The following is a 54,780-nucleotide window of genomic DNA, read 5'->3' on the forward strand; positions in this document are numbered from 1 at the left end:
CAGCCCATATATTAAACTTAAGTAAAATCCGACATTTCAAGTGTTAAAGGATAGAAAACAAGCCAAGTAATTTGTCCATGTTCACACAGGTAGTTTATATCATTTAATGGATGTCTATAATCAGATCTTCAGATTCCAAATTTAGGGCTGTTTCTCTTACACCATGTTGGGTTTTCACATCTTTACCAATGATATTAAGAAATGCAATGTGGGGATCTGGGAGGAACTCCATAAGAAGTGGGGGAAAAGTCAAGGTTGGGGCTTCCCTGGTGGCACAGTGGTTGAGAGTCCGCCTGCCGATGCAGGGGACACGGGTTCGTGTCGCGGTCCGGGAAGATCCCACATGCCGTGGAGAGGCTGGGCCCGTGAGCCATGGCCGCTGAGCCTGCGCGTCTGGAGCCTGTGCTCCGCAATGGGAGAGGCCACAACAGTGAGAGGCCCGCATACCGCAAAAAAAAAAAAAAAGTGGAGGCTGGATGGTTTCCGGGTGCTGATTCCATTTCTGTTTGTGGTCTGGTGCCTGGTCCCCCATCTCCTCCTCTGTCTCCTTCTGTTCTCCAGACGAGAAAAGGAAAAACAAACAAACAAAAAAACCCAACAGCAACAACAGAATTTTACTTACCCTGGGAGTGTAGTGCTATGAATTTGTATGATTTTCCCCCAACTTTATGCTTTGGGTCCACAGAGAAATGGTGACTACGGTTTGGTATCATTCTGGCACAGTGAGTGATGCAGAGAAATGACCTTCACTCTTCCCCAGGAGGGCAAGATGGCATGGATACCAGGATGTCCCTTGTGTCTGTAGAAAAGTAAAGGGACTCATAGAATTCCAGCCTCTGTCCAGAGAGTAATGCCAAAGTGGGTGGCCAACCAGAAAGTGAGAGGACTACCTCCCAAGGCTTCTGGGACAGGCTTAGGGAAGTTGGGAGCCAGGAGGGAAAGTCCTTTGTAACTATGGATACAACTAGCCACCTTCTGGGTAGAGTCTAGTGATGTTAGGGTCTGAGATCTACACTCCGCATGTTCATTTTACGCTGTTTTAAGTTTAAAACGTTGGTTTCCAAACAGTTCTTCTGGAAAAAAATTTAAATAAATCTCTAGCCTGCCTCAGCTGAACTAAAGAGAAAAGAAGATTTTTTCCCTTCTCACCTTTTCTCATTTTTGTCCATTTTGTCCCTTCTCACCTTTACAAAGTTCTGGTTTTTCCTCCCAGTGCTTAGTGTCTATGGTGGTATTTTGTGGAGAAATGGGAGAAAGAACAAGAAAAAAGTAAAACTTATTGATATATATATATATATATATAAATTTGCTTAGGTCTCAAATAATTTTCCTCTGAACTCAAGGAGCAATGAGGATCCTGAGAGGCTCAAGGTCACTTCAGCTATCACTAGACCTCTTACCTTGACACACTTTATTCCTTGGACTTACGTCTCTCTTTGCCAAAAACAATATTGCAACAAAAGACAGGCAGTACTATTTACGATTTTTAAATCTCCGGGGCAAGGTAGAATGAATCAGACAAACTTTGCTCCCATCTTACCCTTTCAGATCCTTTCCCCCTCTCTATAGAAGGGGTTTAAACTTGCCTCACGAGAGGTACTAAGAGGCAAATGGATTTTAAACGTCGGGCAGTGAGGAGCTCTGAGAAAATCAAGTAGTCAGCACGTATCACCCCGATCAGGCATTATTTAAAGTATCCATTTATTAGCAGGTTCACTTTTAGAGCGCTGTCGCCAGCGACATCCAGGCAGCGCGAGAAGGGAGGCTGAAACACGTCTGAGTCCGCCCCCGCCCCGGGGCCGGCGCTCAGACCACAGGTAGCAAACGTCTGAGCTGGGATCCTGGCTGCGCTCCCGGAAAAGCCACCGACTGCGGCCCTGGGAGAGGGCTCTGTCCCTGCGGAGGTAAGCTCCTCAGCCATTCTGTTCCGCGACTCGGTAGGGGCCTTTGCTTTCCTTTTGCAATGGGATCTGTCGGTTCTGCAACTACACTCTTTTTGCTCTTTTCTTGACGAGGGGACCCAAAGTGCTGTTCATTGGAGCTTCCCCAGCCGCAGGGACAGGATCCGTATAGATGGTGGCCCCAGAGGCGGCTGCTGCGTTTCAGCCCCACTGCAGCGCGCCGGGCGACTCGCAGAAGGCCTCCAGTTCTAATGGATGTATCCAATTTGACTTTTGGAAACCCTGGGCTTGGGGGTGTGTGTGTTTGTGTATTTGTGCGTGTTTGGGGAGGGGGTGATCACGTGACTGCCAGTCGCTCCAATCTGGGTACCATTTAAGCCCAGTGCACCCAAGAGGGAAAATCAATGAGCGAAGTGACCACTCTGCCCTGGCCTTGCAAAGGACTGCGGAGTCGGAGGCCGGGGAAGGGTGAGCCGAGTGCACCGGGGAAGAGGAGAGGCGAGGACGCCGTTCGCCCCTGCTTGGCCGCTGGGGGCCGCAGTCACCTTCAGCTTAGGGGAGCGGGGAGACGCGAACCCCTTTGGCGGCTCCGGCCGCCGGGCTCCCTCCAGCGCACAGCCTCGGCTCGCTCACCCCCAGAGCTGCAGCCGCGACCCGGGACCGAGCGGACGTCGCCTTCCCCGAGCTCTGGCTGGGCCCCCATCCCGCCCTACCCGGCCGCAGCCTCCAGACAGGCAGCCACTCGGCGCGTCTGCCGCGCCCCTCCCGGGCCCGCCCCCTCCGTCCCCCGGGTGCGCGCAGTCGCTGCCCGTGCGCCCTGCCTGCCAGCGCGCCCCGGGCGGGCGAAGATGAGGAAGCTGAGCCGAGTTCTCTGCCGCCCGCTTCCCGGCCCGCGCCGCTCACCGCCCGCAAGCCCGTGACGCGGCGGCGCCGGCCGAGACACAAAGACCGCGGCTGGGGCCGCCCGGGGGCTGAGGCCACGTCCCGGGGCCGCTGCGAGCCAGAGCGCCATGCGAGCCGGTGCCGTCCGCCCGCTGCCCGGGAGAAGCCCGAGCGCCCGCCTTCGCCGCCGTGCGCCGGCCCCAGTCCCGGCTGCAGCCCGGTGGGCGCCGCGCAGGTGAAGGCAGAGCCCGACCCGGGGCGGCCGAGGCCACAGCCGCCCCAGCCCCCGGGGTGCGGCCTCTGGTGCGGACCCCGGGGTGTCCGAGAGGCGGCGGGGCCCGGCGGGTTCCGGAGTCTTCCCGAGCCGCGGCGTCTGAGGCCGGGCTGACCCCGGCGGGAAAGAAGTGGGAGCCCCGCAGGGCGGCGTGGGCCCGGCGCCGGGGGAGCCTCGGAGGTAACTTCGGAGAGCCCGGGACGGGCGGGGGGCGGGAGCGCACGTGTACTTGAGTGTGCCGGTGCGAGGTGTGTACGCCGTGTGCCCGCGGCTCGCCGCACACGCGCGCGGGGTGTGAGGTCTGGGGCTGCGGGCGCACCTCCCCGCCTCCCCTCGGCCCCGGAGCACTGCGGGCCGCAGCGTTGGGCGCTGTGATGGGCAAGGTGTGTGTGCGGTGCTGGGCTTGACCAAACCTGGTGGAGAGATCGGGGGTTCGTTAAGCGAGTCAACGGGGAAGGATCATCCAGTTTGGGGCAAGTTTTCATGGCTGAAAATTCCCTTGTAGAAAACGGTGTCTTGAGGGTTAAATAGGCGAGCACTGTGTGCAAAACGCCTGACACATCAGAGGCGCAAAGTAAGACGGAAAGCTGGACGAACCCCAGCTGGACCGACCAGTGCCTCCAATTCTTAAATTGAGATTTCCAGTCACGTTGACGTGGGATGGGATCGTTGTTCTTCCCGAGGAGATAAGGATGTTCAACTTCACCTGCCAGAAACACAGAAGCCAGGCCTGGCGGGTGAGGAGCGTGCACTCACACCCTGTCTACCTCGTACCTCTGCAGCATTCCCTACCTGTTCCGCCCTCCCTCTTTAAGCGAGTATTCCTCCGGGCTACCACATCCAGCCAGGGTAACCGTTTGTCTACTCTCTCAAGGGTGCCGGGAGCTTCTGGCGGCATTTGAGCAGCTTCACTGGAACAGTGCCCAATCCAGCATTGTTTTGCTGGAAGACTGTAGCCGTGTTAAACTGTTGTGTAAGGTGGTTGGGTTCAGGCACACTTTTCAGTGGGAATTAAGTATCGTTTGCGGAAGACCTCAGCTGGGGGATCCAGAGTCTCTGCGATAAACAATAGAGATCAAAAAAAAAAAAATAGAGATCTATCTTAGAGGCTTCTAGCCCATTTGTCTTGTGCAAGGGGCAGAGTCCATGCTGCCGCCCTCATGGCTGTGATTGGGAGCTTCACTGCCCCAGCTGGCTGCGATATTACGCGTGGCATAGAGAGTTGCCAGGAGTGGTTTGGCAGCAGGGTATCGAGCCAGGTATGCACCCCTTTCTCCAGCAAACAAGCTGTCGCCACCGCCTCCCCCAGATGGAGAAGTTGGGTAAATGACCCTTCCTTCCCATTTCTATGACCACCAGCATCCCTGGAGTCTGCTCTGCAGGTAGGAGACAGCAGACAGCTGTGGCCGCAGGATGTCTTTTGGAATGCGACCCTCGCAGCAGTATTTTGAGGACAGTTGAAATAACAGAAGGAGCTTCAAGAGAGTAGGGTGCCTGCTGCTGCAGGGAGAGTTGTACACCTCCCCGTTAGGGGCTTTCTTTCTGTGTATCAGAGGAAGGTAGAGCAGGAGACAGAAGGGGGAGTCTGCAGAAAGAACACATTTAGAGATTTTCTTAGGTTACTGGAACCTGGAAGGAAAACCTTAAATGTCTGGTCAATAGAGTCTGATTTTTATTGTGCGTGTCTGAGAGGTTTGTATAAATCTGAGTCTGTGTGCAAATAAATGGCCAGAGAAATAATAGATCAAACAGTTTATTTGCATTTCTGATGAGTTTGGTGAGGAAGTGTTGTACAGCAGTTAATACTTGGAAGACAGACAAAGGTTTCTTTGTTGGTGTTGTGTTCTTTTTGAATTTTACATATATAAAGTCCTTTTTTTTTTTTTCCTGGCCAGTGCTAGAGACAAAATTGATACATCTTTCCAGCTTCCAAAGCTTTTGTAGCTATTAACCCTCTGATATTCCCTCCGAGACATTCAGTTGCCTCTGTGAGGTTAAGATGTCTGTCCTGTCTCTACCCACTGCACACAGAACTGGTCTGGGTGTTTTCTCACTCAGGAGTCCCCGAATAAGCCCTTTCTCAAATCTTGACAAATGTGAAGCAGAAGGCAGTGTTGCATCTATGGCTTTGTGCTTGCGGGGGCAGGGATTTGATAACCAAGAGAAGGAAGGGGAAGACCTTGCTCCCTGCTTCTGCCAAGTGGTGATGTGTGTTCTCAAAGTAGCCGGGAAAGGTTCCAGATTCCTCTGGGGCTGTGTTGCTAAAGCCCACTGATTAGCTTTTCCCACTGACATTTGGAGCTTACCTGCAGACTTGGTGTAAATTGAAAAAAAAAAAAAAAAAGAGGGGTATGGAGTTTAGAGACAGGCAGAGGCAGCTGGTGGCCAGCCTCAGGTATGCTTCTAACTTCACGCTATGACCCTGGTAAGTTACTTAACTTTTCTGCATGTTTATATAAAATGACAGAGCATCAGACTAGACCATTCGTTTTTTTCCCCTCCTTCTCTCTCTCTAAGAGTAGAGCTCTTTAAGAGTAGAACTCTTTAAGTTAAATCTTATATGAAAGTTAAGTATATGAAACAGATTAAAGATGAGGGTGGGACATGGCAGCCTGTTCATTCCCAAGGTAATGTCTGAAGCACCCTCTTGGAACCACTTACGGCACCCCAGAACACAGTTAAGAGAATGCCTAGAAGCCTTCTCTCCAGAATGTGGCATATTCCCTCTCTGAGTGTTTGAGATGAACTACTGTGGTCGCCTAGTTCTGTGTTATTAAGGAGGATCTGGCGCCTGGTCCTCTTCGATGGCTAGCTAACCCCCTACAACGTGGGCTCCAGAAAGATCAGGATGTCTCCAGCCCGAAAGCTCCTAAACAGAGCACAGTAGCTGGCAGGTACGTAGGTACTTAGTAAATGCCTGCTGCATGGATAAGAAAGTGAGGGAGTAAAGTTATTTTGACCGAACAGGGACTAATGGATGGAACGACTGCAGTATAAACCTTAGGAGGGCAGGGACTTTGATAGACTTGTTGCTGCCTAGCACAGACAGATTTTGGCTCATTGCAAGAAAAACCTTTAAACTAGTTCAAGTTGGGAACCGATCGCTCTAAGAGGTCAGCAGCACCACGCGTATGGTGGTTATTATTCTGCTAATAAAGAGTCTGACTGTCTCTCCTTCTGGGAACATGGAGGATTGCAGTTCCCTGGCCACATGAAATTAGATGTGGCCTTGTGCCTTGTTTGGCTGGGAGCTTTCAGGGTGAGCAGGTGCCTCACTTCTTTGTTCTCCCTTTTCCTCTGCTCCAGGACAGTCAAAGTTCCATGGGATTTCCCTGGCAGTCCAGTGGTTAGGAGTTGGAGCTTTCAAGCTGCTGTGGCCTTGGGTTCAATCCCCGGTCGGGGAGCTAAGATCCCATAAGCTGCACTGGGGCTGCCCCTCAGCCTGGGCCCCAGGCTGAAGGTGATGTGGGGCAGAGCCCCTGGCTGACTCACCTTGGTCATGTCCATGGATAAGAAATAAACCACTGGTGTTTTAAGCCACTGGAATCTGGGGACAGTCCTGCTGCAGCATAACCTAGCCTATCCTGATGGATGCAACGTGTAAAGAGCTTAGGATAATGCTGGTCTGGGATCAGAACACATCAGCATAGCAGTGTTATCCAGGAAGGCCAGAGATTGCTGAGACAGGGCTTCATGGCGATTAGAACCTTGGTGTGATTGAGGCATGTGTTGTCATCTTTGCTGGTTGCAGAGTTCATTTGCTAATATACCCAGGCCAGTCTTTTAGAGAAGGACCCGTGATAACCAAAGGCCTGATGCATAAGACATAAAACGCTGGCTTAATAGGTTAGTGGGAAGAAAGTGAATCGTTAAGTGTGTTCACCGGTCAGGGAGAAATGCCCATTAGAAGGCAGATAATAAAAAGAAGCTCTTGGGCTTCCCTGGTGGCGCAGTGGTTGAGAGTCCGCCTGCCGATGCAGGGGACGCGGGTTCGTGCCCCGGTCCGGGAGGATCCCACATGCCGCAGAGCGGCTGGGCCCGTGAGCCGTGGCCGCTGAGCCTGCGTGTCCGGAGCCTGTGCTCCGCAACGGGAGAGACCACGGCAGTGGAAGGCCCGCATACCGCAAAAAAAAAAAAAAAAAAAGGAGCTATTTTGTGAGCTTGGAATGAAATGTAGGGGAGTTAGTGGAGTGAGCTGCAGGGCCAGTGTCATACGGCTGTGACATGCTGTTGTTTCCTTTTTTATCCAAGTTCGAGAACTACCTGCTGAATGCACTACATACACACACACAGACACCATTTAATGCCATCTTTAGCACGTGATGTGTTGAGCACGATTACTGTATGATTCTTCTGGGGCTCTGTTGTCCCATGTTCTCAGCCGACGGGAGCTTTCACGGCAGGCTTTTCTACTGGCTTGGCCTGTAGGAACGGTGCCCTACAAAAGCTCTCAGCGAGCGAGCCCCCCACCTCCTCTCCGCCATGGACGCCTTCCTCAGAAGCCCTTCCACCTGCTGTGCCCTCTCCTCCTGCCTTTCTCCTTGTGTCCTGGCGAGCAGTTTTGACTTCCAGTGGCTGATGTGCTTTGATTACCACATTGTGGCCTCTGTAACATCACTGGGATTTTGAGAAAGAAAAAATGTATGCAGGATGCTAAACATGCAAGCTTTACGGTGACTTAAGGAGACTTCAAGTAAACAGCTGAGAAAACAAACCAAAAAAGGTCAATAGGCCAGTAGGGATTGATGGGAGTCCTGTGGGTGTGAAGGGCTCTAGAACCTCCTGGAAGCCTGGAGGGTTGACCACAGTCGTGAGAAGGCCAGCCAGGAGACACGGGAATGGGGCCTGGAGTTGAGGTTGGAGAACATGGAAAGCCGTTTGGCATTGTGGGTGCAGGATGGAGAGCAGGTGGCTGGCGGGTGGGTTGGGGGGGATGGAGATGGGTAGTGAGTGGGCATGGGTGCGGTGGGTAGTTGGCTCTGGGCCCTCTCTCCCTATCTGTCCCGCCGCCACGGGTGCACTTCCTGTGCCGTGTTGAGCATACCTCGTGCAGCTCTGCCTCTCCCACCGAACTGTGGGCCTCTGGAGGAGTGGGACAGTGTCTCAGTCCCCGTCTTGCCCCAGTGACCGGCACGGAACTGGCACAGGCTGGGCAGTGCAATAACGCTGTCCCTGTGGAGGAGGGAATGAGCATCGCGTCGGATGATTCAGAGGCCCTCTGCAGGGGCGGGGGAGGCCTGGCTCTGTAGCTGCCGCATGATGAAAAATGGAAAGATTCAGTCCGGTAACCTCCGTCTGAGTCAACAGTACGGTGTGGCCACTGGAAAGATCCTTAGCTGAAAGATGGCATCCGGAACGAGGAAGGGGACATCCGTTATTTTCTGTACTTCAGTATAAGGAGGCTTAACTCCAGAAGCCCACGAGCCAATTGGAAATTATTTAAAGTACCAGGGTGCATCAATGCCAAGATGTGTCTAGTCCGGCATTCCCAGGCAACTGTCAGGGCAAGGACAGTACCAAAGCCTCTTGGGGATCTTTTATTGTACTGTATTGTATTGTATTTTTTAGATTAATTTTTATTGGGGTATAGTTGTTTTACAATGTTGTGTTAGTTTCTGCTGTACAGCAAAGTGAATCAGCTATACGTATACATCTATCCCTTCTTTTGTTGAACTTCCTTCCCATTTAGGTCACCACAGAGCATTGAGTAGAGTTCCCTGTGCTATACAGTAGGTTCTCATTAGTTATCTATTTTATACAGAGTATCAATAGTGTATATATGTCAATCCCAATCTCCCAACTCATCCCCGCCCCCCCGGGGGGATCTTTATAAATGTAGATTTCAGGCCTAGGCCTGATCTGCATGGGCAGAAGGGCTGGGCTTGAGGCCTGGGCCCCTGTTTATCCCCCCATGGTTACAAGTGCTGTTTGGAGTTGCCTGAGGAAGGGGAAGATGCGAGTCAGAGACCTCGTCCCCATCAATAGGAAGGATACAGGGCGGTTGCAGCTAGGTCCTGAAGTGAATGGTTGGAGGACGCCGGAAGGATCAGTTCCCTGTCTTGGGGCCGTGGTGCCCAGGCAGGCATGGGTCAGGGTTGCTGTGAGCTTGGAGAATGGGGAGAGGGATGTGACAGTATGACCTTCCCCGTGTCCAGGGTTTTAGGATGTATTTCAGGATTACAGTACAAGAGAGTCCTTATCAACATCACGAATTATCATTATCCTCAGCTGCCAGTCAGTAGAGGGTTCTACCTGACAGGCTGGGCAAACCAGATCTTATTTGATCAATTAGAGCAAAGCATTTGCCTTCTGAGAAGGACTGCAAACCTTCCAGCTATGTCAACCCTAAATATAAGAAAGTGGAGAGGACAAGACTTCCTTCCTTGCCTGTGTGCACTGGTGGTCAGGGATTCAGGCCCTCCATTAAAGAGGTACCCAGCCCCAAGACGGCCATGTCCTAACCCCCAGAACCTGTGAATCTGTGACCTTACGTGGCGAAAGAGACTTTGCAGATGTGATGAAGATCTTGAGATGGGGGGATCATGCTGGATGATCGAGGTGGCTCAAAGTAATCACAAGAGTCTACCAACGGGGAAGAGGAGACAGAAGAGTTAGCGATGGAGATGTGACCACTGGAGTAGAGCTCAGAATGATGTAATTGCTGGCTTTGAAGCTGGAGGAAGGAGCTGTGAGTCAAAGGAAACTGGGCAGCCTCCTGGAGCTGGAAAATGCAAGCAAACAGATTCTCCCTTAGAGCCTCTGGAAGGAGTGCAGCCTTGCTGATACCTTGACTTAAAAACCCATTTGGTCTTCTGACCTCCAGAACTCTAAGATGATAAATCTGTGTGGTTTTAAGCCACTATATTTGTGGTAATTTGTTACAGCAGCAATAGGAAACGAATACAGCACAGCCTCTGAGATGATCGATATTTGCCACCTAAGTGTTGGGAAGCCACAGAACTTTGCAGAACCAGAGGTGTAACTTTAACTTTTTCTGGTGGCGCTGGACATTCTGGGGAATCTGATCAGATCTTCACCTTGGTCAGTGTTTCTTGAATCCTAAAACTCTACCCTTTCTACAGTGAACTCAACAGAGGCCAAAGGTTCCATCGACTGCAGTTTCGGAAACACAGTAATATAAGTTCAACACTGTCCCCAAAGTGTGAATAGTCACTGAGACCACATAGCCACCGCAGTTATAAGACAGCCACACACAGGATCTAGATTATGCATTTACATTTATAATGAAATGAAAATAAACAGGTAAATTAAGACAAATCATAGAAAAATGGCATACCATTTTTCCCAAACGGCATGTATAGGAAAATACATGCAAGGAGGGTTGGAAAAACTTTCCTAAATGAGAAATGAACTAGAGGGTTCTTATACTGTTAGGAAACATTTTGACTTCCCTCAAATGGTATCTGTCTGTACCTCTTCATCCCAACAGTCATCATCTGGTCCAGGGCCTCATCTCTTCCTGGGAAGTCAAAGGTCAGGAGGGAGGCTGACATAGGGATGATTTTAGGTGGATAGAGGGGAAGTTAAGGATGCTCCCAGCTCTCATTATTTTTTCACTGTAAAATGGAACATGAGTGGTGCCTGAGCTATTTTTGGAGATGTTTTGGTAAAGAACATAATCACCTTGGAGCTAAATATTATATCAGAGACAATAAGCTAATAAATAGTGTTTATTTGTGCATCATATTGTATAAAGTGCCTTCCTGGCCAACCAAACACGCCAGTCATGCTTCAGCCTCAGGACCTTTGCACTTGCTGTTCCCTCTGCCTGGGATGCTTGCTTTCCTCTGCATGTGGTTTGCTTGTGGTTTCCCAAATAGGTATTTGGGAACTTCATTCAGATGTAATCTTTCCCCTGAGGACTTCTCTGAACATCTTATTAAAAATTGCAAAAAAAAAAAAAAAAATTGCAGCCCCCATCCCTGGCCCCATGCTTTCTAACCCCTCCTCTATTTTTCTCCATAGCATTTTCCACCATCTAATGTACTATTCATTTTACTTATCTATTTTGCTTATTATCTGTCTCCCCACTAGAATATAAGCTCATGAGGGTAGGTGTTTTGTTTTTCTTTTTTTTGGTCTTTTTGAATACCCAGCTGTATTTCTTTTATTTTTTAAATTTATTTTACTTCATTTCTTTTTTTTTGGCTGCATTGGGTCTTAGTTGTGGCGTGTGGGCTCTTCATTGTGGTGTGTGGGCTCCAGAGCATGTGGTCTCTGTAGTTTGCAGCATGCAGGCTCTACGTGAGGCATGTGGGCTCAGTAGTTGTGGCGCGCAGGCTTAGTTGCCCTGTGGCATGTGGGATCTTAGTTCCCCGACCAGGGATCGAACTCACGTCTGCTGCATTGGAAGGCAGATTCTTTACCACTGGACCACCAGGGAAGTCCCCCTGCTGTATTTCCAGTAGTTAAAACCATGCCTGACACATTCCAGTTACAAAATAAATATTTTTGAACGAATAAATGGGTGTCTCATTTGACCCTGTTAGTAATTCCAGGAGGAGGAATTGATATCTTACTTTTCTAGGTGAGAACACCAAAGATCAGAGATAATAATTTACTTCCCCAAGTTTCCATCGCTGGGGTTTGCCTACACATCTTTTCTTCTTTATTTTTTATTAGAAAATCACATATTCCGAACATTTAACTAATACAGACCTAAAACAAAGGGAAGGAAAAAGCACTGAGAGATAGTTTTTATTAACATTTTGGTATATAGGGTGTGCATATAGATAATTTTATATCCTATTACAATATGCCATTTAGAAGCACACTTTTTACTTAAGAGTACATCATTAAAAATTAAACATGTCAATATGTATATCTATGCAACATGGCTTATTAGTGGCTGCATGACTGCAATTTTATATAACCAATTGTTAGCTACAAAGGTTATTGCTGATTTTTTCTTATTATAAGCAACATTAAAGAGAATATTCGTAGCACTTGTTTTTACACATATCTGATTATTTCCTCTAGATAAGTACCTACAGGTGTGGATTTGTTTTATTTAAAGGATGTGCATATTTCAAGTTTAATGCAGATTACTTCCTGGAACGATCACACAAATTTCTCTCTCTCCAACAGTGCTTGGGAGGGCCCACTTTCCCACATTCTCCCCAACAGTGGTCTGAGTCTTCTTAACCAATCCCAATTCAGCAGGCAAAAATTCCATAGCATTTTGGTGCTTCTTCGCCTTAGAAAGAAAATATCATTTTTATTTTCTTTAGATGTGTAACGATAAGGCAGTCAGACAAACTGCTGTTTTAGTTTACTTTCTTTGTTTATTAGGATGTTGCCCAGTTTTTCCTTTGCCTTTCTGTCTTTGAATATTGACTCCTTGTCTTTGGGGTGGTTCATTCTTTCGTATTAATATTTAAAGTTTTCTATAAGATGCAAAAAGTTTCTGCATTCTTTTCTTTTTTCAATTTCTGTGATGTTTACTGACAAGGTAAGTCATTTTCATTTATCAAAGTTGACGAATCTTTTTCGTCATGATTTCAACTTTTGGAATCTTGTGTGGAAAAATCTTTTCACAACTTCAGATTATTTAATCCTGGCTCAGATTTCCTTCTTTACATTTAATCTGTTATTTACTTTTGTATATGGCAAAGAATGAGAGCTAACTTAATTTTTTACCAACTGTTTAACTGATTTTTCTAATAATACTTAACTATTAACTATTACTTAACTATTCAGTAACATGCTTTACTGAATAAAACATTATTTTCTCATTGACTTGAAATGACACCTTCCTCATAGAATGAATCCTTAGCTACGTTTAGGTATGCTTCTTGTCCTTTTATTCTGTTCCATTGATTTACCTGTCAAATTATACTTATAGGAGCTTTGTATAGTAGGCTTTAAAATTTGTCTATCCAAATAGATTGCCATTTCGACCCAGAATTCTTAACTAATTAAAATAAAGCAAATAGCTATTTAGCGTTCCCTTTAACACACAGGCCTCTCACCATAAAAATGCAAAATCAGCAAAACATAAGCAACAACAAAAAACTGTCGTCAATTTTCTTAATAGTTACCTTTACAGCCTTATTTATAAAAATTTTCTTTTGGCTCTGTTTTGACAGGTCTAAGTGGGAACTTGTTTATCTAGTTTTTAAAACTGATGTTCATTTTAAATCAGCACATATTTTTTAAAATGCAGAAAAGTACAGAAAATAACCTAAAACATGTCCACGTACCATGGAGATTAAATAGGTGTTAACATTTTGTCATTTTTGCTTCCATGCTTTATTTTTTTTTTTTAAAGAAAAGACTATGAGGTAGTTCAAGTTCTACCTGCTCCTCCTTTTGTTTAATCGCCAGCGATTCACCCCACTGGAGAAGGAGGATTCTGTCCCTAGGGTTATGGGAATGGTTGCCTGACATCTGACTCTGGAAGATGAGACTGAGAGCAGCTTGTTAATCACATAGACTCACAGTCTGGGGGGAGGACACAGCACATCACACAGGGCCACACCGGGATTGACTTGGGAGCAGAGTGAACAAGCAGGGTCTGACAGGGGCAGGCTTCATAGTAACAAGAGGGTGAGGTGACCCCTGGTTCCTGTGGGAGGATGTGATTGGCTTGTTTGAATATCCCTGGTCTGGCAGGGTACCAAACCTGCTACCCAGGGATAAGTAGGAACCACCTGGTCCCTTTGATGAGGATGGTAATTTGGCCAGGGGATCCTGTCTGTGGGAGCAGAGTAGGGAGAGGAGCTTGTGGCTAGATCATTCGAGACCCTCCAGGTCTCACCAGATGTCAAGACAGCACATAATATTGGGCCTTAATTTTAGGCGTTAAACCACATTTTTCCTTCCCCTTCTTTCTCTCCAAAGGAAACCACTCTGCCAGACATGGTATATGTCATTTCCATATATGTTTTTGTACTTTCCTTTTTATATATACATCCCTAAACATTCTATTTTTTTTAAAAAAAATATATCAATGATATACGTCCATTTGCAATTTTCTTTCTCCATGCATTTTTATGTTTTTGAAGTTTATCCTTAAATTTATTTTAAATAAATACATTCATATTAGTTGCTGTATATTATCAATTATTTGAATAACCCCAAGTTTATCTTTTCCTCCACTGTACTATTTTACTATTAAAAAGTGTTTTAATAAACAGTTTTGCCTCCTTTTGAGCCCATGTGAATGGTTATCTGTGGTAACCATAGATAAGCAACATAACCAGAGGTGGATTTGGATGGCAGTAGGATTTGTTTATCTTGAGCCGTATCCATATTGCCAAATTGCTTAATGTTTGCCAGACGTTAATACGTATAACATGAGATAGATACTATTATCATCCCCATTTTACAGCTGAGAAAACTAAGACAGAGAGACTAATAACTTGCTCAAGTCACACAGCTGGTAACTGGAAGAGCTTGGATTTAAACTTGGGCAATTTAGCTCTGGAGTCATGACCTTTAACACTTACGCCATTCTGCCTGTAACAGATACCAACTATATTCTGATTTGGTTTTGACTAATACTATCTTATCCCATCTGCATACTTTCATCCTTTCTGTGACAACATGTTTAGGTATGTCTGTTATAGGTAGCATTTGACTGCAATATTTAAAAAAATTTTTTTAATCCAATTTGAGAGTCACAGTCTTTTAACCAGTAAATTTAGCCTATTTACATTTTCTGTGTATGTTGTATTTGGAAATATTTCTGTCATCTTATTTGTAATTTTTACTTGTCCTAATGTGTCTTTGCTTCTTTATTTCCCACTTTCCTACCTTCTTTCTATTAATTGATTGAATTTTATTTATTCCATGTTTTCTGTACACTGGTTCAGTAGTTTTACATCAAGTTCTACAATTTCTTCCTGTTCTACTAGTGCTTATGCATAAATTTTTTCTAATATACATTTTTTTACTTAACATTAAATGTATTTAACATCCCTTTTCTCCTCTGGAGAATACAGGTAGTACTCAGAGAGTTTTAACCCTGATCATTGCCCCTTCCATTTTACCTCTAAAATTAGTAATTGTTTTATACAGTTGATGTGTTTAGAATTAACTATATGTTTACCTCTTTCTTTAATCTGGGCTCACTTTCCTTCTCTCTGAAGGAGCTTCTTTAATAGCTTTTACAATGAGGAGTGTGAGTGACAAACTGTCTGAAATTATAATTTTTTCTTTATTTCTGAATAATAGTTTATCTGGTAATAGAATTGTAAAACTATAAGTTATTTTTCCTTAGCACTTTAAGGATTTTATGCCTATGTCTTCTGATCTCTATTTTTATTCTTTAAAAATCTGTTTTTAGTTCTACCATTTTCTAGGTAATTCACTCACCACCTTCCCATTTTAAGGCTTTCTTTTCGCTTCTGGTGTTCTTCAATTTCAATATGATGTGTGTTGGTGTCTAAAGGTGAATTCAATTTTGTATGCCTTATTTGGAGTGTATGTTGCACTTTGAGAATTCAAGGTTTTAATTCTGGAGCATTCCCTAGACATTATCCCTTTGATTATTGACTTTCCACCATTTGTTCTTATCTTTTCTGGAACTCCTGTTAGACATGTGTTAAAACTTCTCCTTTGCTCTATGCCTTTTAACCTCAATCTCATATTTTAAAAATCTTTTTATTTCTCTGCACTGCATACTGCTAAATTCCCTTAGATATATATTCCAGTTCAACAATTTTCTCTCCCCTTATGTCTAATATGTAATTTGCTTTGTCCACTGTGATTTTTATTTCAATGATTATTTTTAATTTCTAGAAGTAGTGTTTCATTCTTTACCAGATGCATATATTCATTTTTTCACATCTTCTTTAATTTGGATCTCCAAAATGTTTAAATATCTTTACTTATTTAAAATATACTTATAGCTTTTTAAAGATTGTTTTCCATTTTGTGATGTTCTTGAAGTTCTAATCCTCCTGATTATTTTGTGTCTGCTGACTGTTACTGTTGTGTATTTCCTCTTGCGTGTTGTAATTTTTAAAAATAGTATTCAACATTAGTGTGGCTTCTTTTCTCTTTGGGGCACCCTTGATTGTTCGGAGCAGTTTTGCACTTGTTTTGCTTGTATCCAAAGATATCACCAACATAGAACCTATTTGCACATTAATTTCTTAACTCAAGAGACCTTAAACCATCCAGCAACATAAATTGAGCCCTAACGTATTTAAGGCATCAGCCCTGTTTTACATTCTAAGCCCTGTTTTACATTTAACTGAGAGCCCAGGCAGAAGCTGACAAGTCTCCTTGCTTCCTGTGCTCATAAGCAGGTTTTCCCTCTATTTCATACTCTCACTTACAGTTAGAGAATAGTCCTTAAAGGGTCCCGTCTTTCTGCAGACATCGTTCCCACTCACCATCTCATGGAGGGCCGCTTCTATTCTAACTTAGTAGAAACCTCCTGCACCAGCTCCCCCAGAGCAGCTCCTGCACCAGCTCTGTGATTTTCAATCCTGTCTCTGTTTCTGGCACCTGGAGATTACCTTGCTCCCTTGCAAGCTTAGCTGCACACATTAAGAAAAAAAAATCATATTTTATCCAGCATTTCTAGGTGTTCATAATGGGAAGCTCGTCCCATTTTCTAAGCTTGCCTTCTTGCCAGACCTGGGAAATGCTTCATGTCTTGATTTCTTAATCAAGGGCTTTGCACTAGGGTTGAGCTCTGTGGGGATACATCTTGGCAAAGAGGAGCAAAGCCCCCTTCCCATCTCTATGCTGCCCTCTTTAGCAGCTTTGTGGAGGAGAACTGCCATTAAGAGAGAAAGGGTCTCCTTTCAGTTTGAAATGTATCATAGGTGACACAAGGGGAGGTAGAAATTCCCATCCATAAATTTTAGATTCCTAGAGGAATGCCTTCCTTTTGTAGTTTCACTGAATCCAGAATTTCACTGAATCACAGTAGCATTCACCATCCTGGAAAAAAAACAAAATCCAAAACAACAAGCCAGGTCAGTATCTGGGCTGGAATTACACAAATGCTACAGAGAAATGCTCTTTACTGTGCTTTTCATGAGTGTAAAGTGAGAACATTGTGCCCACGTTCCATCTTGGCCCATTATTTCAGTGTTGGAAAGATCGATATATCATGGCATATGGGAAAGCTTTAATAAGAACACTTCAGGGACTTCCCTGATGGTGCTGTGTTTAAGAATCCGCCTGCCAATGCAGGGGACACAGGTTCGATCCCTGGTCCAGGAAGATCACACATGCTGTGGAACAACTAAGCCTGTGCGCCACAACTACTGAGCCTGCACCCTAGAGCCCGAGAGCCACAACTACTGAGCCCGCGTGCCACAACTACTGAAGCCTGCTCGCCTAGAGCCCGTGCTCCGCAACAAGAGAAGCCCCGCTCACAGCAACTAGAGAAAGCCCACGCGCAGCAACGAAGACCCAATGCAGCCAAAAATAAATAAATTAATTTAATTTAATTAAAAATTTAAAAAAAGAAAGAACACTTCACAACCGAGTTTTGCTAATCCAGTTCAAGGTTGGTGTCATTTGTTCTCATCAGACTTTGGAGTTCTTGGCAGAAGGGAAGATGAAACCTTTAAGGGAGTTGGTGGAAATGAAATTCAGAGAGCTTGTCTTCTGTCCAAAGATTCATGCAGCAATCCTGCAAGTTATATCCCTAAATCGTGTCCTTTTCTTCTGCTCTGTTTTGAGCAACATCCGATGTCAAGGCTTTGAGCAGATAAAAATGCAGAAGGTCATGAAAAGGTGAACATTCACTTTAGCCTCTTACACGGAACCGCTACATTTGTCACAGTTGGAGCATGACATGAGAAAGACACACAGTGTCATGAGGTAGTGGGAAAAAAATCTGGCATCCGTTTTCTGCCCTTCCCAAACCTACAGACTGCTGTGTGGTGGAAAGAGCCATGGATCTGGAGCTGGAAGAGCCTGGAGTGGTCCTCCTGGCTGTGTACGTGCAGGAAGCATTGCCGAGGAAGAGAATGTGGACCCCGGTCTGTGCACCCTGTGGGCGGGTGCCCACCTGAGCCACAGGCCCGGCCCCTCCAGCACCTGCTCTGTTGGTGCTCCCAGCTCCCACTGCCCACAGAATCGAGTCCAGACTCCCAGCCCAGATTCAGCGCCCTGCCTTCTCTAAATGCCCCCTCCTTGCCCAGCTCCACAGTCAGACTCCGCCCCGCTGCACCTTCACGCCTCTGCCCTTTGCCCTGGAATCTGCCCCCTGTCTCCTTCCTCCAGACCCTGAAACACCGTCTTCCTCCTCAGTCTTCGAGGCCTTTGCAGATGGTGCCTCCTCTGCGAAGCTGGCCTTTCCCTGTGGCTGGGATTCTTCGCACTCCCTCCGGGTCCCCGGCTTCTTGTTTATGCTTCTCTGGCACCTGACAGCCAGGACTGGCGTTTCTGCACAGACACTTGTGAAGATAGGCAAGGTGTCAGAAGCCCTGCGTCCTGTGGCCGATTCTGCCAGTAACTCTCCAGGTGACTTTGAAAAATGCTGGCCCTAGGCCCCGTTTTCCAGTTTGTAAAGGCGAGGGGCTTAGCCTGGGTGCTCACCGTGGTCCCTTGCACAGTGCCATGTACACACTGTTGCTCAGACGGTTTGTGAAGCTCCGAATGGCTGCAGAATCTTCAAGAAGACCCGAGGTAGTTGCCCGGGGTGGGCATCAGGAAGGTGACAAGGGGGGCCCGGTCTTAGAGTGACGTGTGATAAGGGGGCTGAGAGGACACCCCTGTTTATTCTGAGTGGATAATTCCAACCTCTGGCCTCCAGAACTTCCTCATGGAATCAGTTTATGAACTTTCTTCTTATTTAAAAAAGAGATGAATAAAGAACTCTGCACACAACCTGTTCTTCTCCTCTTGAGGTGTAATCCAGAGAGGCAGTAACTCACGGGTTTAATGCGGATCCCTGAAAGCACATGATTGAGGACAGAGTTTTCTACAGTGGGAAACTAAAAGTCTTTTTTTTCAAATAAATTTATTTATTTTATTTATTTATTTTTGGCTGTGTTGGTCTTCGTTGCTGCATGCGGGCTTTCTCTAGTTGCGGTGAGTGGGGGCTACTCTTCGTTGTGGTGCGCAGGCTTCTCATTGCAGTGGCTTCTCTTGTTGCGGAGCACGGGCTCTAGGTGCGCGGGCTTCAGTACTTGTGGCACGTGGGCTCAGTAGTTGCAGCACACGGGCTTAGCTGCTCCGCAGCATGTGGGATCTTCCGGGACCAAGGCTCGAACCTGTGTCCCCTGCGTTGGCAGGTGGATTCTTAACCACTGCACCACCAGGGAAGCCACTGCACCACCAGGGAAGCCCCTAAAAGTCTTTGAAGAGATTGAAAATGTGAAAACTAGGGAGGCCAGAATGCTGCTTTGCACAGGTGTGTCTTGCTCTCTCTGTAGAATGGAGTCATTTCCCCAAAATGCTCACGTGGTCCTACTTCCTAACCTGCAGGAGGTGCTGTGAGGCAGAAACCCACGGAAACTACTAGATTTCCCACTGCCACCGCTGTTCCATGAACGACTGCTGTCATTTGTGGAAGGGCTGTCATTGGAGGACACTTTATGAAGTGCTGTACATGAGCTTGTTAATTAACCCCATTGTTACAGGTGAGGAAAGTGAGGTTGGGGACTGTAGGTGACCTTCTGGAGGTCGTGTAGCTAGTGACGAGCAGGGCTGGAATCTGTGTGCCCATCTTCTCAACCTTTAGGTTGCACTGCCTCTTGCAAAACCCAGCCCCTTTACTTTCTTTTTTTTTTTTTTAAGCTCAGTCAACATTTCACTCAGAAATTCGTTAAAGATTTGAAACCTTTTTTAAAATTAATTTTTATTGGGGTATAGTTGCTTTACAATGCTGTGTTAGTTTCTACTATACAGCAAAGTGAATCAGCTATACGTATACATATATCCCCTCTTTTTTGGATTTCCTTCCCATTTAGGTCACCACAGAGCATTGAGCAGAGTTCCCTGTGCTATACAGCAGGTTCTCATTAGTTATCTATTTTATACACAGTGGTGTATATATGTCCATCCCAATCTCCCAGTTCATTGCACCCCCCTTTCCCCCTTGGTAACCATAGGTTTGTTCTCTACATCTGTGTCTCTATTTCTGCTTTACAAATAAGTTCATCTGTATCATTTTTCTAGATTCCACATATAAGGGATATTATACAATATTTGTTTTTCTTTTTCTGTCTTACTTCACTCTGTATGACAGTCTCTAGGTCCATCCACGTCTCTGCAAATGGCACAATTTCATTCCTTTTAATGCCAGCCCCTTTACTTTCTAAATGGGGTTTCTCAATCCCTCAGTCTGAAACCCCACGCTTCAGAAATACCTGGGTGGCTTTAACAACTCCCGAGATTCTGGACTCCTCCCAGGAATTCTCATTTAATTGGTCGGTCTGGGGTTGGGGGGCCAGATCTCAATATGTTTTAAACCATCTGAGACAAGTCTTTCCTGTGTGAGAAACACTATTACCAAGGTGCGGACAGAGGCCCGCTGAGCACCGAGAAGGGAGCAACTGATTCCAACTGAGATCAGTGAGAGGTTGGGGGAAAGCAAGGCTGTTGGAGGCAGGCCCTGGAAGGGAAGCAGGGTTCCCGGGGTGTGGGCCGTGAGAGGGCACAGGCCTCCCTGGGGGAAATGCAGAGTGGACATAGGAGATGCAGGCAGGGGAGGCCTGGGCTGTGAGGATTGAGCTGGGCGGGCGGTTGGGGACCACTGGGGGTCCTGATGAGGTCCTGATGGGTCTGAATTCCAGAAGCCCAGCTGCTCACGGGCTCCCCGGGCCGGACTTCCTGCCCCTGGGGGTGCATGCACGTTACTCAGCAGGTGGCTCCCGAGTGCGGGCTGGGGTGGGACCCTGCCAGCCACGTCTCAGCGCCTTAACCGGGAGGGTGGGGGGCGTGTTCTCCCGCCCCGGGAGGGGCTGTTCCGCCCTGTGAGTGGCGCCTGCCGCCTCCAGGTGCATCCCGTGATTCCGCAGAGACCGGTCGCTGCAGGCGGTGTGCTGGGAGTGGGCGTCCAAATGCCGGGGAGGGTGGCTCTGTGGACGCCTTGGCCTTTCCCCAGAGGCACATCAGGCTGTGCTGGGAGCTTAAGAATGTTCGAGCCCTGAGGGCTCGGCTGAGAGAGCCCAGAGAGAGAAGGGGTGTGGGTGAGAGGGGTGTGTGTGCCTCTCCACGTGGGTGTGGCAGTGAGGGCGTGTGTACGTGTGTGAACTGTGGCCGAGAGTCATGTGTGCGGCTGTGTGTGTGAGGGTATGAGTGTGTGTGCGCGTGGGCGTCGCTGTGTGTACACACACATACACGTTCCACGGCAGGTTTACTCAGCCCCCAGAGCTTTCGGGCCGATGTTCCTTCCTTGCCCTTCTGTCACTGAGATGAGAGCCTGGGCTTTGGCCTTCTACCGATTCGGCTTCAGGTCCTCCTCGTCCGTGTAATCCCTCCGGCCTCATTTTGCTCACGCCTCCAGCAGAGGGTGCAGAGTGGTGGTGCCTACCTCTCCAGGCTGTTGCGGGCGTTTCCTGTAAAGCCCCGGTGCATCGGTTCATGTGCTTCTTGGCCATCTGTATGTCTTCTTTGGAGAAATGTCTATTTAGGTCTTCTGCCCATTTTTGGATTGGGTTGTTTGTTTTTTTGTTATTGAGCTGCATGAGCTGCTTGTAATTTTTGGAGATTAATCCTTTGTCAGTTGCTTCATTTGCAAATATTTTCTCCCATTCTGCGGGTTGTCTTTTCGTCTTGTTTATACCCTGAGAAAACCATAATTCAAAAAGAGTCATGTACCACAATGTTCATTGCAGCTCTATTTACAATAGCCAGGACGTGGAAGCAACCTAAGTGTCCATTGACAGATGAATGGATAAAGAAGATGTGGCACCTATATACAATGGAGTATTACTCGGCCATAAAAAGAAACAAAATTGAGTTATTTGTAGTGAGGTGGATGGACCTAGAGTCTGTCATACAGAGTGAAGTAAGTCAGAAAGAGAAAAACAAATACCGTATGCTAACACATATATATGGAATCTAAAAAACAAACAAAAAAATGATCATGAAGGACCTAGGGGCAAGACGGGAATAAAGACGTAGACCTACTAGAGAATGGACTTGAGGACACAGGGAGGGGGAAGGGTAAGCTGGGACGAAGTGAGAGAGTGGCATGGACATATATATACTACCAAATGTAAAATAGATAGCTAGTGGGAAGCAGCTGCACAGCACAGGGAGATCAGCTCGGTGCTATGTGACCACCTGGAGGGGTGGGATAGGGAAGGTGGGAGGGAGGGAGACGCTAGAGGGAAGGGATGTGGGGATATATGTATATGTATAACTGATTCACTTCGTTATAAAGCAGAAACTAACACACCATTGTAAAGCAGTTATAGTCCAATAAAGATACTAAAAAACAAAAAAGCCCCAGTACACAGGAGGTGGTCAGGCTGCACTGCCTGTCCCACTCAGCCTGCCGCCTCCACCAGTTCACATCTGTCCCTTGTGGCAATGCTTTTGCTCCTCCTGGCATGAGACGGAGCCTGCTATGCATCCCACGGCATGTCCTCATCCCGGGCTGTGGTCTACTGGGGCCCTAGCCCCATGGCAGACCCCAGGCAACTCAAGTTCCCTCTCCCTTCCTCAGTTTCCTCATCTGTGAAAAGGGAGTGCTCTTCGCACACCACAGAGCTGTTCGTGTGGCCAGAAGAGGTAGCTGCCAGGGGCTGCGTGCTGCAGGCCGGATCCTGTTACACTGTCACAGAGCCAAGAACTCTGCCTTTTCCTCTGAGCTTCTCTTTTGCTCCTTAGTCCTCTATGGCTTTCGTTAGCATAGTGTGGGAAATCTACATGGAGTTTCTCTATGGTGATTCACCACCACATGCACACACACCAGGCATGTGGCCATGTGCCCATTTGCACAGGGGCACCTGCCTGTCTTCCCGGCCATTCATAATCCCCTCAATTTCAGTCTTCATAGAAAATGACTCAGGGTTAGCAGATCCCTTGTGCTTCCCTTATTCACTTCAGGAGACACTGGGCCTTGGTTTTCCGAGTTCTCTTTGGACCTGGGATTAATACAGTTTTAGCCACACAGAGTAGAACAGAAAGTTGAGACAGTCTCGCGGGAAAGTGGGGTTGGGCTGCAGCTCTGATGATTCTAGTTGCGCCTAGTTGCTGCTTTCAGTGCTCCGTGCCTGTTTCCTCATCTGTCGGAGAGTAATAGTGAAAGAATCCTCCTGAGATTGTTATGAGAATTCTAGCAAAGAGTATCTCTGAAAGTGCTTTGTGTCACCAGACTATGAAATATGATGTGCATGAGTGGTAGTTGCTCTTCCCTCAATTACATTCATTTGTCCTCCACGCTGGTTTCTGTGCCTATTTATTTCCTTGCAGATCAAGCGTGGCAGGTTGTCCCCACCTTTAACTAACCAGAACATCCTGACATGCAGTGCTTCTATCACACGGACTGGGCAGCTGGGGCGGGGCAGGGAGAGCTGCGTGGGGAGACGTGGGTTTTCTGTGACTTGTTCTGGGCAGGAACAGAGCCTCTCGGGGCTTCATTGCCTTTTCCATACAAACCACTGGTCTCTGCATGTCCCCGCAGACGTTCGTGGAGAGAGCTCACTAATGTGTATAGATGCCCATGGAGAGCACTGCCCTCAGGGTGGACAGAGACCCCATGGTCCAGAGCAACTGAAATTTAACACCCCCCCCCACCACAGACACTGTTTCCCTAGAAAATAGTCTGGCTGTGTGTGGGCTGAGTCAAATTTTTTTTTTTTTTTTTGTGCGGTACACGGGCCTCTCACTGTTGTGGCCTCTCCTGTTGCGGAGCACAGTATCCGGACGCGCAGGCTCAGCAGCCATGGCTCACGGACCCAGCCGCTCCGCGGCATGTGGGATCTTCCCGGACTGGGGCGCGAACCCGTGTCCCCAGCATAGGCAGGCGGACTCTCAACCACTGCACCACCAGGGAGGCCCTGAGTCAAATTTAAAATCAATAGGTCAATCGTCAAAATGCCTTTTCTAAGCAGGGTGTGACGGGGGAGGGTAACGTGTGTGATTTGATGTTTCCTTGTAAATCTCAGAACCTGGGTCCATATTTATCCGTGAGGAGCTTTACTTTCCCTTAAGCTTTGTTAAGCTTTCAGTATGATGTTTTTCATTTTTCCATCCAAGATATGTTAATGTAGATTTTTCTTCCCATTTCAAAATAAGGTTAGTTATTGTTTGGTGATTACAAAATAATACATGGTCATGGTAGGAATTTTGGAAAAGAAGGGAAATTATAAAGAAAATATTAGAGTTACCTGTAAAAAATAAGAACTGTGCTTGAATGGGAAGGGGCAAGGGGAACGTTCTAGATCTTTGTAGGGGTTTTGCTTATAACACAGGCATATACGTTTGTCACAACTTCAGCAAATAGACTCAAGTTTTGTGCACTTCATTGTATGTAAATCTTATATTAAAAGAGAAACTGTAAACAATTATTGAACTTGGGTTAATTATATGCATGGTGAAATCTTTAGGGGGAGGTGTACCGATGTCTGCAATTTAGTTTGAAGTGCTTTAAAAAAAAACGAGATGGCTTCATGAAGGTTAGATGGATAGATATGTGATAAAGTAAATATAGTAAAATGTTAATGATGGAATACAGATGGTGGTTATATGAGTGTTCACTATAAAATTCTTTCAGGACTTCCCTGGTGGCACAGTGGTTAAGAGTACACCTGCCGATGCAGGGGACACAATGCAGGGTTCGAGCCTTGGTCTGGGAAGATCCCACATGCCGCAGAGCAACTAAGCCTGTGCGCCACAACTACTGAGCCTGCGCTCTAGAGCCCACGAGCCACAACTACTGAAGCCCGTGCGCCTAGAGCCTGTGCTCCGCAACAAGAGAAGCCACCACAATGAGAAGCCCGCACACCACAACGAAGAGTGGCCCCCGCTCGCCGCAACTAGAGAAAGCCCACGTGCAGCAGCGAAGACCCAATTCAACCAAAAAAAAAAATAATAATTAATTAATTAAAAAAGTAAAATTCTTTCAACTTTGCTGTATGTTTGAAAATTTGCATAATAAAATATTGAGAAACAAAGATGACTAATTCAGAAAGAACATGCGTATTTACAATCCAAAGGTAACCACCATTAACATTGGAGTGTATATTATTTTCTTCCAGTTTCATTTCCAAGAAGATATAATTTTGTATAATTAAGATCTTACTACATAACATATTTATTTTCACATTTTTCACTCAGTATTGTACCACAGTTTTCTTTTGTCATAAAAAGTCTTCAGTGTGTAATTTTATAATTAAGGTACAATTTACATAGCTAGAATTCACACGCTTTAGCACACAGTTCTGTGAGTTTTGACAAATGCATAGAGGCATGCAACCACCACTCCAATCAAGAGGTGGAATAGTTCCATCATCCAGGGAAATTTCTCTGTGCTGTTTTGCCAGCACCTTGCCTCACATCCAGCCCCGGGCAGCTACGGATCTGTTTTTCAGAATATCGTTAAGATGGAACCATAGAATAGGTAGCCTTCGAGTGTGGCTTCTTTCACTCACGCACAATACATTTGAGATTCATCCATGTCATTTACAAGTACTGGTAATTTGTTCCTTTTTATTGATGAGTAGTATTGCATTGTAAGGATGTACATTAATATAATTTTTTTTTTTTTTGCGGTACGCGGGCCTCTCACTGTTGTGGCCTCTTCCGTTGCGGAGCACAGGCTCCGGACGCGCAGGCTCAGCGGCCATGGCTCACGGGCCCAGCCGCTCCGTGGCATGTGGGATCTTCCCGGACCGGGGCACGAACCCGTGTCCCCTGCATCGGCAGGCGGACTCTCAGCCACTGCGCCACCAGGGAAGCCCTAATATAATTTTAATGTTTGTAAGAAATCATCGTATATGGTAACCCGTTTTATTTATGCGTTCCCCTAATATTTGGATATTTAAGATGTTTTATTTTTTCACTATTATAAATGCCATTGTAATGAACATCATTTTTTTATAATTGTAACTATTTTTAAAAAAATTTTTGTTGGAGTATAGTTGATTTACAATGTTGGGTTAGTTTCAGGTGTACAGCAAAGTGAATCAGTTGTACATATACATAATGAACATCTTTATGCAAAATCATAGTCAATAATTTCTTTAGGTAGATTACTGGGAAGCGAATTACAGAGTATATTATAAATATTTTTAAAGCACTTATGACATTTTTTAAACCTTAAAAAGTTTTTCCTTGCATTTCTTTATGTGGTTCATAACCAGCTTGACTTAAAACTCCACTGGTGTTTATAATCCTTTCTCCCCCGCTTCTCTTTTTCAATATTGTCACCCCGTAGAGCTGACTCGAAGTTTCAGTGTCATCAGCGAGGCTTTGAAATTCTAAATGATGGAGACCAATCAGGAAACTTCCCTCTTCTTGGTGAAAATCTTGGAGGAACTGGACAGCAAGCAAAATACCGTTTCCTACCAGGACCTGTGCAAATCCCTGTGCACCCGTTTTGATCTGTCCCAGCTCTCCAAACTGAGAAGCGTCCTCTTCTACACGGCTTGTCTCGATCCCAATTTTCCAGCCACGTTATTCAAAGACAAGATGAAATGCACCGTGAACAACCAGCAATCGAAGAAAATCATGGTGGCGGCAGATATCGTGACGATATTCAACCTCATCCAGATGAACGGGGCTACAGCCAAAGAGAAGCTCCCCAGCGGCCGGCAGAAGATGCGCAAGAAGGAGGCGGCCTTTGACTTGGGCCGCTCGGACACGGAACTCTGCACCGCAGCCCAGTGTGAGTCCCTCAGCTGCGAGCTGAGCGACCAGCCTTTCAGCCGGGGCTACCCCACCCACCAGTCTTCCAAATGCTGCAAGATGGACTGCAAGGACTGCCCGCAGTTTGTACCTGCCTCCGAGCCCAACTTCCTGCTGGGGGTCAGCAAAGATGTGAAAAACCGGGCGGCTTCCCTGGACAGGCTGCAGGCTCTGGCCCCCTACTCGGTGGCCAGCCCTCAGCCCTGCGAGATGCAGAGAACCTATTTCCCCATGAACATCGAGAGCGAGTCCATGTCCGATCAGGACTCCCTGCCCCTCACCCAGGGCATCAAGGAGACTTTCATCTCTAATGAGGAGCCCTTCGTGGTCCAGTCCTGCGTCCAGAAAAGGAACATCTTCAAAGAGGAGTTTCACAACCTGATGACTGTGTCCCCCGAGTTGGCCAGCCCCGCCAACAAGGCTGAGGGCGAGCACGGGAAACCCCAGGGCCGCAAGGAGTCCCACAAGACACCCTTCCCCAATCACAGCTTTGAGATGCCCTACAACAGCCAGTACCTGAATCCCGAGTACTCCCCTGTTCCTGACAAAAGGCGGGCAAAGCACGAGAGCTTAGATGACCTTCAAGCCTCCACGTATTTTGGACCCACTCCAGTGATGGGGACCCAGGAGGCCAGGCGCTGTCCCGGGAGGCCGGGTAAGCAGACCCCCTGGCCGGCCAAAAGCTGGAGCCTAAACACTGAAGAAGTTCCTGACTTTGAACGGTCCTTTTTCAATAGAAATCCCTCCGAGGAGAAGCTCCGCTATCCAAATCCCAGCAGCCAGACCGCCAACTTCCCAACCCCAGACAGGCGCCCAGCTTACCTCATGCCGCAGGAGCAACAGCCAATGCTCCCCGTCGGCTACGCGGCCAAGCCAAACGGGCTCAAATCTAAAGAGATCTCGTCCTCCGTTGACCTGGAGAAGCATGAACCGGTCAAAAAGTTTAAAGACAAGAGCATTAGCTGCACCAGCAGGCAGCTCAGCTCAGACACCAGTAGCGTGGGCACCCAGACCGAGCAGCACGTCCTGGAGCCCAAGAAATGCAAAGACTTGTGTGCCTCTGGGCAGGGCAAGTACAGTGACAGGCACGCCATGAAGCAGTCAGATGACGACTCGGAAGTCGTCAGTGATGACATCAGTGACATTTTCCGATTTCTTGATGACATGAGCATCAGTGGCTCGACGGGAGTGATGCAGTCATCCTGCTACAACAGCACAGGATCTTTGTCCCAGCTTCACAAGTCGGACTGTGACAGTTCACCGGAGCACAACCTAACCAAAATCGCCAACGGGCTCCCCAGCAGCAAAGGAGAAAAGGGCAACCGGCCTGAAAACAGCCACCACTCGGAAGAGGAATTGAAGACCAGTGTGTGCAAACTGGTGCTCAGGATCGGTGAAATTGAACGGAAGCTCGAATCGCTGTCGGGTGTCCGCGAGGAGATCTCCCAGGTCCTGGGCAAGCTCAGTAAGCTGGATCAGAAGATACAGCAGCCCGAGAAGGTGAGTGTGCAGATAGATCTGAATTCCCTGACCAGCGAGGCTCCGTCCGATGAGAGCGCCTCTCCCCGGATGTTCCGTGCACACAATGGTTCCCACGGGCCCAAACTGGAGAACTCGGCCGACTGGTGCTCCTCAGACGCCAGCGGAAGCAACAGCGAAAGCCTTCGTGTCAAGGCGTTAAAAAAAAGCCTCTTCACCAGGCCATCCTCCAGGTCCCTGACGGAGGAAAACAGCGCCACAGAGTCCAAAATCGCCAGCATCTCCAATTCGCCCAGGGACTGGCGCACCATCACTTACACCAACCGCGTGGGCGTCGGAGAGGAGGATGTGAAAGACAGAGGCCCTGGGGAAAGTAAGGACTGGCATCGAAAATCTAAAGAGGTAATGCGCATGTAAGCTCGCGTAACTAGGCAGCAGCCTTACTATATAGCCCTGGTCTGTTCCCAAGCCTGGAAGCTTACATTACACGAAAAAGAGGCCTGCCCTTCTTGTGCTCGTAATCCTTCCAGACCTTCCACGTTAGAGCAGAGAGGACAGCATAGCCTGGTGGTTGGTCCCGCCAAATTGTCCATCAGCCCGGAGGAGCACACGCTGCTGTGTTGCCGATGGGAGAAAGCATGGCTCAGATATTGGACTGGTGGTTCGAGACCTGATTTTCATAGAATGGGGAACATGGCAGAGCAGACAAGCATCACCAGGGATTTCTTCCCGTCCTTTCTGAAAGGGCAGGGTGCAGGCAAAGCAAAGGAGGGGAATGACTTAAAAGCGAGCTGGCTCCTATGCCCCTTTCACATACTTTGTGGCACGCGTGGTGTTCCTTTTTAAAAGTTTGAGTTTTTTTCATTTTAAGATCAATAGATGATTCGTAAGAAAAGAAGATAAATTAAGGAAATTATTCACAGTTCCACCGCCCAAGGATGGCAACTCTTAATATGATGTCTTTCTTTGCTTTTGAGGTTTTTTCCTACAGTTTTATGGGAACATGAGCGTTTTTACCTTTATAGTCAGCATCTTTCTGTCCGTGCTGGAGTGAGCACACACACACATACTCACATTCTTTCTTCTTCTCGTCCCCTGCAGTAGGGATGATTTGTTTCAGCGGTACTTGTGGCCGCTGTTCCTCCTTCTAAGTAGGTTCCATTGAACCCTTTCTGGCCAAAGTGATGCCATTTCAACTTGTTGCTCGTCTCAATTCCCTTCCCTGATTCCAAAGGTCAGTGGACAGACCACGGGGCCTCGTGAGGGCTCGGAGGACCAGTCATCAGAGAGGGAGTGAAGAGGTGTGGCTGCAGACGTTGAATACGGAGAAGGAGGCTGAGTCCCTCGAATGCCAAGAAGGGCAAGCTTAGAAAATGGAGCCCTAGGGAAGTTTTCAGGGTCCAAAGCAGGGAAAGAGAGTAAAATAAGAAGTGATTTTTTTCTGATCCCAAAGGAACCTCTGGTACCTGTGCCGGCCACTGTTCTCTTCGGTAACCACTTACAACACGTGGCGTTGGACAGAAATCAGAATGTATTATGGGCCGACACTCCGACGAGATGCCCAGCTGTGGGTCTTCTCCTCTGGTGCTGCTGTCGTGTCAATTAGCTGCTAGAGTCTGGCCAGGTTCCTGGAGCCCTGGGTCTTAGGGAGCATTGAAAATGGCCATTTAGAGCACGCTAGTGGTTTGACACTTCTGTAGATATATCAAGTTTAACTGAACTAGCCATGCGTCCAACCCATAAAATGTCAAAGCCCCCAGAAACCACCAGAAATAAGCTTGAGAAGGATCGCTTGAAATGCACAGCTCAAAGTTGCTAGTGTTTGGGGTGAGCGGTCTTCATTGGGCCTCCTTCTGTGACCTCATTTCTGCCTCCCGATGTATGGCTCTCACCATCCCTGGGCTGATGCCTGCCATGGTGGGGACCAACCCTGGGGCCCTTCTGAACTTTGCTCCCAAATCTCAAACTGCTGAAGGCCAGCTCCCCCAGATGTCTGCCGTGGGCTGAAATCTGCAGGTCCCAGCTAGATTTCCTGTTCCTTCAAAGCCAGGCTTCCCTCTCCCTGTACCCATTCTGGGGTCGCCATTCTAGCCATTCCCCAAACTGAAGGGGCGTCTCTCACCTCTGACTTCCCTCGTTGGCTCTCTCACATCCAGTTGGGCTACTCGACCCTGTGGATTTATCTTTTGTGATGTTTCTTTCCGCTTAAATCCACCCTCCCTCCCCCAAGTCCAGGCTCCTCCCACCTCCCACCTGGGCTTTGGGGGCACATTTGTAACTGGTCTGTCTCGCTCATCACCCCCCCACCTCTGCCGCCACTTCCATCTCATCCCATCCACCACTGCTATGCTTCCTTTCCTAAAGCTCCACTCGGGGGTGTGCAGTGCCTCCTGTTCCCAACTCCTCCTTGACTCCCCTTTGCTCAGCAAAAAGTTTCAAGCCACTCAGCCCGGCCACTCAAACCCTGGGCATGTCACGTCCTTCTCCCCAACAGGAGGGCTCCAGGTCACCTGGACCGGGCCCTTCTCCACCTTGATACGTCTACCTGGTTTTCCTCAAAAGTGCCACCCTCGTTCACTCAGTCACTCGTTCAGCAAGTACTGATGAAGCATCTAGGATGGCCAGGCCCCATCCCACTGTCGAACCTTCACTCACGTGATTCCTCCATCCAAAGTTTCCTGTCCAGGGACTTCCCTGGGGGTCCAATGGTTAAGACTGCACCTTCCAATGCAGGGGGTGTGGGCTTGAAACCTGGTCGGGGAGCTAAGGTCCCACATGCCTCGTTAGTGTAACAAAGTCAATAAAGACTTTAAAAATGGTCCACATCAAAAAAAAAAAAAGTGTCCTGTCCACCTGCTCGGTGCTGATCTAGACCCAGTTCCCCTCAAGGCCTCTTCATTCGTAAGCCTCTGAAAGCCTCCCAAGATTATTGCTGGTCTCTGATCTCCTGCCTTTCATCCTCTTTGTTCTGACAGAGTAGATACCAACCTTTATTTTAAAAGTATCTTAGGTATACATACCGACTGCCATGTTAGAACGCAAACGCCTCCACGGTAGGAGCAGGGAGGCAAGCGTGGGCAGCGGGTAACTTTCCATCTCAGAAGCGAGAACAAATTCAAATCCTGGCTCTGCCACTTCCTGGCTGTGTGACATTGGGCCAGTTCCTTAACCTCTCTAAGCTGAGTTTCCGCATCCACGGCGGGGGTTATAATGTTATAGCCTTGCCGATGTTCTCGAGGAGCTGAAATGGCATATCGCGTGTTCAGCCCCGAGCACAGCAGGAGACACACACAGTCAGCCCTCAGTTCATTGTAGTTAGGATGCCTTGTTGTTATTTTTGGCACCTGCCCTGCCCCCAGCTCGGCACGGGCCCTGCATGCCGTGGGAGCCCTCTGGGGTGTTCGGTAGTGGTGATGAGCTGAATGCATAAACTCAGTGACACCTTTTAGAAGATACTTGGGTTTGATGAGCTAGAAAAGAAGAGGACACCTCACTTCCTTAGTTGGATTTGGCCAAGTTTATCCTGCTTTCTCTGTAGCAGCATCAGCGGTCTTAATGGTTGGGAAGGGCTCAGAGTTATACTGTATTTGAGCAAGGGCCGATGGGTCTAGTTTGCTGGGAGCTGGGAGCGTGCTTCTGGTCCCTGTCCACGTGTAGGATACGCGCACTCCCACTCACACACGTTATCTCATCAGCTGCTCACACATAAACTCTCCCTTTCCTGACACCTGAGCCCATTCCCCACCTCTTGCTTATCCACACCGTCCCTCACTCATGTTCTTATTTTTCCTTTCTCTTTGTCTGCTGCTCACACCCACGGCTCTTCTGGCTCTCTGTTTCATGTGCACGACTCCATGATGTTGGGATCCATCCCTTTAAAAAGATTGGAGTGCCTTCTCCTTGGTGGTATGATTTTGCTGAGCGGGCGATTAAAAGGTGCTCACTGGGCTTTCCTGGTAGCGCAGTGGTTGAGAGTCCGCCTGCCGATGCAGGGGACACGGGTTCGTGCCCCGGTCCGGGAAGATCCCACATGCCGCGGAGCGGCTGGGCCCGTGAGCCATGGCCGCTGAGCCTGCGCGTCCGGAGCCTGTGCTCCGCAACGGGAGAGGCCACAATAGTGAGAGGCCCGCATACAGCAAAAAAATAAATAAATAAAAGGTGCTCACTATTGTGCCCTGCCTTCGGGGAACTCACAGTCCGGTGGAGGAGACAGACAGACAAACAGGCAGTTACAGTTCAGTGGGACAGTGCTGGCCGCGGGCTCTGTACACAGTCTGAAGGGTCACGTAGATGGGCGCTGACCCGGTCTTGGTCAGGGAGTACTTCTGGAGGACGTGACATCTATGTGGAGATCTGAGGGCCTCAAGGACTGAGAACGTAAGTGATGGCAGCTGTGTTGGGCACCTTCCTGCCTCCAAACTGTGGTCCACACTGTTCCCTTGTCTTGAAGGCCACGCAGAGGTCTCTGAAAATCACTAGAGGCTCCCACCACGTGCTTTCTTCTTCCATCCAGAGAAGCAGTGTGGCATCAGTGGTTTCAGCCAGCTCCTAGGGGGAAGGACCCCATATCTTTTACTCCTCAGTACCAGAAATTGGTAAGAAATTGGTAAGAGAAAGAGGGGGCAGTGACTTCCCTGGCAGTCCAGGGATTAAGACTCTGCGCTTCCTTTGCAGGGGACGCAGGTTCGGTCCCTGGTCGGGGAACTAAGATCCCGCATGCCGCGTGGTGCGACAAAAAAAGGAAAAGAAAAAGGCGGGGGAAAGTACTATGCAGTAGTTAAGCAAAGCTTCTCTGAAGCCAGATGATAGATTTAAATGCCACCTCCTCCCGTTGGCAGCTGTGCACCTTGGGGTAAATTACTGAGTCTTTCTGGGCTCCATTTCCTTAGCTGAACAATGTGTGTTAATGATAGTAGTCATGGTATGAGGGTTAGATAAAATCATCTCTTCCTGGCATAGCAATGTTGGGTCGTTTGAGTATTATCAATGTCATAAGCTTTTCCTAGTAAATGTCCCCCAGTCCAGATATTCTTTCTATTTGCTTGTGAATAACTGCATGTTGCTACCCGGGCAGAGCCCGGTGATGCAAAGCTGGTGTCTGCCCACTGGCACTGTGGGCTGTCTGACGGCATCTGTGTCGCTCTCTGGACTCCTCTGTGCCCCTCTGCAGGCAGACAGGCAGTATGACATCCCCCCGCAGCACCGACTGCCCAAGCAGCCCAAAGACGGCTTCCTGGTGGAGCAGGTGTTCAGCCCTCACCCCTACCCCGCCTCCCTCAAGGCCCACATGAAGAACAACCCTCTGTACACAGACATGCGGCTGACGGAGCTGGCGGAGGTGAAGCGGGGCCAGCCTTCCTGGACCATCGAGGAGTATGCTCGCAACCCAGGCGAGAAGGGCAAGCTGACAGCCCTGGACCTGCAGGTGAGCCTCTCACTGCCCCGGGTGGGGGGAGCCCAGCCACACCCTGGCGGATGCAGGAATGGATAGCGGATGCCCTAACCGGCCCGCTCCCTCACCTTCAGCTCCCTGGGTCCCCACCGTGGAATTCGGAACCTGCATAACATCGTAGAGCAGAGATTTTTCGCAAGGAGATTGCTATTTCGCTTATTGCTTCGTAAACATGTAGCAGTGGGAATGCTTGCTTGATTGATTGATCGACTTTGGCCATCCGATTTGCTAACGATACGTTTAAGACCCCATACCAAGTGCAGATTCTCGTATTTGCTCACAAGACCTCAGCCCAACTGTTTAATGAAACACAAGCTGATTTCTCCTTCCCCATGTAGCACGTGGGATAAAAGCATATTTGTGGGAGCCGAGCTATGGATTATGTTTCCATACGGAGCAGTCCCAGGTAAGCACCGTCCCCGGAAGCTCTGTGAATACAGTTGTGGCTGGAGGGCATGCTTTCTGTTCAACCACAGGCAGGGCTGGGTGTTGGCCACTTCCATTGTGGTGGGCAGTTCCACCTGGTTCCATCCATACTGCGTCTATCTGTGTGTCCGCATCACCTCGGGAGCACAGGAAGCACCCTGCCCCCACCTGCCAGCTAGCTTGGTGGGCGGCGAGGCTATCATCCCAACGCCACCACTCACGTACGGGTCCCGGCAGGTCCACACCACTTAAAGGGCAGTTGGAGAGATGCCAGTGGGGGGGTGGTGGTATGGCAGGGTCTCCCCTGAAATGGCCTCTCCCTAAAGCCAGGAGGGCTGCAGGAGGTGCAGTGCAGTGGCGAGAAAAGAAATGTGTTTTCCCGCAGTGTGTGGGTTCTAAGCCAGGCTCCTTTGCTGTGTGGCCTGGAATGTTCACCTGTTTGAGCTTTGGTTCCCTCACCTGTTAAATGTCCATAATAATATCTAACTTTCAGAGTCACTGTCAGAAATGAAAATAATGTATTTAAAGTACCTGGCATTAAGAAGGCACCGATAAGGCATTTTGGCGCTGTTGAAATGATGCTGAAATTGATCCACTCTGTATGGGACTTTTTTTTTTTTTGCGGTACGCGGGCCTCTCACTGTTGTGGCCTCTCCTGTTGCGGAGCACAGGCTCCGGACGCGCAGGCTCAGTGGCCATGGCTCACGGGCCCAGCCTCTCCGCGGCGTGTGGGATCTTCCCAGACCGGGGCACGAACCCGTGTCCCCTGCATCGGCAGGCGGACTCTCAACCACTGCGCCACCAGGGAAGCCCCGTATGGGACTTTTTAATCACGGTCTCTCACGCAAGGCACAGTGGCCTGCAGGCGGGAGTGATGATGTTCATCTCAAGTTTATAAATGAGGAACTCGAGGCCCCGAGAAGCACAAGAACTTGCTGCAGGTCTGACAAGTCTAAATTCATAATGGACTATCTGGCAATAAGACTCCTGTACTTCCTCCTATGTTGCCTTTCCACCATGTCATTTTTCTGTTGATGACAGTATAGTAGAGCTTCATGTCACACAAATGACTGCAGTGACGTTTGTTTATGTTGGGCCCTAAATGACAGCAATTATGGGAAGGGACATCTCTGGCCAGATCTTGAGAGTCAAGTGGGTGGTGATATCAGGACCACCTCAGAGGTACTCCTGGCCCCTGTCACCTCCTGCATGTTTTGTCCCCATGCCAGCTGCACGCCACTTGACCCTTCAGGCCACGTCCTCTCCTGTCACCATCTTGCTGGCAAGCAGTCTAGATAGGATTTGCTTCTCCTGCAGGAGGGTCCCAGTGCTCTGCTGTGGCTACCACACCGCAACCTGTGGGTATTAGGATGCCACGAGCTGCAGGCGAGTCACAAAAGGCCCAGAGGTGTGAATGGCTCACCTGGTGGAATAATCAATGTTTCACCAGTATCATGGGATGACCTTGACAGGAGCAGGTTAATTGGATGAGTCATAGACTGAGAAACATCTTTTTAAAGTTTGGGAGGCAGAGTCTGGGAGATTTCGCTCCTACAGATACATGCAATTTTAAAGTGCCAATTTTTAGGAAGCGTAAAGGCAAAATTATAAAAACTAAAAGATCTTTAGATTAGAGAGCTTTAGGTGACATCACTTAAAAATGCAAAGGATAGTGTATCTAGTCTCAAAAAAATATAAGACAGGAAAGAGTTCGATAGCCTTTCGAGGGTGTTTGCAGCAAAACAGAACAGATATCAGGAGCTCAATGAAGGCAGAAAGGCACCACCTTACTTGTTTTCATCGCTTTGCAGAGACCCAGGTACTGTCTTAGGGCAGCTTCCGCATCTGGACCATCTTCTTGGGGCCCCATGGCGTCAAGATGTAAATTTGCCATCTATGGCCACTTGAGGGTGCAGCAAAGGTACAGGCCCCGTTTCCATTTCCAGCGCTCAGCGGGAGTAATTAACAACCGAGGATGCCCCCTGTGTCCCACTGGGTGGCACGAGAGCTTGCGGTTATTGGAAAAAGTAATTAAAAATAATAGACTTCACAGGATGAATCCCAGCCCCTAAAGCATAGCTACCTATGAAAGGAAGCCAGTTTCCTTCTGTCTGAGCTGGAGGGAAAAAGACAAAATCTGATGTGTCGTTTACACACTGCTCACTCCTTGGCCCGCCTTGGGAATATTGGGAAGAAGAGGTGGTGTTTCAGCCTCCCTGGTCAGAGCCTGTCTCCAAAGTGTCAGAGCAGGGAGAGCTGCCCCTTCAGCCTTCCACCCAAACCCGCCCAGCCCTGCAGACCAGTCCCCAGCTTAACATGCCCACCTGGCTCCCTGGCTCCCCTCTAGGGTACCCAGGGAAACAGACCGATCCCAAGTGCCCATGGAGGACAGAGCTGTGTTGGGCAAAGAGCTGCAGCCCAAGCATAAGGACACTTGTCCTAACAGCCGCAGCTGGGCAGTAGCAGAAGTGCCCTGGGCAACTCAGGGAGACCGTGGCTCCTGGGACTTAGCGGAAGTGCTGGAGTAGGAGCTTCTTGCAAAGTCTGAACAGGCAATCCTGCGTTTTAAGGACTCTTCCATCATGGAGCATGTCCTGTTTCTCATGGTGTGGGTCCTCGCAATGGCCAGCATTGCCTACCGCTCCTCCCCGCCCTTCCAGATAACATGAATAATTGGAAAAGTCTTTGAACATTGTGCCTCCGTGAGGAAGGGGACCTGGGAGGATTTCAGGGACCCCGAAGTCCCATTCTCTTTTCATTATGTAACGTTGTACAGAATATTCTAGAATATTGGCACACTCTTCTCTAAAGGGCCAGAGAGTAACTGCTTTAAGACTCTGCAGGCCTTACAGTCTCCATCACAACTGCTCAACTCTGCCAATAATTGTCTCGAGCAGCCATGGGCAACTTGTAAATGACTGGATATGACTGTGTTTCGACAAAATATTATTTTGGGACACGGAGATTTGATTTCATATGATTTTCACATACCGCTGACTATTGTTTTCCTTTTATTTTTTTTCAATGATTTAAAAATGTGAGAACCGTTCTTAACTGGTAGGCTGTACGAAGGCAGGTGCTGGGCTGTATCTGGCGCCTGGGCTGGAGTCTGCCGGCCCCTGTACTGGAAGGCCATTAGAAACAGGAGAGCAGGGACTTCCCTGGCGGTCCAGTGGGTAAGACTCCGTGCTCCCAATGCAGGGGGCCCGGGTTCTATCCCTGGTCAGGGACCTAAGATCCTGCGCGCCGCATGGCCAAAAGACAAAACAAAACAAGAACAAAACAGGAGAGCAATAAAGCAGCCAGAGGAGTCCACGGCATGTGGGTTGTCCGCATCCCAGCAGGAAGCAGATGGCATACTCACGGGTGATGCGAGCGGGAAGGAGGGGACTCTTGGCGGCGGTATAGGCAGGGTTTAGAGCCCGTGAAGCGCCCAGGGACCAGCATGAGTGAGAGGCTGTTGCTGCCCTTGGATCTGAAGGCCAAGGAAAGGGAGCTGTTTCTGAAACCCACCAAGACCCACAGCTGTGAGAGCAGGTACCTGATAGAACTGTGGCCCATCAGGGAGGGAGCAGGGGGAACTGTGCCCCACTGACTGAATCCACCTGGGATGTGTCCATATTGGCTGGTCTCCTGGGGGCACAGAGCAAGGCAGAAAAGAACAGAGAATGGTTCTGAAAGGACAGGTGGAGAATGACTAATAGGGGTTAGAATAATCAATATTCCAATAACATAGTACATAGTGCGTGTGTGTGTGTGTGTGTGTGTGTGTGTGTGTGTGATTTGTAACATGCCCACCTTTATGAGCATTAAACAATCTGAGAAAATCTTCAAAATGGATATTTTGCTTGTGTTTCAAAGATTTAGACGACCTCACTTGGAATTGCAATGTGTTGCTGCTTGTATGTGACAGTCACATTATTAAATGTTTGCTGTGAGATGAGAACACACTGCCTTTCTTTATGGAAATAGATTATAGCCATCCACGGGGAATGGGATTCCTGGGTGATAACAGGTTAAATATAATACTTCTCCTGCAGACAGGCACTAATCTCAGGGAGGCTGGGAGACTAATGGCAGTGGGTGGGGGTCTCCCCCACTGGGGACCCTGCACCTGGCCTGGGGGTGGCCTGCCCCTGGTCTGTAGACCTGGCCTGTGAGCAGTGGCCTGACGATGTTTGCAATGGAAATAGTTTTATGTTTTGTTTGACCTGCTTATCTGGGAGGTGCCTTTGATTGTTCAGTGAGGCTTTACTGAAGAACTGGGAACCACATCAGAGCAGTACAGTAGCCTTGCTTCAGGCACCTCTGTTCTTAGGGACCGTTAGTGGAGAATATTTTTCAGCGACTTTCCCTGCTTCCCATGCAGCAGGGCCAGCCTGTTCTTGGCCGTACGCCCTTGAGGCGTAGAGGCTGGTTTCTCGGCCCTATTTTGCTAGCTCCCAGGAAATCCCTGGGTTTTCCTGTGTCAAGACCATTGTGACCTGTTTTTTTAAAAAATATTTATTTATTTAGTTGCACCGAGTGTTAGTTGTGGCAGGCGGGCTCCTTAGTTGCAGCACATGGGCTCCTTAGTTGTGGCATACAAACTCTTAGTTGTGGCATGCATATGGGATCTAGTTCCCTGACCAGGGATCGAACCTTGGCCCCCTGCATTGGGAGCACAGAGTCTTATCCACTGAGCCACCAGGGAAGTCCCCCATCATGACCTTTGTAGTAGGAGAGGGGCAGGTACAATCTGGGATGTGCGGGAGCCCGAGTCCTTGGTGGTCCACCTCGGGAGGGGCTGGTGGGCAGCGTTGGGCTCCTCGGTCATCTCCCCTGCAAGTTGCAGACAGCCCTGAGATGCTTCAGGGGTGATGATTGTCGGAACGTCTTGAACCTGTTGCACGTATTCACCATATTTCTAACATCTTCTCTTCACTTTTAGACTCAAGAATCTTTAAACCCAAACAACTTAGAATACTGGATGGAAGATATTTATACTCCAGGCTACGACTCATTACTGAAAAGGAAAGAAGCCGAGTTCAGACGAGCCAAGGTCTGCAAGATCGCTGCTCTGATCGCTGCAGCGACGTGCACAGTCATCCTGGTCATCGTCGTGCCCATCTGCACGATGAAATCATGAGCCACTGGACGTGCAACGTTGCCTACGGCTCATGACGACCGACGTCTCCCTCTGTAGTTTAAAATCACGTGCCAGTGGGGCCACGGTTTTTTGAAATAGAAATCACAGAGGCTTTTCTGCAAACACTGACGATGGCCTTCAGAAAGTATACATTCTAGAGAGATATCTACCTACCTATTAGCTTTGACTTAATTCCATGGATGAATTTTAAGAGTGCAATATCTTTTCCTACCAAAAGAATGTAATGGACTACCAGTAGATACAAACTGAATTCCAAGCAAAAAAAACAGAGGAAGATTAATTGGTTGGATTCTTTCCATTTTGATGAACTTTCATGGCGGGGAATATGTTATAGAGGAGATGGTTAATCCATGCCTTTTTTAGGGAAGCTAAGGGAGATAGCAAGATGAGAATAAAAAAAAAAAAAAGCATGGGTTCTCTTTCCCTTAATGTTCTTAGACCATCACTGGCAAAGAAACAGGGTATGTATCCATAAAGGGGGTTACTTCTCTGCTGACTTTTATCAAGGGCTACCGACTTTTCATTCTTGCCCTTCTGTCATCATTACAGTCTTCATTGCACATCTTCATGGAAACGTTCTGGACCTTCTTCCTGGTGCCCCGGGTAGGAAGGTGCTGGACTGTCAAATCAGGCATGGCGTGAAGTGTGCTCTCTGCTCAATAGGCCAAGGTATTCAGGCCAGGAGACCTTCCTGTGCCCACCTCAAGGTGTGGGAGAGTTGCTTGCTCACGACGTACGATCGATATCTGAAAGTCACGGCATCCCAAAGGGTCTCCCATTCTTGCTCTGCTGTGTGGTTCCTCTCAATCTTCTGTCTCCTGGTGGTACCCGTTGCTCTGCTTCTCACACATGAGTTGAAGAATTTGGAACTTGTCCTTGTGCCTTGAAGAGTAGAGACAATGGCTGAACTTTCACATTCTAACTATAAACCACGGTTTCCGTGCACCACTAATACCAACCATTTCCAATGGCTTTAAAAATTTTTTGAAAGCTTGTCAATAATACGACAAAGGCTGTGAGGTATTCTCAACTACCCCAACACCTACTCCAGAGTTTTGAATACTTGTCAGCTGTGCAAAAAAAAAAAATGATCTATTTAACCGTTTATCTATCTATAATGTCTATCTAAATACCTAAGTTTGTTTATTGTCATCTCTGTTAAATAACTTGAGAGCAAGGTTTCTCCAGTGTAAGGAAGCCGTTGTAATTTCATTAGAATTTGATCTCAGTTTCCACCTGCTGAATGGTGCTTTGACATAATTGGACGGAAAGAATCCTTTTCGGCATTTGATCCTACTGTCTTGTTACAGGTTAAAGAAAAACGATTGATAGAAACTAGCTACCTTAATTCTTCTGAGAACAAGGTGGATTATAAATAAATGCTGGTGGTGAGAATCATCACTCTGGATGATATAATACACTCCTGAAAGAGAGGTTTGGGAAGCATCTCAGATTTTAAAGCAATAGGCGTTCAGCTTCCATCCTAAAATCTTCCAAATAATGCTTAGCTTGTTGGGTCGAATCCTATTGTTCACTGTAAAGGGTAGTCAGAACCTTTCATGTTGTTAATAAATAAGGGATGGATGCTTTCATCTGTAGTGAACCTTCGTTTTTAGACGTCTTCATGTCACCTATTTCTAGTCTCACGTGTATGTACAGATTTTCAGCTAGGTGACTGCAATTTAAGCCTTAGTATGGAAAACTGAGGATTTATCATTGAAAATGAAAAAATATATATATTACTGTCTACTGTCAGAATTTTAGTCTTTTGGTGCTCTGTTTGGGGTCGGGCACATTCAGTAAGGTGGTTTCTTTCACCCCAAAAGGGATTCTAGATGAATACCCTCGGGAGTTGGGTGTTGCCATCCCAGCTCTCCTCCCAACCAGTACGGCTCTAGAACACATCCCAGTCCTGCCACTGTCACCTTTATCACAGGTTAAGCCACGAGAGCAGCAGAGATGGGTTGTTCCCAATCTCTTGCTCTATGATTGGCAGAGAAGTGGAGATGCAGTTACCCAGGATAAGAAAAATTTGTCAAATCCCTTTCGGACTCCTTCATTTGCCAGGTAGGATCATGGTGGATGGACCAAACCACTATTGCCACTGCCCTTGGGTGAATCTATTCCTAATGGGCCCTGTTGGGGCCATGTGCCTAGCTCCGTAGGGAGGACATGATTAGAAGCCCCACCCCACGCATGGAAGAGAAGGGACTCTGTAGAATTTTCTTCTACTATTTTCATATCTGGAGAGGTTGTGAAAGAAATTTAGTCTTGCTCTAAGTCCAGGGTAGCTTTAAAATTCAGCTCAGCATCGTTGCCGTGTAATGGAAACATCCAGACCTGATAATACCCCTGGGAAACCACACAGTGGTGGCCCAAAGGCAAGGTGGTTTCCTCTGGAAAGGGATTAGCCATGGCTTGAACCCTGATGGAGGCTTGGGGTCTTGGAATCTGGATAAGGTGAAGTTCACAGTTGGGTCCTTTCTCTGCATTGATCCCAAGCTTGTTACACCTTCTTTCCCTGGACCCCAGACTCACTCCAGTTCCTCCATCCTGTTTGCAGAAAGGGTCAAGACCAGAGTCTGGCCGGGAAGGAAGCATCTACCCATCCCTCTAACACCTGCCTCTAATCTCCTGCTGCTGTGAGCTCCCTGGAGGTGACATAGGGACTGGCCTGACTTCTGTAGTGGGCGCCAACTTCTACCACGCTCTCTGGCATTTTCACGTGAAGTATGATTTCTTGTGCCGAAACCAAAAATCACTACACTATCAAAAGTCACTTCATTTCTCTTGCATTTAAAAAAATGAACAATCAGATGTCGTTAAGGGATTGTTCTGAAATTAGATCTCTTTAGCCAATGATTAAAGTTGGAATCATTTCATCCTCTTTTTCATTCTGAATTTGCTTGGAACACAGCCTTGCAGAGAAGCAAAAAAATTTCCCAGCTCACAGTTTTCAGATATTTTACACCAGTATCCTCTCCTTTAAACGGAAAATACAAGTCAAGCAAATCATACTTATATCACCCATTACTAGCTGATCATAAATTGTTAGTATCTTAGGGCATGTAGCTATGTAGTTGGTATCTGCAAGGCTAGCTTGATAGATGTGCTAAAACTCACTGTTCTGAATGTGCCGTAAGTTCTGACACCCGTATTGGAATCAAGGCAGTGCTGTTTTTGTTTACAGTTTATCAATCTAAGAGCAATGGCACCTCGTTTTCTTAACAGAAAAAGCTCTGCCAATAGTAAATGATTCTGTTAAGTGGTATAAAAATGTGTGAATGTTGAAATTCAACATGCTTCATATTATAACCAACCTGCAAGAATATTGTGGTCGACTGTGTGAATACCAAATCAGAGTATACTCTATATCGTACTTCGGAAATTTGTATTTAAAGGCAAAAATATTAGTAATAGTTGGTATACTTGGGGAAAAGGGTATTACATATTTATTAAGTAACAATGAGAAATGCAACAAACTTCCTTATTTATGCCTTATGAGTAAAGGGGTGTGAAGTATTAGGTGAAGTTTTATGCGCAAGACTAAAGGAATGGGTATCCGTGAAGGCAGGGACTCATCTTTTCTATGTTTGTTCTGAAAAGCTCTCAGCACACTCTTGGTGCTTAATCATTGTTATATAATACCAATCACTAAGCACATTTTTAGATCTTTTTTCAAATGGCTTGTGTAAAATTTGGTTAATGTATAATGGTTGGTTTGAAGCATCTGCCTCTCCAAATATAATCGAAAATAAACTGAAACCTGATAAAATAGCATGCCGTGAGATTTTATTCTACGCGTGAATTATAAGTTGTCAGTTTCACGCACAGATCGTAAGCGTCCAGCTTGATGCTTCTTCACAAAGGGAACACATCCAGAAACCTCCCTCAGGCCCCCTTCCAGCGAAAACCTTGCAAAGAAGAACTGTCCTGACTTTTAAAGGCACGTGTTAGTTTTGCCTGTTTTAAAGCTCTGTGTGAATGTATTTCATGCAGTGTGTCCTCTTTTGTGTCACTCAACATGATGTTGTGAAAAACATCCATGCTGTGGTGTGTGGATGTAGTTTTCTCATTCCCATTGCACTGATTGTGAATATGGCACGATTTATTTATTCATTCCACAGTTGATGGACATTTGGGTGGCTTCCAGTTTGGGGCTGTGAATATGCTTGTATGTGCATTTCTGTAATGGGTATACCTGGGAGTAAAACTGCTGGATCATGAGATGTGCTTATGTTTTGCTTTAGTAGACACTGCCAAGAAGATTTTGAACATGGTTCTACCAACCTCCAGCCCCGTCAGCAGTATATATGGGAGTTCCACGGGCTCTACATCCTACGAAACAATCGATACTGTCTGTCTCTCATCTGAGCCATTCTGCTCGGTGTGTAGTGGTATCTCATTGTGTATCTAATTTGCGTTTTTCTGGTCACTAATAAGACTTGCTACCTTTTTGTATGTTTATTGACCATTTAGATCTCATATTTTGTGGAGTGCCTGTCCACATTTCTGCCAGTTTCTATTAGGTTTTTTGTCTTTTTCTTATTGATTTGTAGACATTCTCTACAAATTCTGGAAATGAGTCATTTGTCAGATATACATTATAAATACGATTTTCCATTCTGTGAGCTGCATTTTCTACTCTTTTAACGGTGTCTTTTTGATCAATGGAAGTTCTCTATTTTAACATAAAATTATTTTATCATTTTCTTCTTATGATTGGCAATTTGAGTCCTGTTTGAGAAATCTATGCAGACTCCAATGTCATGAAGATGCTGTATACTTTCTTTAAGAAGCTTTATTTTATTTTTCATGGTTAGATCTGTACTCCTTTTTTTAAATTATTTTTTTATATTTTTAACCTTTTATTTTATATTGGAGTATAGTTGATTAATAATGTTATGTTAGTTTTAGGTGTACAGCAAAGTGATTCGGTTATACATATACATGTATCTATTCCTTTTCAAATTTTTTTTCCATTTAGGTTGTTACATAGTATTGAGCAGAGTTCCCTGTGCTATACAGTAAGTCCTTGTTGGTTATCCATTTTAAATACAGCAGTGTGTACATGTCAATCCCACACTCGCTATCCCTTCCCCCCACCTTTCCCTGCTGGTAACCATAAGTTCGTTCTCTTAAGTCTGTGAGTCTGTTTCTGTTTTGTAAGTAAGTTCATTTGCATCATTTCTTTTTAGATTCCGCGTGTAAGCGATATCATACGATGTTTCTCTTTCTCAGTCTGACTTCGGAGAGAAACAATCTCTTCTTTCTTCTGTATGACAATCTCTAGGTCCATCCATGTTGCAGCAAATGGCATTATTAATAATGTACTCTTCTTGGGGGGACTTCCCTGGCACAGTGGTTGAGAATCTGCCTGCCAATGCAGGGGACACGGGTTCGAGCCCTGGTCCGGGAAGATCCCACATGCCACGGAGCAACTAAGCCCGTGCGCCACAACTACTGAGCCTGCGCTCTAGAGCCCGCGAACCACAACTACTGAAGCCCACACGCCTAGAGCCCATGCTTCGCAACAGGAGAAGCCACCGCAATGAGACGCCCACGTACCGCAACGAAGAGTAGCCCCCACTCGCCACAGCTAGAGAAAGCCCCCGCACAGCAACAAAGACCCAACACAGCCAAAAATAAATAAATAAATATATTTTTAAAAAATAATGTACTCTTTTTGGAATTGATATTTATACCTGGTATGAGGTAAGGGGTTAAGATACGTTTCTTTCCCATTTGTATATCCATTGATCAGTGCTATTTATTAGAAAGTTCATCTTTCCCCCTTTGACATTAGTCTGTTGAAAGTATATATGGTTTTCTGGACTTTTTATTCTGCTCCATTTGTCCTATCATCTGTTCTTGTGTAAACACAACATTGCCATAATTTTTTCAACCCTGAGACATTAGGCATTCCTCGCCATGAAGTAAATGAATGATAGCTTACTTGGGCAGAAGGCTGAGCTTGTGAAATCATATCATGGAGGATGGTGAAGAGGGAATTCACCGAGCTTCTTTTATGTCATCCTGCCACCCACAAATGTCACTGAGTTCCCAGCTTGAGTCATTAAAGAAAAGTGATTAAACATGTGTCACGGCACTTTGGCAAAAGCAATTAATATCTTGACACCTAAACACAGAAAGAGGTCTCTGATGAGATCTTGGAGAACGTTAGAGAGACTGTACCATGCTGGGTATAAGAATGCTTTTTAGTTTTATGATAAAATATTAATTCAGACCCACAAATCCAAAGTTTGCATACAGATGGACTGGACCTGGATTGAATTTTGCCGAAGTATTCTGAAAAAATGAATTAAGAAAACAATATAAGTAATCTTTTTTTTTTTTTTTTTTTTGCAGTATGTGGGCCTCTCACTGTTGTGGCCTCTCCCGTTGCGGAGCACAGGCTCCGGACACGCAGGCTCAGTGGCCATGGCTCACGGGCCCAGCCGCTCCGTGGCATGTGGGATCCTCCTGGACCGGGGCACAAAACCGTGTCCCCTGCATCGGCAGGCGGACTCTCAACCACTGCACCACCAGGGAAGCCCCAATCTTTTTTTTTTTTTTTTGATATTGTCACTTTCAATTTTATTCATCGCTAAAAGGATGATAGTTGGAGTTCCAGGGATGCCCCACGGCACTGGCGTGAAATAGCAATGTTTTCTTCTCAATAGCTTCACTACCCTACTTTGGCCCAGCTGCCAAGAACCACATGATGGTAAGAATTACCCACCAAACGCTGCCAGCCACAGTAAAATAAACAGAGTACAATTAAAAGCATGGTACAGGCTTCATTATGAGATCCTTGTGTCACTGTAGAAGCCTTATACTGTGCGGGGCTAGATGCATTGCAGGCTACTCGGTCCTCAAGCAAAAACACAATAAAGAAAATTAATGATACCATCATGTAGAAGACTGCATAAAATATAATAGGTCTTTCAGGATAATGGAATCTGGTGACATCAATCAAAAAAGTTAAAAAAGTAAATAATGTGGCAGAGAGGCAAATGATTGAAATCAATCCTATGAAATACGGAGCAAATGAAAGTTCTTCTCTCCTAAAGTATATATTTGGACAAGAAGGTGAACAATCACACACGTGTGAAAAAGAATAGCCAAGATCAGGATCAATTTTCAACTCTCGGGGACACACACCGAACACCATAGTCCCTCTGCACTGCCACTGGGGCTCCTTCAGTAGGATCTCCAGCTAAATTCACATCCACAAGTCGAGGATACGGCTCATCACAATCTGGGAACCTACTGCATTCCATATCTCCAGGCCAAGGAACACCAAACAACTCCATGAGCTTCAAACACTCTCTGTAAGCCCTCTGACAGAGCCTAGGGCAGGGAAGTGTGACATGTCCGTATTCCATACAAATAGAAGCATAGAGTGCACAAATGGCCGGAAATCTCGAGAACAATCCAAATTCACCCTAGGGTGGAATGGCTTCATCGCTAAAGCTGCTGTCTGTTGGTCATAATGTACAGAAGATTAGGCATGAAGGTGGTATTATAAGGCAAATCTTGGCACATCCTGAAGGTAATAGGTTCACAAGAAAACAAACTGTGTCCACCTATATGCCTCACACACAAAGTCAAGGGCCACAGAATGAAGACGACCCAACTCATAGCCACGCTTCCTCGACTGAATGAGATTCAGATGATCAGGCCTCCTCAATATGTATTTTAGATCTTTATACGCTTGCAGGCCTCAGCTTGAAAGTACTTCTATCTTACTGTTAAATTCTTCAAACAGATACTCTTTGCAGCGTCAGAGGTCTGTTAGCTTGCTCTCACAAAAGGCATTTGTTTTTGGTTTCACAATATGGGAAAATGACATCATCTTACCTCTTCTTTTCATTTATTACATAGGGCACCACCTGGCCCACATATCAAGTTGATCAACCGCATTCGCAAACCACAGATTCCATCTTAGGAGAAGAGCTATTTCTTCCTTTGATTGAAATATCTCACCCCTCGGGGCCAGGCTCCTGGGGGCCTGCAGTGCCGGCCGGGGGTGGCCGCGGGTCAGTCACGTACATGGAGAGAACGAGGACCGCCGGCGAGCACGCACGGACCAATATAACTAATCTTGTAGAAGAAAATGTTTATTCTCCCTAAGACGACAAATCAATTGCAATATGCCATTGTACGTCATTTTAATCCTACATTAATTTAGAGTCCTCCCCCCAGGTACTAGCAAAAGTCAATACTTGGTTAATATTGGATGTACCTTTTTAAAAAGCATACACCACTTTCTTCCTCTAGAATTCAGGCTTGGCCATAGCTGCCCTTGGCTTTCTCCAGGGTGAGCCTGAATTATTGAGATTTTGCTGTACCTGGAATTGGTTTATGTCTTCACTACTCCTTGTAACGGAAAGAAGAGGGAGAAGGTACATATGACGTCACATAGAAGTGATAGTGTGTTACGTGAAAAATATACCCATCTCCAAAATCAGGAAAACTTTGGAGTTCCTGGCTGGAACCAGCCACCGCACTTCAACCCACACAAACACTGTTGTTTGCTGTCTCAAAATTGACTTCAACTTGTAGCAGTTTTTGAAATTCCCTGAAGATTCGTTACATCCTGGACATAAAATTATTGTTAGGAATCAGTAGTGCGAGTGTGGCTAGAAAGGATAAAAAAAAGACATGATGAGGAGGACCAGGGGAGGTCGGAGGTTCAAGGTTCTGGGGAGGGGAAGATTTGAAGGGTCAAAATAAGAGATAATGATGATCGAGCGCTTGTTACAAGGGAAACACCCAGCGTGCATTACCCCATGTAGCTCTCAAAACCACCGCCCGGTACGGCAGGTGCTCCTTGGGGCCCCATTTCACAGATGATGAAACTGAGGCCTGGAGAGGGAATGTGAGTGACCCAAGGTGGCACAGCTGGTGAGTGGCTGAGCTGGGATTGGAAGTCAGGCCTGTGCTCTGGCCACGTACTACTCCACCCTTACCCCCAGCTGAAGGGGGCAGTGCTGGTACCAGCACCAGGAGGCCTGGAGGGGATGCAATTGAATTGGGCACAGCAGACCCCAGGGAAGCCATGAGCAAGTGTCATTTAAAGAGACTAGAGGTGGAGTAGGTGGACAGCTCATTGTGATGTGCAGGAGAGGAGGAAGCAGGAGCTGAAGAGCAATATTGTAAATATTGTATTAATACAGTAAGTCCCCTAGATACGAACCTTCAAGTTGCAAACTTTCAAAGATGTGAACATGGGCTTCCCTGGTGCCGCAGTGGTTGAGAGTCCACCTGCCGATGCAGGGGACACGGGTTCGTGCCCCGGTCCGGGAAGATCCCACATGCCGCGGAGCGGCTGGACCCGTGAGCCATGGCCGCTGAGCCTGCGTGTCCGGAGCCTGTGCTCCGCAACGGGAGGGGCCACAACAGTGAGAGGCCCGCGCACCGCAAAAAAAAAAAAAAAAAAAAAAAAAAAAAAAAGATGTGAACATGCATTTGCGTGTCCAACCACCTAAGTTAGTTCACGTGTCTGGCATACATTGTCACGTGCACGCATCCTCTACAAGTGGTTGTGCTTTTGTGTACTTTACTGTACAGTAATGTATAGAGTACAGGAGTACCGTACCAGTAAAAAAATAGAAGTGTTAAATTTCTTTGGTACTAGTGCAGAACTTCTTGGAATATGCAACCTTAGAATAAAATATTTCAGGACTTCCCTGGTGGTCCAATGGTTAAGACTTCACCTTCCAATGCAGGGGTTGTGGGTTCAATCCCTGGTCCAGGAGCTAAGATCCCACATGCCTTGTGGCCAGAAAACCAAAACATAAAACAGAAGCAATATTGTAACAAATTCAATAAAGACATTAAAAATTATATTTCAAGCCCATAAAATAATTTCACTCTGAAGAATTTTGAATAGGAATGTACATTAGATATTAGAGATATTGGGTTGATAGGTAAAAATCAGTTACCATCTTTTTAATCCAATTACTTCACTGTGACCACGTTTGTTAAAACCAAGTTCAGTATTATGTGTGGTCTTTATGATTTCTTTGGATCCCTAGTATCTATGTTTATTTCAGCAGACATAATATACTCATGTGAAAAGTATTATAAACCCATTACAGTACAGTACTATATAGCCAATTGTGTTAGCTGTGTACCTAGGCTCACTTTGTTGGACTTAACAAACAAATTGCACTTACCAAGCGCGCTCTCAGAATGGAACTTGTTCATATGCAGGGAAATTACTGTAGAGTAAATGATGAGAAGGGGGTGGGTGATGGAGGAGGCGTCGTCAAGGGAGGCTTTCTTTTCTTTTCTTATCTTTTTTTGCGGTACACGGGCCTCTCACTGTTGTGGCCTCTCCCGTTGCGGAGCACAGGCTCCGGATGCGCAGGCTCAGCGGCCATGGCTCACGGGCCCAGCCGCTCCGCGGCATGTGGGATCTTCCCAGCCGGGGGCACGAACCCGTGTCCCCTGCATCGGCAGGCAGACTCTGCAGATGGAGGGCTTCACCTGGCGAAGAGAGAGCAGAGTGAAGACATGAACAGGTACAGCACGCCCTCTGTGTCTGTCCTGCTCCATATCTCATTTACTTACTGATCCCAGATTCAAGGGGTCATGGTCTGCAGATGAGGAAATTCAAGATCAGGACAGGCTGACAGACCTGCCCAAATCTGCACAGACAGAAAACGAGCAGGCAAGAACCGGACCTGTGTCGGTCGACTCTGAGGCCCGTGTGTGTGCTTCCTTCCTTCCCCCAGGCCCTGCAGCCCATCTCCTGCTGGGACGGGGGCGGGGGGGGCAGTGGGCAGAAGAGCTGGAGGGGACAGGGAGGCCAGGGAGTTTATCACTTGCTGGGAAAGACAGAGAGGTGATGGGCAGTTAGGTTGCTTCCATGTCCTGGCTATTGTAAATAGTGCTGCAGCGAATATTGGGGTGCATGTGTCATTTTGAATTAGGGTTTTCTCAGGGCATGGGTTTGCTGGGTCATATGGTAATTCTATTTTTAGTTTTTTAAGGAACCTCCGTACTTTTCTCCATAGTGGCTGTATCAATTTACCTTCCTACCAACAGTGCAAGAGGGTTGCCTTTTCTCCACACCCTCTTCAGCACTTACTGTTTGTAGATTTCTTGATGATGGCCATTCTGACTGGTGTGAGGTGATACCTCATTGTAGTTTTGATCTGCATTTCTCTAATGGATAAAGAAGATGTGGTACATATATACAATGGAATATTACTCAACCATAAAAAGGAACAAAACTGGGTCATCTGTAGAGACGTGGATGAACCTAGAGATTGTCAAACAGAGTGAAGTAAGTCAGAAAGAGAAAAACAAATATCATATATTAACGAATGTATACGGAATCTAGAAAAATGGTACAGATGAACCCGTTTGCAGGGCAAGAACAGAGACGCAGACTTAGGGAACAGATGTATGGACATGGCGGGGAGGGGGATGAATTGAGAGATTGGGATCGACATATACATGCTATCATGTGTAAAACAGATAGCTAGTGGGAACCTGCTGTATAGCACGGGGAGCTCAGCTCGGTGCTCTGTGATGACCTAGATGGGTGGGATGGGGGCGAGGTGGGAGGGAGGTCCAAGAGGGAGGGGATAGATGTATACGTATAGCTGATTCACTTCATTGTACAGCAGAAACTAACACAACATTGTAAAGCAACTATACCCCAATAAGAAAAAAAATAAAAAACAATATTAAAAAAAAAAAGCTCAATAAATGCTCATGACTATTATAAAAAAAAAAAAAAAAAGACAGAGGGATGAAAAGGGATGGTCCGAAGGGGTTGGTGTGGGGAATTCTGCAGCCAGCAACTGGGGAGACCTGGCCAAGGGAGGCCTGGCCAACTGGGAAGGCGCGCAAGGCCCAGCTGGGCCTGTCAGCGTCAGCAGCTGTCTAATGGGAAGGGCTCAGAGCTCAGCAAGGAGGACCACACACGTGAGGGCGGAGGTGAAAGGCCAGGACACGGCTTCATGTTTTCTCTTCTCTCACTTTGGCCAGGATAATTCACGTGTGCACCGCATGCAGTTGTAAGTATGCGTGTGACCGTGTTAGCATACCCAAGGCGTGTGTGGGTTTCCGTGTATGGGTGTGAGAGAGCGTGTTTATGTTTGTGTGAATGTGTGGGTGTATGTGTGAGGGTCTGTGTGTGGGTGGAGCGTGTGCACGTGCTTGGCCAGTGGAGAAGAGAAGCTTCCCTGGCTGTGCGGCTGGAAGGCAAACACATCCCTCTGAAATAAATCACTGTCTGCAGTGCTGGCTGCAAGCTACGTGCCAGGCTTCCTGAGGCTCGGGCTCTGGCTCCTCGCGGCCTGGTTCCCTATCTCCCCTCAGAGTGACCCCAGACCTTTGGGCACAAGGATGTTCTGTGCGGGTCTGAAGGGCACCGTCAGGTGGGAGCCAACCTCGTGCAGGGTCTGCAAATGCCTGTGGTCACAGCTGGGGCTCTTCCGTGGGGCGTCCTGACCCAAGTGCACCCACCTCCTGTGTGTCTGAGTCTGTGTGGGAAATCCGGGTGCATAGGTTATACCCGAAGTGTTTTATTACTGAAATGCAAGCGGCAGGGATTGAATTAGAGAGAGAGAGAGAGAGAGAGAGAGAGCGCAAAGAGGCACATTTGTGGCCCAGGAAGTGTAATTCAGCCAAACATGTTGCGTGTTCCTAGACTTTCCTTGTTTGCCTATAAACTGATTCCCTCCCTCCCTCCCTCCTTCTTTCCTTCCTTCCTTCCTTCTACAGACTGTTTATTGAAGCCATATGATATGCCAGGGACAGTGCTGGCTGCTGGGTCTAGAGGAGGGAACAGTCAGACACAGGTCCTGGCCTCATGATCTGAGTCTGTCAGGAGAGACACACATGGAGCAAGTCTTCACCCCCGTGGCACATGCGCGTAGAAGGGGAAAGGTGTCCTGGGATCTTGTAATAAAAGGCTCTTAGTCCCGGAGTGCGGGGTGGTGAGCTAGGTGACAAGAGCTTTCAAAGAAGCCCTCCTTGGGAGTGAGAATCACCTTGTGCTCTCCGTGGTGCCCACCCCAGTGTGAGACCCTGTGCCTTTAAGGAGGCCTCATCCACAGGGAAGGACCCTCCCCAGACCTGCCACGGGACTGGAACTGCAGTGAACCTCAGTCCCAGGGTGGGATACACAGGCCTGACACCAGCCCAGGCCCCAGGTCTCACCTCTGGAACTCTAGTTGGCCGTGACTTCTGACGCTCATGCAAGACCCATGGGATTTGATGATTCCAGTTGTGCTATGCCCCTTCTTCGTGTCAGCTCACTCCATCCACGGCCAACTAAGAACAGTAGACTCTTACAATGAGCCAAGCATCACACTCGTGTGCACCACCGTTCTTTGAAGTGGGTACTATTGTTATTGCCAACCCAGTTTTACAGTTGAGGAGACAGAGGCCCAGAGGGGTCAGGTAACTCACCCAAGGTTAAAAAGTGGGGATGTGGAATTTAAACCCAGGTGTTGTGGAATCAGAGTTCACATTCTTGTTGACTCTGCTATGCTGCCTTTCAAAGCAAAATCTAAGTTGGCTTCTCAGATCTCAAAGATTCCTTCACCCCTTCACTGCATGTCTGAAAGCCATCGTACCTTGAGATCTTACTATATAACGACACTGGGCTAAACTCTTTATTCATCTAATCAATCTTAATAAAGTGCCAGCTATGTGCTAGACAGAGTCCTAGATGCTGAGATACAGGGGTGAACAAAACACACAGTTTTCCTACCCTAATTATAATTGAGTGGGGATACATACGATATACAAAGAAGGCGAAGAATAATAGAATAGAATATCAGACATCGATAAATGTCATTTGTCTCACTCAGTATTTACCCCATCTTTAATAAGCAAGTATTGTTATGCCCATTTTATAAATGCAGAAACTGAGGCTCACAGCAATTTGTAAATAGATCCAAAGTTACACAGCTATCAACTTTGAACTTGGACTTGATTCAAATCCAGATTTCTCCAACTTTGAAGCTGAAGTTCTTAGCCATCATACACTCAGGCCATCGTCAAAGAAGGAAATACTACTTTCATTTATCTTTGCCCCCTCCCTCTTTTCTTCCAGCATCCCTGCTGAAAAAAGAGGTGGGGGGTGGGAACAGAAGCTGAGGGCTGGACGGACGATACTCCGGAGCCACCTCCTGAGGTTACCTGGCCATTCTCCTGTCCTGGGGAAGGGCTATCCTCATACGTACAGACTACCTTGTCTCATTCTGAATGAGAAAGTCATGCAGAACTAAATCAATCAGAGGTCTCTTTGACATTAGAACTTCTTTCGTTTATTTTTCTCTCCACCTCTTGTGCTGACAAATGTGTTCATGTAAAGACAGAAAAAAAAAAAAAACAGCCGAGCAATTTGTCACGGGAATATCTTCCCTCCTGGCCTTCATAATGAATTGTACTGGTTAATCAATCATTCCCATAACTGTTCCTGTAGATGCTTCTTTTTTTAAAGGGCCCCCAGACTGGTTGCTTGAATGTACTGTTTCCAGGGACTCTGTGTGCACATGGGTAAACCCAAGTGCTCCTTGAGGGGGAAGAGAATCACAGTGAGTAGGAGTCTGTGTCAGGCACCAGCTGGCTGCTGTGGATGCATTAGCCCATCTTCTCCCAGCAATCCTCCCACATCCTGGGAGTTTGGAGTTTCCTCCCTTTTACAGGTGATCTTACAGGGAGGCAATCAGGGGAGGTCTGTAGGCTAAGGGGACACAACTTCTAGGCAGCAGAGCTGCGATACAAACCCAAGCTTGTGTCTCCAGAGCGTCCACTTTGCCCTTCTGCATTCTAGTGAATAGGATAACCCTGGCCCCTAAAGATGCATTCCATGTCCTTACCAGATGTTCCCAAGCTTATTCTCAAGAGCATAAACATGTGTTGCTGTTCTCTGAATCCCCAAATCTTAATTTCTGCCATCTGGCTTTGTCCCTATGAAATGGGGACCTAACAACTCATCTTCTCATGCGAGGCATTAAAATCACAGATTCCATAATCCCAGAGGCCCTCCCACGCTCCCCTGAGTCTTCATATCGCAAAGCTTCACATGGTCCCCGAACAGGAGGTAGTGAGAAAATGGTAAAGACTTGAAAAAATTCAACCATAGGACATATATTAATTTCTTGTGATGCGGATGCTATGGGAGAAATATTGAGTAGCTGAGCTCTGAAACCAGCAAGCATTTAAAAGAATTGAAATTATTTGTGTTTAGCACTTTCATTACTTGTCCTCAATCTCACCATTGCCAAAGCGGTTTGAGGAGGACTTGGATGTTGTTTCCGTGTATTTACTCATGTTCCACTGGGTTAAATATTGCCCTGGTATTTATTCCTGATTCGCACAGCAAGTCAAAGCAAAGGAGCCCAAATGAACTGTCACACATCCCCACTTAATGTGGTTTGAATTC

The 54,780-nt window shown here is 47.1% G+C and overlaps 1 protein-coding gene and 1 pseudogene across 3 annotated transcripts; one reads left to right on the forward strand and one right to left on the reverse strand.

Moving 5' to 3' along the window:
• The first annotated feature begins 1,816 nt into the window (after positions 1-1,816).
• On the forward strand, positions 1,817-41,451 carry MINAR1 (membrane integral NOTCH2 associated receptor 1). 3 transcript variants are annotated; one of them, XR_004475985.2, is made up of 5 exons: positions 2,181-3,237; positions 26,384-28,734; positions 33,503-33,757; positions 34,123-34,190; positions 39,141-39,277. XR_004475985.2 is itself a non-coding variant. In XM_049705024.1 (4 exons), exons 2-4 carry the CDS (start codon positions 26,431-26,433, stop codon positions 39,336-39,338), a joined length of 2,757 nt encoding a protein of 918 aa, XP_049560981.1. In that variant the 5' UTR covers positions 1,817-1,904; positions 26,384-26,430; the 3' UTR covers positions 39,339-41,451. The 3 variants fall into 3 exon arrangements, 2 of the variants coding, with proteins under 2 accessions (XP_049560981.1, XP_004278386.1); XM_049705024.1 differs by lacking the exons at positions 2,181-3,237; positions 34,123-34,190 and adding an exon at positions 1,817-1,904 and having other exon boundaries at positions 39,141-41,451; XM_004278338.3 differs by lacking the exon at positions 34,123-34,190 and having other exon boundaries at positions 2,183-3,237; positions 39,141-41,451.
• Positions 41,452-45,925: 4,474 nt separating this feature from the next.
• LOC117195984 (frizzled-3-like) lies at positions 45,926-49,832 on the reverse strand (annotated as a pseudogene).
• Between the last annotated feature and the right edge of the window lie 4,948 nt (positions 49,833-54,780).

The sequence above is a fragment of the Orcinus orca genome, chromosome 2 (assembly GCF_937001465.1).
Source record: "Orcinus orca chromosome 2, mOrcOrc1.1, whole genome shotgun sequence".
NCBI classification, from domain to species: Eukaryota; Metazoa; Chordata; class Mammalia; order Artiodactyla; family Delphinidae; genus Orcinus; species Orcinus orca.

Coding starts and splice junctions, on each gene's coding strand:
- MINAR1 (XM_049705024.1), top strand. CDS start 26,431: ATGATGGAGACCAATCAGGAAACTTCCCTCTTCTTGGTGAAAATCTTG. Junction 28,735..33,502: donor GGCATCGAAAATCTAAAGAG/GTAATGCGCATG, acceptor GCCCCTCTGCAG/GCAGACAGGCAGTATGACAT. Junction 33,758..39,140: donor TGACAGCCCTGGACCTGCAG/GTGAGCCTCTCA, acceptor CTTCACTTTTAG/ACTCAAGAATCTTTAAACCC.